Source organism: Heteronotia binoei, chromosome 19, assembly GCF_032191835.1.
Source record: "Heteronotia binoei isolate CCM8104 ecotype False Entrance Well chromosome 19, APGP_CSIRO_Hbin_v1, whole genome shotgun sequence".
NCBI lineage: Eukaryota > Metazoa > Chordata > Lepidosauria > Squamata > Gekkonidae > Heteronotia > Heteronotia binoei.
Genome location: NC_083241.1, coordinates 33,205,568 through 33,275,923, shown reverse-complemented (window position 1 = coordinate 33,275,923; position 70,356 = coordinate 33,205,568). Strand labels below are relative to the sequence as shown.

General features: G+C 48.9%; 2 protein-coding genes across 2 annotated transcripts; both read left to right on the top strand.

The window, feature by feature from the left end:
• The first annotated feature begins 11,241 nt into the window (after positions 1–11,241).
• Positions 11,242–44,686, top strand: LOC132587854 (mucin-2-like). The gene is made up of 13 exons (XM_060260242.1): positions 11,242–11,355; positions 17,881–24,256; positions 30,179–30,237; positions 31,366–31,526; positions 33,293–33,417; positions 33,512–33,570; positions 33,984–34,120; positions 34,232–34,356; positions 35,021–35,079; positions 36,057–36,211; positions 38,423–38,532; positions 41,415–41,525; positions 43,114–44,686. The coding sequence occupies exons 2-13, from the start codon at positions 17,891–17,893 to the stop codon at positions 43,156–43,158; spliced, it is 7,512 nt and encodes a 2,503-aa protein (XP_060116225.1). The 5' UTR covers positions 11,242–11,355; positions 17,881–17,890; the 3' UTR covers positions 43,159–44,686.
• Positions 44,687–49,098: 4,412 nt separating this feature from the next.
• Positions 49,099–66,624, top strand: LOC132587913 (zona pellucida sperm-binding protein 3-like). The gene is made up of 9 exons (XM_060260320.1): positions 49,099–49,667; positions 58,781–58,899; positions 58,984–59,087; positions 59,367–59,544; positions 59,644–59,764; positions 63,406–63,497; positions 63,578–63,723; positions 64,389–64,499; positions 66,445–66,624. Exons 1-9 carry the CDS (start codon positions 49,257–49,259, stop codon positions 66,567–66,569), a joined length of 1,407 nt encoding a protein of 468 aa, XP_060116303.1. The 5' UTR covers positions 49,099–49,256; the 3' UTR covers positions 66,570–66,624.
• The last annotated feature ends 3,732 nt before the right edge of the window (positions 66,625–70,356 follow it).

The window sequence follows — 70,356 nt, the reverse complement described above, 5'->3', positions numbered from 1 at the left end:
CCGTGAAAGACTTTAGGGGACAGCGAGGTCCGTGCAGGGGGAACACCACAGGGTGAGAAGATGCATGTGAGCATGTGGGGGGGGGTTAATGCTTCTCCTGTCCTCCCCCAGTCCCGAATCCATCGCTGCTGGTCTGCAATTGCATGCTCAGGAGCCGCCAATGCTGCGCGTGGGTTCCACGGGGTAACCTGTTCAGCAGGCTGCAATAATATCTTTTCTTTGAGACAGTTCCTGTCAGCGATGTCCTTGGTTGACGTTCCTGGCCATCGCAGTTCAGGAGAGGTCAGTGGGCCAAGGTGAAACTTGGCAGATCAGGGCAGGCAGAGGAAGAAAAGGCCACAAGGAGGTGACTCCTCTAGAGGGGTAGTCAGCTACCCTAAGTTTACACGTGCCAGTTCTGTCGGCATTACAGAAAGGGTTGTGTTTCATAGGTCTCCTTTACCTGTTACATTATTTTGATAACAGGACACCTTGCGGTTTCGATATTCTCCGTTCCGTTTTTTTGGAGGTGGCTTTTCTCCTTTCCTTACCGTGTTCTTCACCCTCATATTTTTTTTTTCTTTGCAACGAGCTGGGGAAATGATCAGATTCTTTCCAGGCTGTCTCTCTGCAGACTGGAGTTGAGCGGGAATCACATGATCGGATGCGCAGTCCTGAAAACGCTGAACATTCTCTGCACGTGGAAAGCTAGAGTGTCGGGGAAACAGATTCTGGCTTCTCGCCCTGACATGTGAAGTTTCTAGGCGCAGAGAATCTTCATTAGGGAGGAATGTTTCAGGCATTGTGATTTTGAAGTGGGAAAGTCACCTTTTCCCCTGCTCTTTGTGAAAAACAGGCCTTTGTTTAATCTCTCTGGGGATGCCTTCGTGGTTTTAACACTGGGTGGTTTTGTGGTTTCCCTGCCCTATTTTAGCTGTGAACGTTATGTGTTTACCTCAGGGGGAGGGGAACAACCACTGAACTATTTGGTTTCTACAATGATGCGACCTTGGGTAGGTCCGTTTGTGGTCTAAATGAAAAGACCACATTTTAGAAAAGAAATTCTACATTATGTCGTTGAAGGCTTTCATGGCTGGAGTCCTTTGGTTGTTGTAGATTTTCTGGGCTGTGTGGCCGTGATCTTGGCATTGTGAGACCTGACGTTTCACCAGCAACTGTGATTGTCATCTTGTTTCTGGGTTATAGCTCTGAGGATGCCAGTCACAGTTGCCGGCGGGTCTCGCAATGCCGAGACCGCGGCCGCACAGCCCGGGAAATCTACAACAACCAAATCCTACATTCCTAAGGAGGTGGGACTGTTTTCAGATACCCGTGGCTCCTGATCAATATCTTTTTGTGATGTTTGCTTCCCCCCTCCCAAAAAAAGTGGATTGTCCCATCGCTTTAGAATATCTGTTACCTTGCTTGGAAAGAGCTCACCGCTCATGCCGATATCAGGAGCTCCGAAAAGACACTTTAAGGGGGGAAAAATGTTTACGCAAAGCGCATAGCGATGTTCTTTTGAAAATGGCATGACATTGGGGCACAAAGGGCATGGACCGTTCTTCCAAATGACCTGTGACTTCAGTGTCTGCAGATGTTGGTGCGGGACTAGTTGCGGGAAAAAAAAAAACATGCTTGAGACCTGACGTTTCAGCAGCCGCTCCGAATGGGATGCAGTTTTGCGTGTCTCCTGGGGAAGAACTCGGGCCTTTCGATCCACACATCCCTTCCTGGCAGACTTCAAAATTCAGAAAGTGGAGAACGGACACGTATTGGGCGCATAGGAATGAATTATCCTAAGCAAATCACAAAAGACTGGGAGGGTGTGCCTGGTGTCCTTGAAAGAGGCTTTTGCTGTATTTTGTACTCTGTTATTAATAATAATATTTTGTACTGAAACAGTAGATCATTTGGGAAAGGGGGAGGGGAGTCCGATATCGCCCCCCCACCCAGTCCCCTCTACAAACAGGACTGGGTAACCATGTGGTTGAATACTGTAAATGTTGTATAAAGTTTCCCAGGAAAGCCCGTTGACTTATTTAAAAGGTTTTGTAAAATGACAGTTTCTAAGAGGTGCTTCAATGAGATTAAAATGTCTGCAGGATTTCTTTAATGTTTGGATTGGTGCTTTTCTGTCTTTTTTGCAGCTCCCGTCTGGTCCTGCCTCACTTAAATGGGCGTGACTTCTATCCCAGATTTATTGTTGCCAGCTCTTGAGTTAGAAAATATCTGAAGATTATGGGGGGTGGAGCCTGGGAGGGGAGGGTACCTGTACAGCAGGGGTGGGGAACTTCTGTTCTGAGGGCTGTATGCGGCCCTTGAAGTCACTTGGTGAGGCCCTCGGGGATTGCTGGGCTGAACCGAGCCATGTGGCAGCCTCTCTGGGGCCTGGCTGGCCAGTGAGGATCGTGGGGCCCAGCTGCGCTGTGCAGCAGCCTCCCCAGGGCCAGGCAGGGATCACAGGGCCCAGATGTACTGAGCAGCAGCCTCCCTGGGGCCTGGCTGGCCAGCCAGAATTGCTGCAGGGCCTGGGAAAGTTACTGCCCCAGTTCAGTTTGCACTTGATTATCCCAGATGGTGTGGCCTAATATGCTAATGAGTGTGTGACCTAATATGCTAATATTAGGGGATGTGGTCTAATATGCTACTGAGTTCCTGCTGGGCTTTTTCTACAAAAAACCCTGAACCTATGTATTTGCCTAGGGCAGCGGGCCAGGCGCGTGTGTGCGCGCGCCAGATTAGGCTCTCCTCGCATGACTTCAAATAGAAAAACAATTATTTGTATTAATTTTGCCAGCCTGAATCATTCTCCCTTGGCGGAGCACTGTTTTTTTCAAGTTGATAATTTTGTATGGCCCGCAAATGATGTTATAAATATCCATATGGCCCTTGGCAGAAAAAAGGTACCCCACCCCTGCTGTACAGAGTAAAGTGTCATTTATTTCAGCCTCTGAAGCAGCCATGTTCTCCTGAGGAATCAATCTCTGTTGTCTGGAGATCAGGTATGATACTGGGAAATCTCCAGGTTTGTTTGTTTGTTTATTATGTCAGTCTTCTATCCCGCCCTCTCCGCAAGTGAAATCAGGTATAATACTGGGAGATCTCCAGGTTTATTTATTTAGTCTGCCTTCTCTCCCGCCCTCTCCGCAAGTGGACTCAGGGCGGCTGACAGTCAATTCAAAACCATTTACAATTACAATTTAAAGCGATAAAATAACAATTAAAATACATTATTAGGTGCTGTTCAACTTCAGTATAGGTGGATATGGGTTCCACCTGAGGGTTGGCAACTGTACCCACTCTTCCTCCAAGGAGGGTGGGGTGCTGTTTGTGTGTTTTGGGTTTTTGCTCTTTGCACAACAGCTTTGTGAGGTGGATGAGGCTGAGTGTGTGTGTGGCCCAAGGGCACCCTGTTTGAGAGCCAGTTTGGTGTAGTGGTTAAGTGCGTGGATTCTTATCTGGGAGACCAAGTCCTATGAGGAAAGGTTGAAGGAGCTGGGGATGTTTAGCCTGGAGAGGAGGCGGCTGAGAGGTGATAGGATCACCATCTTCAAGTACTTCCCACCATCTTCAAGTACACTGTGGCTAATAGCCACTGATGGACCTCTGCTCCATATTTTTATCTAAACCCCTCTTGAAGGTGGCCATGCTTGTGGCCGCCACCACCTCCTGTGGCAGTGAATTCCACATGTTAATCACCCTTTGGGTGAAGAAGTACTTCCTTTTATCCATTTTAACCTGTCAACACTCTGAGTCACACAGTGGCCAAAAAAAATTCCCAGCATGTAGAGGATGGGGTAGAATTGTTTTCTGTGACCCCGGAAGGTAGGACCAGAACCAGTGGGTTGAAATTAAATCAAGAGTTTCCGGTTCAACATTAGGAAGAACTTCCTGACCGACTGTTAGAGCGATTCCTCAGTGGAACAGGTGTCCTCGGGAGGACTAGATGGCCATCTGACAGCAATGAAGATCCTGTGAATTTAGGGGGAAGTGTTTGTGAGTTTCCTGCATTGTGCAGGGGGTTGGACAAGATGACTCTAGAGATCCCTTCCAACTCTGTGATTCCCCACTCCTCCACTTGCAGCTGCTAGCATGGCCTTGGGTCAGCCATAGCTCTGGCAGAGGTTGTCCTTGAAAGGGCAGCTCCGGTGAGAGCCCTCTCAGCCTCACCCACCTCACAGGGTGACTGTTGTTGGGGAGGAAGGTAAAGGAGATTGTAAGAACATAAGAGAAGCCATGTTAGATCAGGCCAATGGCCCATCCAGTCCAACACTCTGTGTCACACAGTGGCCAAATTTTTTTTTATATATATACACACACACACACACACACACACTGTGGCTAATAGCCACTGATGGACCTCTGCTCCATATTTTTATCTAACCCCCTCTTGAAGGTGGCTATGCTTGTGGCCGCCACCACCTCCTGTGGCAGTGAATTCCATATGTTACCCTTTGGGTGAAGAAGTACTTCCCTTTATCCATTTTAACCTGTCTGCTCAGCAATTTCATCCAATGCCTACAAGTTCTTGTATTGTGAGAAAGGGAGAAAAGTACTTCTTTCTCTACTTTCTCTATCCCATGCATTATCTTGAAACCTCTATCATGTCACCCCGCAGTCGACGTTTCTCCAAGCTAAAGAGCCCCAAGCGTTTCAACCTTTCTTCATAGGGAAAGTGTTCCAGCCCTTTAATCATTCTAGTTACCCTTTTCTGGACTTTCTTCAATGCTATAATATCCTTTTTGAGGTGCGGTGACCAGAACTGCACACAGTACTCCAAATGAGACCGCACCATCGATTTATACAGGGGCATTATGATACTGGCTGATTTGTTTTCAATTCCCTTCCTAATAATTCCCCCTCTGAGATTCGGGGGGCGGGATATAAATCCAATTATCTTCTAAATCTTCACAGAAGAGTGGGGGACAGAGCTGCCATTTCTGTGCCACACCTACCACACTGGCTCTCTCCTGTGACTTAACTCCCTTAGAACCTCCTCTCACTGAATGGTGGTAGAAAGTGCTGGCAAGTAACAAACGACTTTGGGGGACCTCGTAGAGTTTCCAAGGCAAGAGATGTTGAGAGGTGGTCTGCCATCGCCTGCCTCTGCATAGCGGTGCTGGAATTCCTTGGTGGTCTCCCATCCACATCCTAACCAGGTCCAACCCAAAAAAGAAGAGGAGGAGGTTGGATTTATAGCCCGCCCTTCACTTGGGAGTCTCAGAGCTGCTCACAATCTCCTTTCCTTTCCTCTCCCCACAACAGACACACCCTGTGAGGTAGGTAAGGTTGAGAACGCTCTGAGAGAACCGCTCTTGAAAGAACAGCTCTGAGGGAACTGTGGACTGACCCAACAGAACCCAGCTGGCTGCAGGTGGAGGAGTGGGGACTCAAACACCCAGTTCTTCCAGGTTAGAGTCCACACACTTAACATATGAACGTATGAAGCTGCCTTCTACTGAATCAACGTATGAAGCTGCCTTCTACTGAAGTTGGTATTGTCTACTCAGACTGGCAGCGGCTCTCCAGGGTCTCAAGCTGAGGTTTTTCACGCCTACTTGCCTGGACCCTTTTGAGTTGGAGGTGCCAGGGTTTGAACCTGGGACTTGCTTACCAAGCAGATACTCTACCACTGAGCCACCGTCCCTCCCCACTAAACCAAGTAGATCCTCTCCCCACTTAACCACTACACCAAGTTGGCTCTCAAGCTTCGCTTCCAAAATCTGACAAGACTGGCCCAGCCTGGGCCACCCAGATGAGGGCAGAGACAAACAGAGGTGGTCGGCCATTGAAAGCAGCGCTGTATTCCTCAGCAGCCCTTGGTCTCCCATCCAAATACTGACCAGGGCTGACCCTACTTAGCATCTAAGATCTCATAAGATGGGGCTAGCCTGGGATATCTAGGTCAGGGCTCCCACTCGAAGGGCCTGGTTGGGATCAGGGTACTACAGGACGGTCACATTTTCTTCCATCATGTTTAACTGGAGAGCCAGTTTGGTGTAGTGGTTAAGTGTGCGGACTCTTATCTGGGAGAACCGGGTTTGATTCCCCACTCCTCCACTTGCAGCTGCTGGCATGGCCTTGGGTCAGCCATAGCCCTGGCAGAGGTTGTCCTTGAAAGGGCAGCTGCTGTGAGAGCTCTCTCAGCCCCTCCCACCTCACAGGGTGTCTGTTGTGGGGGAGGAAGGTAAAGGAGATTGTGAGCTGCTCTGAGACTCTTCGGAGTGGAGGGCGGGATATAAATCCAATATTTTCATCTACCTCACAGGGTGTCTGTTGTGGTGGAGGGAGATAAAGGAGATTGTGAGCCGCTCTGAGACTCTTCGGAGTGGAGGGCGGGATATAAATCCAATATTTTCATCTACCTCACAGGGTGTCTGTTGTGGTGGAGGGAGATAAAGGAGATTGTGAGCCGCTCTGAGACTCTTCGGAGTGGAGGGCGGGATATAAATCCAATATTTTCATCTACCTCACAGGGTGTCTGTTGTAGTGGAGGAAGGTAAAGGAGATTGTGAGCCGCTCTGAGACTCTTTGGAGTGGAGGGCGGGATATAAATCCAATATTTTCATCTACCTCACAGGGTGTCTGTTGTGGTGGAGGGAGATAAAGGAGATTGTGAGCCGCTCTGAGACTCTTCGGAGTGGAGGGCGGGATATAAATCCAATATCATCTTCTACAGAGCTGGGAAATGGATCACTATGGACTATAAATCTATATGGAGCAGCCTCATCCAGAATACTGCGTACGGTTCTGGTCGCCACACTTCCAAAAATATTATGGCATTGGGAAAAAAGTTCAGAAGAGGGTGACTGAAATGATTACGGGAACGGAACACTCCCTAAGAAGAAAAATTAAAGTGGTTAGGGCTGTTCAGCGTGAAGAAATGATTTATTAAAAAAAAAGGGGGGATAGAGACAGTAAACAACTTTTCTCCCGTTCTCACCATTTTAAGAACCCGTGGCCACTCTAATGAGCAGAAGGTTTAGAACATATTGAAGGAAGTCCTTCACCCAAAGAGTGATGAACATATGGAATTCACTGCTGCAGGAAGTGGTGGCAGCGACAAGCACAGCCAGCTTCCAGAGGGGACTGGATGAAGATACGGAGGAGGGGTCCATGAGTGGCCACCAGGTATAGATGGAACACTGTCTTTGGCAGTGATGCTCTGTCTGCTTGGTGCTTGGAGGCAAGAGTGAAAGGACTTCTGGAGTTCTGGCCCCACTGGTGGACCTCCTGTTGGCACCTGGGTTATGGCCACTGTGTGACACAGAGTGTTGGACTGGATGGGCCATTGGCCTGATCCAACATGGCTTCTCTTATGTGACACAGAGTGTGGGATTGGATGGGCCACTGGCCTGATCCAACATGGCTTCTCTTATGTTCTTATGTGACACAGAGTGTTGGACTGAATGGGCCATTGGCCTGATCCAACATGGCTTCTCTTATGTTATTAGAGTTCATAGAATCATAGAGTTGGAAGGGGTCTCTAGGGTCATCTAGTCCAACCCCCTGCACAATGCAGAAAACTCACAAACACTTCCCCCTAAATTCACAGGATCTTCATTGCTGTCAGATGGCGAAGTGGGGGAGTTACAACTGATTTCTTTCCTGCCATTGCGGCTAATATTTTTGCTACTGGGCGTAGTTGTAAACCATACTTCTTGGCAAGCTCCAAACATCTGCACATGTGACATTTTCTTTGGGACCCAACAGACCTTGTGCAAACCTATGCAGCATAAGCATCACAGATGAAACATGAAAGAATCATCAAACTTGACCGGAGTCGCTGGCTCAGGGACGGATCATCTGCTTGGCATGCAGAAGGTTCTACCCCAGGTTCAATCCCTGGCATCTCCAACTAAAAAGATCAGGTAGCAATGGATGGGAAAGACTATGACCCAAGTCCATGGCTCAGCTGGACATACCAGGGACTGAATCTGGCACCTTCTCCATTCCAAACAATTAAAAGCTTTTCACTGAAGCAACTAAGGAATAAGGTTCTTTTCTTTTCTTCCCCCAAAGCTTGGATAAAAGCGAATATTTTAATCTGGGGCTAGCCAATGAAGCTGTCTTATTCCGTGTCTATTAAGGTTGGTATCACCCGCTCTCTTTGGAAGCAGCTCATGAAGATTAGGATCTCAGGCTAGGATCGAGAGGCCTTTCGCATCACCTGCTACCTGACCCTCTATCTGGAGATGCCAGGAACTGAACCTGGGACCTTCTACATGCCAAGCAGAGGCTCTGCCACCAAGCCAGAAATTTCAGGTCGAGATCTTGCCCATCACTTCTTACCAGATCCTTTCAAGCTGGAGATGCCAGGGTTTGAACCTAGATCAGTCTGCAGGCTGCTTGACCCACTAAGCCATGGCCTTGGGTCAAGGTCTTTCCCATCCTTTTACCTGGAGATCATAGAATCATAGAGATGGAAGGGACCTCCAGGATCATCTAGTCCAACCCCCTGCACAATGCAGGAAAGTCACAAATACCTCTCCCCCCCCCCAACACCCCCAGTGACCCTTGCTCCATGCCCAGAAGAAAACCCTCCAGGATCTTTGGCCAAACTGGCTTGGAGATAAATTGTCTGATCCCAAAATGGTGATCAGCATTTCCCTGGGCGTGTAAGAAAGGGCTATGAGAACGAAGCCCTGTTGCAACCTTTCCTGCCCTCCTTCCCATCATTTAATTTACTTTTTAGATTTATATCTTGCCCTATCCTACAAGTGGGCTCAGGGTGGCTTACAACTTGGTCCATCTGCCTAAGTTCACATTAAAAAGGCAAAGGTAGTCCCCTGCGCAAGCACCAGTCGCTTTCGACATAATCAGCCCAAAAAATAGGGACCCCAAGCGTATAAAAGAGAGCCAGTCTGGTGTAGTGGTTAAGTGTGTGGACTCTTATCTGGGAGAACCGGGTTTGATTCCCCACTCCTCCACTTGCGCTTGCTGAGATGGCCTTGGGTCAACCATCGCTTTCATAGAAGCTGTCCTTGAAAGGGCAGCTTCTGTCAGAGCCCTCTCAGCCCCATCTACCTCACAGGGTGTTTGTTGTGGGGGGGAAGGTAAAGGAGATTGTGACCGCTCTGAGATTCAGAGTATAAGGTGGGATATAAATCCAAAATCGTCATCATCTTCTAAAATATGAAAAAGTAGAAAATAAAATAGTAGAAAATAAAAAAAAATCACAAAATTTCACAAGTGCAGCAGACGTCCGTCTACCGAAAAATAATCATGCCGCAAATACAAACAATAAATAGAATTGATGGTCACCATTCAAATACAAATCGCACACGTCCTTCACTGATAACGATAAATCCAACAAGAGACTCCGCTGTGCTCCCTCAAACAGCAGTGTTCAAGAGACCTTCAAAAGTCCAAACAGAAGGCAGAGGATGTCCCAAAGGAATTTCTACATCCGATACATCCTTCCCAGGTAGACGAGATGTTTCTAAACAATTCTTCATCAGTTGAAAAATGGAACCCCATTTCCACACTACTCTAGGCACAGCTCCTATCTCCAGGGCTGACTCACTTAGCTTCCATCCTATGAGAAGCTCCCCAGGACGAGTCCTGCATATCTGATTTACGCTAGAAGCACAGCAGCAGGTTGGGATTTTTCCTCTGGCCACTTGGCAACGTCCCCTTCCTCTGATACAAATCCGGACTTCTTTTTTTGTCTTATCCTGCTTTTCTCCCCAAGGGGACCCACAATCATAAAACCATAGAGTTGAAGGGTCTCCGGGGTCATCTAGTCCAACACCCTGCACAATGCAGGAAATTCATAAATGTCTTTCCCTCCCCACACACCTCCCCTCTTGCACTGAATCCTCACAATAATCCTGTGAGGCGGGTTAGGCAATGTGTTTGCTTGGCCCAAGGACACCCTGCCAGTTTCCATGGCAGAACTGGGATTCAAACCCCAAACCTAGTGTAGAGGTGTCCAAATCTGCTTAACGTAAGAGCCACGTTGAATAAACATCAGGTGTTTGAGAGCCCAAAGATGTAAACATTAGATGTTTGAGAGCTGCAAGGGAAGGAGGGAGGAAGGAAGGAGAATAGATGGTGGGAGGGAGAAGGGGGGTGGAAAGAAAGCAACTTTAAAAGCATTCTCCAAGCCACCTGCTAGTTTGGCTTGGAGAAGTGATTTTAAAGAGAGAAATGCCTTCTCCAAGCCGGCCAACGGGGCAGTGGCGGCTTCAAGAGCCACACAACATGTGTGAGTCACGTGTGGTTCCTGAGCCACATTTTGGCCACTTCTGGCCTACTGAGTCACTCTACTGACTAGAATGCACTGCCCTTTCCAGTTTGCTCAGCTGAGCTGTGGCTCCAAAGGGACGCCCTGGACAGGCTTAGCGAGGGCTGATTGAATTCTTCCCTGAAAGTGTCCAGGGAGCCTTGTGCATTGGGGGGGGGGGGGGGGGGGGAGGGGTAGCTTTTCTGCTTAGAGGCAGTTAGGAAGGGTTGCCAACTTACCGGACCTGCCCTTGTGCCCATGCTTTTTGGAGCCAAATCCCACCCCCACCCCAAACAGGACTTTTTTAGGCACGACGTTTCATCTTGCTGGCTACAGATCCACGCTGCAGTAAAAGGCAGAACCTGGCACCCCTGCGTTAGGAGACCACCTGCTGGATGAATACACGGAGTGAAAAAGTAACTGGGACCAAAGCCTTTTTTCCTTGCGACCTCAGAGGAAAGCTGACAGGCAGGCCCTGCAGAGCTGCCAAATGGGGAAAGAAATAAGAGTTCTGGCCTGCAGAATAGGGTTGCCAACTGACCCAAAGAAAACAGCTCTGGCCTGTTCCTGGGCGCAGGGGTTGCCAACTCACCCCAAAGCCTCCGTCTAGCCTGCTCGTGCACTTTAGAAGCCAAGGTAAAAGGGCTTACTGTGTGGAGGTCCGGGTTTTTCTGAAATCCCCTAAGCCTGGTTGCTTAGAGAAGCGGATTATAGGGTTGCCAGCTCTGGGATTGGAAAATTCCTGGATATTTTGGGGACGGCGACGTTTGGGGAGGGAATAATCCCCCAGAGGCCGCCGTGACAAAGCAGCCATTTTCCTCCAGGGGAGCTGACCTCTGCCTCCTGGAGGGGAGTTGCAATTCCGGGAGATCTCCAGGACCCCCCTGGAGGCTGGCAACCCTGGCAGGAACGCACGGCAAAGCCACGCGGAGACCTCCCCCGCTCCTGGAAGAGCCCCACTTATTCGCTCTACCCTGGGGCTGGCGCCCATCTTCACGCTTTATCAAGGGGTCTTCTTCCGAGCCGGGTGGCGCCTACCTGTCCCCGCCCCACTTCCTGGGGGGGAGGAGGGGGGGATGCAATAAGAGGAGGCGTGGAGGAGGCCAGCCGGGTCTCCCTTCTTGCTGCTGCGCAGTTGCTCCGAGGTAAGAGCCCCGGTTTGCCTCGCCTCGCTTGCAAAACGAGAGTAGATCCGTTCCTGGGCCCTCCCCCCCCTCGGGGGGTGATTGGTTTGGCTTGGCCCGGATTGCTTCCTTTGCACGGCCGGCGCAGGGAGGGCGGGAAGGGCGTTTCCCCCTTGCAAGCGTCGAGGGGAGGGCGACCCCCTGGCAGGGGTTTTGGCTTCCCTCCCCCTCCGGCAAGATTTCAGGCGAGTCCGTGGTTTCTTCTGAATGGATCCAAGCGGGGCAGCCAAAAGCAGCTGAACAAAGTAGGGGTCGAAGGGGCACCTTGGAGGCTTTGAATAAAACTTGTACGAAGACAGCTTCGTCGGTCTTAAAGGTCCCCCTTGACTCTTCCTATGCGGGATGGGAGGGCTGATATAACCCGCGCAAAACGAAGCTGGGAAACAAAATCGAATTGGGTTTTTTTTTGTGGTGGGGGGGGGATTGGTTGGTTGGTTTGCACGTCCCTTTGTTTTGGGCCCTTGGGTCTGCTTAGAGTCTCCTTTCCATCCCGGGTCCCTTCCAGAGGACTCCCGGGGAAGCCGTTCTTCCAAACCTGGATCTGGGAGTTACCACTTCCAGGTCGAGAAATCCCTGGAGATTTTTGGGGGTGGGGGTGGGGGGTGGGTTTGTAAGACCAGAGAATCCACCTTCCGAAGAAGCTACAGATACCAGCGCCATTTTCTCCTGGGGAGCTGGTATCTGTAGAGTGAAGATGAGTGCATTGTGCAGGGGGTTGGACTAGATGACCCTAGAGGTCCCTTCCCAGTCTATGATTCTGTGAGTGGTCATTCTGGGAGAGTCCCCAGGTCCCCCCTGGAGGATGGCAACCCTAACTACTTGTTTAGCTCTCTGCTCCTTCCCCCTGAGGGTGTGGGGTGTGTTCTGGAGAGAGGAGGGGAGGGAAGTGAGCCCCAAACATTATCTGCTTCCCCACCCCTTGTGCCCCCTATCCTACCCAGCCTTACGTTTGCAGGTTTGAATGCTTTCACGAGCAAATAACCTTAAAACAGGAGGGAACTGGATTTAGCTGGGCCTTCTTGTAGGTATGCAGGGGTGTGTGTGTGTGTTTCTATTCCAACTGAGCTTCAAAGGATGTGTGTCTAGAGATACCCAAAAGGATCCCTTCCCACTCCTGCATCTTCCAAAGTTTCTGCTTTCAGAATCCAGACTCTGAAAAGCAAACCTCTCACTTTGCAGTTCCGGAAGCTATCCTGGTTGACCAACTCACGAGAGTGACTGTAATGTGTTTGCAGCTGAAGGGTATAAAGGGTGGCTTCTTTTTGTGTTTTACCCATGCGTGTAAGCAACCGGTAGTTTACTCTAGTCCTCAGAGTTTCTCAACTAGCTCATGGTAGAGCCTCCAGTGTCAAGAGCAGTCTTCTTATCACAGGAAGCTTTTAAAGGAGATAGAGTCATGGAGGATAAGCCTATCAATGGCTTCTAGTCATAGTGGCAGAGGGAAACCTCCACATTGAGAGGCACTAAGCCTCTGAATCCAGAGTCAGGAGGCAACATCAAGGGAAGGCCTTGGCCTTCATGACCTGTTACTTGCCCTCCAGAGGAACTGGTTGGCCACTGTGTGAGACAGGATGCTGGACTAGATGGACCACTGGTCTGATCCAGCAGGGCTCTCCTGATGTTCTTAGGAAGGCCGCAGCCTTTATGCCCGTTCTTGGATGTCTAGAGGAACTGGTTGGCTGCTATATGAAACAGGATGCTGAACTAGATAAACCACTGGTCTAATCCAGCAGCGTTCTTCTTATGTTCTTAGGAAGGTCTTGGCCTCTGTGCCCTGTTGTTGGTTCTCCAGAGGAACTGGTTGGCCACTGTGTGAGACAGGATGCTGGACTAGATGGACCACTGGTCTGATCCAGCAGGGCTCTTCTGATGTTCTTATGAAGGCCTCTATGCCCTCTTGGCTCTCCAGAGGAACTGGTTGGCCACTCTGTGCAACAGGATGCTGGACTAGAGGGACCATTGGTCTGATCCAGGAGGGCTCTTCCGATGTTCTCTGCTGTGCACTTCAGCTGCCATCTTTAAAGGCCTTTTGTAGTGCTTTGGTGATTGTCTCCTAAAGATGTCCTGACCTGGATAGCCCAGGTTAGCCCAGTCTCATCAGATCTCAGAAGCTAAGCAAGGTGAGCCCTGGTTTGTACTTGGAAGGGAGACCACCAAGGGAAGTCCAGGGTCGCTACAGCAGAGGTAAATGATGGTAAACCACCTCTGCTTATCTCTTGCCTTGATCTGGATGGCCGGCATGATATGCATGATGTGGGAAACTGGGGAAGGTGAAAAGCTTGCTAACGGCTTGCTTGTAGGCGAGAGCCCACATCGTTGGATGTACGAAGGGTCTTCTCATGTTGGCAGGCGTATCTCTGAGCATAGCAAAACAGTAAGCAGTGAGGTTGGAAAGTTGTGAATATGATGGACCACATGATAGAGAAGGTTGAGAAAGAAGTACTTTTCTCCCTTTCTCACAATACAAGAACTCGTGGGCACTCAATGAAATTGCTGAGCAGTCAGGTTAGAATGGATAAAAGAAAGTACTTCTTTATCCAAAGGGTGATTAACACGTGAAATTCACTGCCACAGGAGGTGGTGGCTACAAGCATAGCCAGCTTCAAGAAGGGATTGGATAAACATATGGAGCAGAGGTCCATCAGTGGCTATTAGCCACAGCGTATTGTTGGAACTCTCTGCCTGGGGCAGTGATGCTCTGTATTCTTGGTGCTGGGGGGGGGCAACAATGGGAGGGCTTCTAGTGTCCTGGGCCCACTGATGGACCTCTTGATGGCACCTGGGTTTTTTGTCCACTGTGTGACACAGAGTGTTGGACTGGAGGGCCATTGGCCTGATCTAACATGGCTTCTCTTATGTGACGCAGAGTGCTGGACTGGATGGGCCATTGGCCTGATCCAGCATGGCTTCTTTTATGTTCTTATGTGACACAGAGTGTTGGACTGGATGGGCCATTGGCCTGAACCAGCATGGCTTCTCTTATGTTCTTATGTGAAATGTAAGAGGTACAGGCAAAGCTGCCAAACTGAGCACTGTGGACCACAGCAGTAGGACTGCTCTTGAGACTGGAGGCTCTACAGTTGGCTAGTAGAGAAACTTTCCAAGGACTGAATTGAATTTCCCATTGCTTAGCAAGCTTGTGGTGCTACGTGCAGTGAAGCACAAGCGCTAATCATCTTGACAGACTCCTGCAGAAGGAAAGGTAGTGCTTCAGCTTGCTTAGTCCTTCAGCCAGAGCTCCTAATAGCCCACATGCAGGAAGTCTAAGGTATTTGTGCATGAGTGAATTTAAATTATTTCCCGTTCCACCTCCAAAGAGTTCAAGTTGCCATCCTTCATTCTTCCTTTTCCCCTTTGTCCGCTTTAACCCTGTGAGGAAGGCCAGGCTGGGTGTGTCTGTCGAGCTCTAGGTGACTCATGGCCAGGTGGGAATTTGAACTCGGTGTTCCCAGATCTCCCAGCAAAGAATCAGTTTGGTGTAGTGGTTAAGTGTGCAGACTCTTATCTGGGAGAACCGGGTTTGATTCCCCGCTTCTCCACTTACAGCTGCTGGAATGGCCTTGGGTCAGCTATAGCTCTCGCAAGAGTTGTCCTTGAAAGGGCCAATTTGGTGTAGTGGTTGTGTGGACTCTTATCTGGGAGAACTGGGTTTGATTCCCCACTCCTCCACTTGCACCTGCTGGAATGGCCTTGAGGAGATGACTGAGAGGTGATACGATTACCATCTTCAAGTACTTGAAGGGCTGTCTTATAGAGGATGGTACGAAGTCAGACCAGAGCCAACGGGTTGAAATTAAACCAAGAGAGTTTTTGACTAAACATTAGGAAGAACCTCCTGACAGTTAGAGGAACAGGCTTCCTCTAACTCTTCCTCAGGGGGAATAGGCTTTCTCGGGAGAAGGTGGGCTCTCCTTCTTTGGAAGTTTTTAAACAGTCTAGATGGCCATCTGACAGCAATGCTGATTCTATGAACTTAGAAGAAGATGATATTGGGTTTATATATCCCACCCTATACTCAATCTCAGAGCGGTCACAATCTCCTTTACCTTCCCTCCCACAACAGACACCCTGTGAAGTAGGTGGGGCTGAGAGAGCTCTCCCAGAAGCTGCCCTTTTAAGGACAACTCCTACAAGAGCTATGGCTGACCCAAGGCCATTCCAGCAGCTGCACATGGAGGAGTGGGGAATCAAACCCGGTTCACTCAGATAAGAGTCCGCACACTTAACCACTATACCAAACTGGCTCTCAGTGAAAGACCTCAGCTGGGCACAACCATTACACCAAACTGGAGGGCAGGAAGGGTTGTGTCAGTGCCTAGTTCTTGTGGCCCCCTTTTTACACGCTCAAGGTAATGCTGAAGCCATTTTCTCCAGGTCAGTTTTGCCAGGGATCCCGGAGGGATTTTCTTTTTTTACCAACTTCTGGGCATGGAGTAGAGGTCAACTGGGTGCGGGGGAAGAGGTATTTGTGAAGTTCCTGCAATGTGTAGTGGGCTGGACTAGATGACCCTGGAGATCCCCTCCAACTCTTATGATTCTAAAAAGGTAAAGGTAGTCCCCTGTGCAAGCACCAGTCATTTTCGACTCTGGGGTAACGTTGCTTTCACGTTTTCACGGCAGACTTTTTTACGGGGTGGTTTGCCATTGCCTTCCCCAGTCATCTACACTTTCCCCCCAGCAAAATGGGTACTCATTTAACCAACCTCGGAAGGATGGAAGGCTGAGTCAACCTCGAGCCAACTACCTGAACCAGCTTCCGCTGGAATCGAACTCAGGTCATGAGCAGAGGGCTCTGACTTCAGTACTGCAGCTTTACCATTCTGCGCCACGGGCGTCAAAATGGGGAGGGGGCTTGGACAGACAATCAAGGCAGTGTGATTTGTTCAAATGCGATGGTTGTGTTGGTTTGGGGTAGTATAGCAGTAAGTCAGAACATTTGGTAGGTGTGGGGTGGCTCTTCCCAGAGACCAATCTTATCAACATTCGCATAAGAACATAAGAGAAGCCATGTTGGATCAGACTAGTAGCCCATCCAGTCCAACACTCTGTGTCACAAAGTGGCCAAAAAAGCCAAGCACCATCAAGAGGTCCACCCGTTGGGCTAGAAGCCCTCCCACTGTGCCCCCCCACAAGCATCACTGCCCCAGACAGAGAGTTCCAACAATAAACTGTGGCTAATAGCCACTGATGGACCTCTGCTCCATATGCTTATCCAATCCCCTCTTGAAGCTGCCTATGCTTGTAGCTGCCACCTTCTCACCGTGTCACCTGTGATCAGCGCTCACTGGGATCTGCCACCCCCAAGTTGCTAAAACAAAATTATAATGTGCGAGTGGGTGTGTCCTGAGTTCAAATTTCACCCTGGCTGTGAACTTGTTAGGTAGCTTAAGATAAGCCAATTCTTGGCTTTGCCCTCTCCCAGCTGTAGCATTGGGACAGTGTGGGCCTGCCTTTTGCGGGGGTGGCCAAACTTGTTATCGTAAGAGTTACAGAGAATAAACAGATGTTTGAGAGCCACGAGACATGAACATCAGATGAGCGGGGTAGGGAGGGAAGGAAGATGAGGGGGGAGGGAGGGAGAGGTAGAAAGATACAACTTTAACTTTTAAATGCATTCTCCAAGCTGCTGGCTTGGCTCGGAGAAGGGATTTAAAGAAACAAGTGTCTTCTTCATGCTGACCAATGGGGTGGTGGGGCTTTGGGAGCCACAGAGTATATATGAAAGAGCCACATTTAGCTCCCAAGCCACAGTTTGGCCGTCTCTGGCCTATTGTAAGGACTGCAATGAGGTAATACGTGAAGCACTTTGAAACTGGAAAATGCTGTGTACAGTCCTCAGCTGTGGTGCCCGGGTGCCCACCAACACCTTTTCTGGTGCCTACCAAATGTCTTTAAATAGTGGGTAGGACTAAGTAGGACACTTGCCCAGCAGGGCTTCTAACTGGCCTTTGGAGATCTGTTGGGCTGTGTGGATTTTTTAAAAGGTTGCTGTGGGAGCAGCTGCCGTCACAAAGATCTTTGCTGCTGAGGTAAACTGAGGTAGCCATTATATGCCTTCTCCTCCTGGAGCAGCCATTTTGCGGCAGCCGTTTTGTGGTGGTGTCTACCACACCGTGTCAGAGAGCCAGCTTGCTGTAGTGGTTAAGAGCGGAGGACTGTAATGTAAAGAACTGGGTTTGATTCCCTCCTCCTCCTCCTCCTCCATATGAAGCCAGCTGGGTGACCTTGGACCAGTCCCAGTTCTCTCCGAGCTCTCTCAGCCCCACGTACCTCACAGGTTGTCTACTATGAGGAGAGGAAGGAAAGGGGATTGTAAGCTGCTCTGAGATTCCTTCGGGTAGTGAAGGGTGGAATATAAAACCAACTCTCTTTCAGAATCCCAAAGGTGCCCAGAGGCTCCAAAAGGTTGGAGATCCCTGTACTAAGCAATACTATCTACTGCTGTTCTGTTTCCCGAAAACTAAGTCTCTTCTCTCCTCCTTCCAGTCAAGCGGCCATGATGGGCTCATCTGTGAAACCCCAAGAGATGGGACCTCCAGAAAGGATTTTTGCTCCTTCCGGAAGGGTCACAAGAGCCAGGAGAGTTGTTTCGTGTTCAGCTATAAGCTCGGTATGTGTCGTCAAGAGACAGCGGATCGTCTTGGCCATCGTTGCTTGCCTAATTACCGGCACCGTTGCGCAGCGTGAAGGATCTTCAGTTGCACCTTACCAGACTCCGCAAGGCGCAAGAGAAGTATCGTCAGCCTCCTTGTTCTCCCAGTCCTCAAAAGAAGCACGGCGGACGGTTGAAGAAGGCTTCCAAAATCCCTCTATAGAGCTCCAACCGGACTTGCTTTCTCTCGGAAGAAATCTGTCTGCCAGAAACTTGGTGGCTGACCAGGTAGATCCTACAGTTCCCGTTCATATTGCTGGTACCTCCTGGGATCTAAGCAAGGCCTCTGGACTCCTGAGCACTAGTTCTCCTGTAGACAAGAACAGTTCGGAAGTTCTAGCTCTTGCAACTTCCACCATGGGCAGTGTGTTGGCTAAAATGAATACTTCCCTCAATGCTACTTCTAAGGGGCTCAGAGAATCCACAGATGTCTTGCAACCTGTGGAGAAGGAGAACACAGGATTATTTTCCACCATCTCTCCAACATCACCACTCCTTCCAGATGCTGGTAGCTCCTCACGCTTGGATGTGACTCCAACTTCCCAAATGGCTCTTTCTTATTCTTCAACAGTCACCCCTCCAAACACAGCTTCCAGTATTGCTCCATCGACCAGAAACTTAACTTCAGTAAAGCCACCTGCTTCTGCAGATAGCCCTCAAGGTGCAAAGGATCTACCTGGAACATCACAGCCTCTGGTCAATATCAGCCACACAACCCTTCTAGACCTGAAGTCTTCCAGCTACAGGGGTGATGTTCTTCCATCTGCAGAGACCGGCTTTCTCACTCACCGCACTGTGAAAGAAGCATCTGTGAGCCCCAAGAGGTTAGGAACGAGTCTCTCTCTCCCCACAAGAATGGTCCCATCTGAAGCCACCCATGTAGCAATGGATGTCTTCCATTCCAGTAGCACAGTGACAGCCCATAGCTTTTCAGAGTCCATGCTGCATGTTTCTACTGGAATAAGTTCTGCGTCTCTTTCGACACAGTCTCCTGAAGCAACTCCAAGGAGTATAACATCACTTCATGAGGCTGCATTGAATGGCCAAGGACCTGGGGGTACTAAGCCAGCTGCAAGAGACGCTTTAGAAAGCACAGCTGTCCCTACGGCTCTGCCTCGGTCTTCCACTTGGCCCTTATCAAGCTATTCCCAAGCTCACGCTACCCTTCCTGACTTTGTCATGCGTGTGGCCTCCTTGGAGACTGAAGGACTTGCCACTCACAGTCTGTCTTGGCACAGATTGGTTCCTGCAAGCGCAGGATCTCCTAAGTTGAATGATGCTACCGCATTATCCACATTAACTGGTGGAGCCCCAGGGACTGTGGAGAAGGACACAGAGGTTCCTCTGAGCAGAACTTCTCAGATGGAGACCTCAGAGACTCACTCTGGAGTTGGTGAAGGCACGGTTCCATTGGTCCATGACTTGGCAACTGTATCTGCTCCAGCTGGCAAGGAAACTCTGGGTCACTTGTCCACCCTGCAGAACATTCCAGGGTCAGAAGCCACATCTGGATTTCCTGTTAGCAATGCTAGCTTACCTATGTCCCATGCTCCAAGAACTGACCCTGCCTCTTCCAGTGGTGCAGCTAGCCAGATGGAAATGGGTCCCACCACCCACTCCCCTCAGTCATCTCCCGCTGTTTCCCCTAGTGTCCACTTTTCTCTGTCCACCATGCCACTTGAACTTGAAACTGTAACTGCTGATAACGCAACAGAAGCTGTTCTGTTGGCACATGGGAGTACTACGTCAGGGGAAGGCAGCACACGTTTTGGTTCAACCTCTTGGGTCAACATGCCTGCATCTCTTGGTACTACAGAGGAGCGAGATGGCTTCCCAACAACCAGGGTCCATCCAAGTCCTTCTCCAGGTGAAGGAACCAGCCACGAGTGGAAGGAGGGAGTTTCTCCTACTGCGGAGTCATCTGCAGATGTTCCTGGACGTACCTCCATCTTGGATGGCCAGAATGAGTCCACCAGCCTTGAGGCAAGCAGTAGCTTCCTTCCTACAGATGCTTCGAGTCTCCCAACCTTCAGCACGGTACATTCCAGAGGTGTAGAAACTGGGTATGCTCTTTCTTCCTTGCACTCCCAGGTGTCTTCAAGCACCATTGAAGCTCTCCCATCTGAAGGTGTGACTGATTTTGGCAGCTACAGGGAAGAGACACAGCCTGAACTTCATGATAGAACAGGTCCGATCACAGCAGCTGCTGGGAAAGTACCCGAAAGCATCTCAGAGTTATCACTTGTAGCTTCATCTATGGTCTCTTCTTCCAGCACAACTTCAGCAGTGCCTGGAGTTACACCAGGATGGAAGCATTTTGCCTATTCTACAGAGAGGTCAAAACCGATGCCATCTCCACTACGAACTTCCACCTTTCTAGCTACATCTGGGACGGTCACTTCTAAGGAGTCTTCCGAGCCAGAGACTCTAACGGTATCCTTGGCCGCGGACAGAGCTAGTAACATTTCTGTACCCAAGTCTACAACCAAGAGCAACTTACCTGATAGTACCTCAGAGCTACCACTTGGAACATCAGAGGTTGCTCATTCTATAGACTCTTCTTCCAGCTTAACTTCAGCCACGCTTGGAGTTCCATCTGCGTGGAAGCATTTTGTCCTTTCTACGGAGAGGACCAGATCAACACCATCCTTGCCACCAAGATCCACCTTTCTAACTACATTTGGAATGGCCGCTTCTAAGAAGTCCTCTGAGCCAGAGACTCCAACGGTGTCCTCGGCCACAGAAGGAGCTAGTAGTGTTTCTGTGCCCCCATTTACAACAGTGAGCAATGTGCCTACAATGATGAGCACTGCTACTCTGCCTTCCCAGTTCGAAAACACAGCAGGGGTGGTGCAGCCATTCCAGACAACTTTTGGTGGAACACAACAAGCTGAGATGGTCATGGAAAGCCCCTCTACCAGTCCTGGAAGAGAGCTGTTCAACAGAACTCGATCTCAGTGGAGACTTTCTCTTCCAACATTTTCACAAGCTGCAGTCAATAAAACAGAACTCATGGATACCTCTAGGGCAGTTGCTACTTCAACGGGTTTCTTTCTGCATAGCTCGAGCTACAGAAGTTCTTCTCAACGATCTGCCAGTCTCTCACATGTAGTGACCAAGTCTACCATTATTCCTCAAACTAATACTACCCAAGCTGTGACTTCATCATTTACTGCAAAAGATCTGCTGGCACATTCCAGAATCCTTTCCACCACCCAAGCTGTGACTCCATCATCTACCACCACAGATCTGCAGACCAGTTCCAGAATCCTTCCTATCACCCAAGCTATGTCTCCATTATCTTCCACCACAGATCTGCTGGCCAGTTCCAGAATCTTTCCCACCACCCAAGCAGTGTCTCCATCATCTTCCTCCACAGATCTGCAGACCAGTTCCAGAATCTTTCCCACCATCCAAATGGTGTCTCCATCATCTCCTGCAACAGATCAGCAGACCAGTTCTGGAATCCTTCCCACCACCCAAGCATCATCTTCTGCTACAGATCAGCAGACCAGTTCCAGAATCCTTCCCACTACCCAAGGAGTGTCTTCATCATCTTCCATCACAGATCTGCAGACCAGTTCCAGAATCCTTCCTACCACCCAAGCAGTATCCTCATCATCTTCTGCCCCAGATATGCAGACTAGTTCCAGAATCTTTCCCACCACTCAAGCGGTGTCTCTGTCATCTTCCACCACAGATCTGCTGACCAGTTCCAGAATCTTTCCCGCCACCCAAACTGTGTCTCCATCAACTTATGCACCAGATTTGCAGACGAGTTCCGGAATCTTTCCCACCAGCCAAGTGGTGTCTCCATCATCTTCCTCTACAGATCTGCAGACCAGTTCCAGAATCTTTCCTGCCACCCAAGCAGTGTCTCCATCATCTTCTGCTCCAGATATGCAGACCAGTTCTGGAATCCTTCCCACCACCCAAGCAGTGTCTCCATCATCTTCCGCTACAGATCTGCAGACCAGTTCCAGAATCCTTCCCGCCAGCCAAGTGTCTCTATCATCTTCCTCTACAGATCTGCAGACCAGTTCCAGAATCTTTCCCACCACCCAAGCGGTGTCTCCGTCGTCTTCCCCCACAGATCTGCTGACCAGTTCCAAAATCTTTCCCACCACCCAAACTGTGTCTCCATCAACTTCTGCACCAGATTTGCAGACCAGTTCCAGAATCGTTCCCACCAGCCAAGTGGTGTCTCTATCATCTTCCTCTACAGATCTGCAGACCAGTTCCAGAATCTTTCCTGCCACCCAAGTAGTGTCTCTGTCGTCTTCCCGCACAGATCTGCTGACCAGTTCCAGAATCTTTCCCACCACTCAAACTGTATCTCCATCATCTTCTGCCCCAGGTATGCAGACCAGTTCTGGAATCCTTCCCACCACCCAAGCAATGTCTCCATCATCTTCCGCTACAGATCTGCAGACCAGTTCCAAAATCTTTCCCACAATCCAAACTGTGTCTCCATCATCTCCTGCAACAGATCTGCAGACCAGTTCTGGAATCCTTTCCACCACTCAAGCAGTGTCTCCATCTTCCGCTATAGATTTGCAGACCAGTTCTGGAATCCTTCCCACCACCCAAGCGGTGTCTCCATTATCTTCTTCCACAGATCTGCAAACCAGTTCTGGAATCCTTCCCACCACCGAAGCGGTATCTCCATCATCTTCCTCCACAGATCTGCAGACCAGTTCCAGAATCCTTCCCACTACCCAAGCAGTGTCTCCATCATCTTCCTCCCCAGATCTGCAAACCAGTTCTGGAATCCTTCCCACTACTCAAGCAGTGTCTCCATCATCTTCCTCCAAAGATCTGCAGACCAGTTCTAGAATCCTTCCCACCACCCAAGCAATGTCTCCATCATCATCCTCCACAGATCTGCAGTCCCATTCCGGTATCCTTCCCACCACCCAAGCAGTGTCTCCATCATCTTCTTCCACATATCTACAGACTAGTTCTGGAATCCTTCCCTCCACCCAAGCAGTGTCTTCATCATCTTCTTCCACATATCTACAGACTAGTTCTGGAATCCTTCCCACTACCCAAACAGTGTCTCCATCATCTTCTGCCCCAGATCTGCAGACCAGTTCTGGAATCCTTCTTACCACCCAAGCAGTGTCTCTATCATTTTTCTCCACAGATGTGCAGGCGAGTTCTGGAATCCTTCCTGCCACTCAAACAATGTCTCCATCATCTTCTGCCCAAGATCTGCAGACCAGTTCTGGAATCCTTTTTACCACCCAAGCAGTGTCTCCATCATCTTCCACACATCTGCTGGCCAGTTCCAAGGTCCTTTCCACCACTCAAGCTGTGTCTCTGTCTTCTTCTGGCACAAATCTGCTGGCCAGTTCAACCACCCAAGCTGTGTCTCCATCATATTCTGCCACAGAGCTGCCAGCCAGTTCCAGAATACTTCCTGCCACCCAAGCTGTGTCTCCGACATCTTCCCCCACAGATCTGCTGGTCAGCTCCTCCATCCAAGCTGTTTCCCCATCATCTTCTGCCACAGTTCCACCAGCCAGTTCCAGAATCGTTCCCACCACTCAAGCCACGTTTCTGCAATCTTCCATGACAGATCCCATGGACAGTTTCACCACCCAAGCTGTGTCTCCATCATCTTCTGCCACAGATCTGTCAGCAAGTTCTAAAATCCTTCCCACCACCCAAACTGCATTTTCGTCATCTTCCACCACAGATCCCCTGACCAGTTCCAGAATCCTTCCTGCAGCATCCATGTTGACTACAAGGGCTTCTTGCAGTGATGCCCATTGTCTGAACAACACCCACCCTGCATCCTTTGCTTCACTTCCAAGGACATCTGCTCAGCTGCCCGTGACTTCTCAAACCCTTTCCCCAATGGTCTTGGTTACTACCCTGGGGTCAACAGTTGGAATGGAGGGGACCATGGGTGGTTCCTCCTCCAGGGTGGACACCCCAAAGGTGACCTACACAATAGCACTCACTGGCATGAAACCAGGGACAATAGCCAGAGACAATTCTACTTCAAAACACCTTGTGTCAGCAACAAGAGCTTCAACAGTTGGCCAGACTGCTGAGAGAGACAACATCACTTTGAGCAGAAGAACACTGGCTGTGTCCATTCTGTCCCTGGAGTTCCACCTTACCAGAATTGATTACACAGAAAGTTTGGCAAATAAGTCTTCTGCCAGATACAAGAAGCTGGAGAGAGAGGTTATTTTAACTGTAAGTATTTCCTTGAGATATCTTAACTCGCTGTTCATTGAAAAAAACAAAAGGAATATGGTTATCTAGTTCCAAGGTGGAAAAGTCAGACTTGATCAAATACCTATTAAGCTCAGATTTGGAGAGACCTTAGGTAGGACGTCATGGCTCAGTAGTAGAGCTTCTGCTTGGCATGCAGAAGGTCCCAGGTTCAATCCCCGGCATCTCCAGTGAAAGAACCAGGTAGTAGATAATGGGAAAGTCTTTGACCTGAGACGCTGACTCAGTGGTAGGGAAAGGCTCAGGTTCAATCCCTGGCACTTCCAGTTGAAAGGACCAGGCCATATGGTACGTCATATGGTATACTACTGCCTGAGGCCCTGGAGAACAGCTGCCAGTCTGAGTAGACAATACTAATGGACAATGAGTCTGATCCAGTGGAAAGCATTTCTGTACCACCTGATCTCCCAGATCCTAGGCCAAAACTGTAGATGCTACACTGCACTACCTTCTCCAGATCTAATCACAGATTGCCAGCAAGGTAACTAGTTTTGGCCTTATGGATCACATTTTTATTCCTTCAAGCTCATGGCAACATACAGGGTTGGGGAGGGGCCATGGCTCAGTGGAAGATCCTCTGCTTTGCATGCAGAAGGTCCCAGGTTCAATCCCCGGCATCTCCAGTTGAAAGGACCAGGCAGGAGGCGATGTGAAAGATTTCAGCCTGAGACTCTGGAGAGCTAGTGCTGTTGTGAGTAGGCAGTACTGACGGTGCCCAGTTAGGACCAGTGATCTGATTCAGTCTAAGGCAGCATGCATGTTCATGTGTAGTGCCTAAAGGTATTACTGTTTTGTGGGTGAGGGACTCCAGTTGCTGGATTCATGGCTGCTTTTCAGAAATACTTGGCGAGTCAGAAACATAGCTTGAGTTTCAGTCATCTGTTATGATTATTTTACGGCATTCCGATTGTGGATGATCCACCTTGCTTTGGAGCCTTGTGGTGCCATAAAGATGAGCAAGATTTTATCCTAGCATCTGCTGTGGTGGGCAAGAATCCATCTCATCAGATGGTTGAGGTGGGGTCTTTGTTGGTGGTCATGGGAGGGTCCGTCTTGGGCAGGCCGATGAAGCAGATTTGAGACCATGTAAACAGATGCTTGGATTTTTAATAATAATAATTTTTATTTATATCCCGCCCACCCCGCCGAGGCAGGCTCAGGGCGGCTTACAGACATGGAAAGTGCCATAATTACAATAAATACATTATGCAATAAAATACAGTAAAATACATTTAAATAATTTAATTAAAACCACAACAGTTACGGTGCTATAATACAAGACAGTATACCGTATTTTTCGGTCCATAAGACGCACCGGACCATAAGACGCCCCCCCCCCCTTCATTTTGTTTCGCAGCCTCGTTTTGCTGCCTCTGCCTCCACCGGCTCGTCTTCCTGCCCCCGAAGAGGCGGAGGCCGGGTGAGGGCGCTGAGGTGGCACTAGAAGCCACAGAACCGGCCCTTTGTCCGTCTCCTGGCTTCTCCTTTCTTCCCCCTCGCTGCCAAGGGGGAAGAGCCTTTGCGGCATGGCCTCCAAAGAGGCTAGTTTTGCTGCCTCTGCCTCCGCCGGCTCGTCTTCCCGCCCCCTGGAAGAGGCGGAGGCCGGGCGAGGGCGCTGAGGCGGCGCATTGAAGCCACGGAGCCGGCGCTTCATCCGTCTCCTGGCTTCTCCTCCCTGCCTCGCCGCCTTCACGATGGTAGAGGAGGACGGGGGGGGGGGGGGGCGGCAGACCAGCTGGCGGCGCGACCAGCAGCGGGAGCCGGCGAGGCGAGAGCGAGACCAGCGGGGCCCGGCCATTGCCTGCCAAGGTGAACTCTTTTTTTCCTTATTCGCTCCATAAGACGCACACACTTCCCCCCTCCAATTTTTTTTGGGGGGGGGAAGTGTGTCTTATGGTCCGAAAAATACGGTATATCAGATGGCTAAAGAAACTTGTTAGTCTTTGGGGTCCTTGAAGTCTCCTCCTTACTTCTTTCTGCCACAGAATAATGCAGCTGCTTCTCTGGAGTTATTGACCTTTCCAAGGCAAGTCGAAGGTGCCACCTGTCTTGCAGATGGTTAAGCCTTTGCCCATCTTGGCCAGATGCTCAGGTGGCCAGTTGGGGCTAGAATGAGTTTTCTGTGCCAAACCAGTGGAGGAGATAGCCCATCTTGGCACCTCTTGAAACCGCTTTTCTTCCTCCTCCTCCTCCTCCTCCTCCATTTGTGTATGTGCGTGTCCGTGCCTGGAAATCATGGTGCCCTCTGGCAACTCCTACTGGGACATGGAGGATGTTCAGAAAAGTGGCTTGATAACAGCCTGGCTTTGCCTCCTGGACCTGGTATTCCAAGGAGGTCTCTCATCCAAGTAGTTTCTGAGATCTGACGAGATCGGGCTTGCCAGGGCTATCCAGGTTAGGGCAAAACTGGGTGTTCTTGAGCCCATAGTGAGAAGGGAAGCAGATCGCTTCCGCCTGGACAAATAAGAGTCCGCACGTCACTCTGGATGAAGCTGCTATCTTGGTAGGGGAATGTCATGCCTTGGAAAAGGGGTGCTACCAATTGCTGCCACCACTCGGGGTTAAGGGTCTCCTTGAGAAGACCCAGAGTACCCTCCCAATCCCTTCGGGCCACCTTTAGTTTAGGCCGAATAATAGGCGTGAGGACCGGGCAGAGTGAACAACAGAACAAAAGGTTTATTTAACAGATCAGTTTAGTGCAATATAAACAAACAGGGCACATTAAACAGTCAAAGGGGTGAAGGGGAAATGAACAAATGCCCTAAGGTAGTGGCTCCCAACTAGGGTTGCCAAGTCCAATTAAAGAAAAATCTGGGGACTTTGGGGGTGGAGCCAGGAGACTTTGGGGGTGGAGCCAAGAACAAGGATGTGACAAGCATAATTGAACTCCAAGGGAGTTCGTGCCATCACATTTAAAGAGACAGCACACCTTTTAAAATGCCTTTCTTCCATAGGAAATAATTAAGGATAGGGGCACCATATTTTGGGGCTCATAGAATTGGACCCTCTGGTCCAATCGTTTTGAAACTTGGGGGGTATTTTGGGGAGAGGCACTAGATGCTATACTAAAAATTTGGTGCCTCTACCTCAAAAAATAGCCCCCCCAGAGCCCCCAATACCCACAGATCAATTTCCTATTATTCCCTATGGGAATCGTTCTCCATAGGGAATAATAGAGTGCCTAGTAGACATTTCCCTCCCCCCCACGCTTTCTAAAGGGGGGAGGGCCTCCAAACTAGGGAATCCCCTGCCCCCTCCCTCTCTCACACACACACACTTACCAGATCTTCCTCCGGACAACTCTACTTCCTGTGAAAACGAAAGCAAAGAAAGGGAGGGGCCGTTCTCAAAAGCCCTTCCTGCTTCTGGCTTCCTGCCCAGCCTTAAAGGGGCAGACATTTTGCAAACGGCTCAGGAGCTCTACAACATGAAGCCTAAAGGTATGTTCTCCCCCCCTCCCCCCCCCACCCCCGCTTCCAGAGTTTTGAAAAGCGGGAGGTGAGGCTGTGAAACCAGAAGTCTCCCGCCAGAGCGGGAGATTTGGGAAGCCTACTCCCAACCCTTTTGGCACCAGAAACCAGTTTAGTGGAAGATAGGGACCGGTGGGGGATGCTGCGGTTTTTGCCACCCCAGGCTGCCCCCTCCTCCCCGTCCCTGCCCCCCCATGGGGTCTTTAAATGAGAGGCAGGCAAAGGTCACTGCTGCACTGCCCCTTCCACCCACTCAGGACCCGGGCGGATGAAAGAGGTGGTGCTTCAGAGGGAGGCTGCGCTACATCTTTTGCCTGCCTAGGTCCCAGGTGGGCGGAAGGGGAGGCAGGGCTGCTCTGCGTCACTGTGAAACCACCTCTCCTCCCCTGCTTTCCCCAGGTAGGTGAAAGGGGAGGTGTAGCACCTTTGCCTTACTCTATGGCCCAGTTGCTAACAGGCCACGTACCGGTCCTGGCCCACGGCCCAGGGGTTGGGGACTCCTGCCTTAGCGCATCTGGACTTACTAGGCTTCCCAATCCCCAGGTCCCAGCAGGGATCCCCCGGTTTTACAGGCTCCCCCCCTCCCCCAGCCACCTGGCCAGCGGGAGAAGCCCTGCCCCCACAGCCATTTTGCACCTCCATGAACGATTCCCATAGGGAAAGATGAGGAATTGATCCATGGGTATCGGGGGCTCTGAGGGGGGCTGTTTTTTTAGGTAGAGGCGCCAAATTTTCAGTATAGCATCTAGTGCCTCTCCCCAAAATACCTCCCAAGTTTCAAAAGGATTGGACCAGGGGGTCCAATTCTATGAGCCCCCAAAGAAGGTGCCCCTATCCTTCATTATTTTCTACGGAAGGAAGGCATTTTAAAAGGTGCGCTGTCCCTTTAAATGTGATGGCCAGAACTCCCTTGGAGTTCAATTATGCTTGTCACACCCTTGCTCCTGGCTCCACCCCCCAATGTCTCCTGGCTCCACCCCCAAAGTCCCCAGATATTTCTTGAATTGGACTTGGCAACCGTAGGACTTACTGTCCCTTGACTGTCTCAGTCAGAGCTGGGCCCTCTCTCTCTCAAGGCGAGGGTCCTCCCTGCACTACCCCTTCCTCAGCTCTGCCTCCCAGGAAAAGAACAAAGGCTTCCACCTCCCAGGCCTTTTATTCAAGCTCTCCTTGGCTCAAAATGGCGCCAAAACCTTCCAGGGCTTCTGGGAGTTGTAGGCCCTTCCCACTACTACCACTCAGGCTTTCCTGGGCCCACAGGCCTCTAAGGCACAGCCCAGATCATGACAAGGAGAGACTCCAAATAAGGGATTCCAGGTAGCAGTAAAGTTTGCTGGTGAGCATCGTTTTCTCTGTGCCAGGGGCTCTCAACAGGGTGCCCCCTGCCAGATGTTTTTAGAAAGTGGGTAGTGCCAGATGGAGCTCTTGCCCAGCAAGCCTTCTGATTGGCCATTGGCAACTTGATTGGCTGTGCAGATTTTTTTTTCAAAAGGAATGTTTTTCACAAGGAATGGTACCATAGAGTTCCCCTCCCAAATGGCTAGAGCATCCAGGCAAACCATAGAGTTTTCCCGGAAGCTCCTAGAGCGGACAGCATGTGACGTTGCCAGTGCAACAACACTCGTGAGTGACATCATCGTGCCGTGTGTGCAAAAAAAAAAAAAAAAGTTCCCTGCCGGAGGCCGTGGGGGATTTGGCAACCCTAGCAGCCGCTATCGCAGTGCAATGATCTTCACTGAGTGACTGAAGGTAAGATGCGGTGGCCATTTTGTGGCTGGCTGTGTCTTCAGCCACATCCATTTTGTGGTGGCCATTTTGTGGCTGCATCTATCAATGGCTGCCAAGTATACTCTCTGGCATCCTAATTAACAAAAGAGCCGGTTTGATGTAGTGGTTAAGAGTGGTGGACTCTCATCTGTGGAAGTGGGTCTGATTCCCCCCTCCTCCACATGCACCCAGTTGGGTGACCTTGGGTCAGTTATGGTTCTCTCAGAGCTCTCTCAGCCGCATCGCCCTTACCGGATATCTGTTGTGCAGAGAGGAAGAAAGGTGATTGTCAGCCAGTCTGAGACTCCTTCGGGTAGTGAAGGGCAGGGTATAAAAACCAACTCTTCCTCTTCTTGCTTTTCAATCCCTTTTTAACTAGAGAACGAAAAAGTTGAACCTGGAACTTCCTGCATCCAAAGCAGGTCTTCCACTGAGCCAGGTGTAGATCAATAAGGATCCCTTGTTTGTGTCTATGATTAGAAGGGATGGGGAAGGAGAACTGCACTGAGCTTGCTCTCCAAGGGTTTGTTGCCAACCAAATTGCAGAATTCTGCACTCTGCAAAATATTACCACAGAATTCTGTGTTCTCCTAAATAGTACTGTAGTAGACCAATCTGTTGAAGGAGCTCTCTCTTTTGCTTTCAGCTCAACAAAATGCTGTCTTTCTACGAGACCTTCCTTCGAGCAAACGTTCTCCGTTTCTTGTGAGTACTTGATCAAACGCATTTGTTCAGCTTCCAGAACTAGGGTTGACAATCTTCAGGGGGCACCACTGTTCTCCAAACAATAGAGATCAGTTCCCTTGAAATAAATGGCTGCTGTGGAGGGTACCCAACTGTGATCCTTCTTCCTCCCCAGACTTCACCATCAAAATCTCCAGCTATTTTCTCAGCCCGGAGTTAGCAACCCTATGAATCCAGAATAAAATGTATATAAACCAGAATGGCCCGTCCAAGGAGGTCAGAACGGTCCCCATTCTCCTGGCTGTTTGCAAACTTTGCAAAATTGAATTATTCAAGAAGGCTTTTCTGCCCAGGCGGTAGACTTGCACTGTACCAAATGATTCACAAAGTTATTCACAAAAATCATTAGGGATGACGGTTTATGTTGTTGTAACTAGATGCTGAAACTTGGGTCATCCTTTGTAATTTTGCATTGTTTAATATGTCATGTTAAAACTGAGGCCAGGGGTGGTCAAACTTGCTTAACATAAGAGCCACATAGAATAAATGTCAGAGGAAGGAAGGGAGGGAGGAAGGAAGGAAGAAAGAAGGAAAATAGATGGGGGAGAGAGGTGGAAAGAAAGCATTCTCCAAGCTTCTGACTGGCTTGGCTTGGAGAAGTGATTTAAAGAGAGACATGCCTTCTCCAAGCAGGTTGATGGGGCAGTGGAGCCTTGAAAAGCCACGCAATATGTGTGGAGGAGCCACACAGGGTTCCTGGGCTGCAGTTTGGCCTCCCTGGCTTGGGCGTTGCTTCAGTTTTGTTTTTAGACTTCTGGTTGGTTCTACAGCCCTATTGCATTATTGAATGTTCCATCCCGTCGACTATTGACTCACTCTGGGTAATCCATCTTGAGTCCGAGTAGTAAAGGTGGACTACAGATATCATAGACAAATTAGCTTAACCCAGAATCTAGGATAAGGTTTTAACCTGGACAAGATATCGTGTTGACAGAGCACAGGTGAGCTTGGAGAGAATCTTCTTTGACAAAATAGTTCCTGAACCAAGAGTGATCTCTTAGGATACTTTCATGTATCTTGAAGGGTTGTAAGCCACAGTTTGGTGGGAAAACTGGGCCTGGTCAACGTCCTGGTTCCCCTTTTCTGCAGGAATGGCTCTGTGATAGCCCAGACCGAGGCTGTGTTCAGAGGAGACGGCCTTGTCCCCACGCCCTCGGACATGATTCGTATGATAGTCACCACGGTGGAGCAAAGGGAGATGGATGCCTTCTTTGACTGGAGGGTGGACCTGAGGTCCCTCCGCTGCAACGGTGAGCACTAGTGAAGCTAAGCATGGTGCAAATTGTGGGTTCTCCTTGCTGGAGTGGTGCCCCCCCGGTGGGCATAGGGATGAAGTTTTGGCAACCGAAAATGGTCTTTGGGGGGTCACTGCAGCAGAAAGTCTAAATGTATTTATTTAAAAACATTTACATTTAAAACAATTAAGTTGTAACTAGATGCTGAAACTAAGGTCACCCTACTATGGAGTTTTGCATCATTTAATGTGTCATGTTAGGATTTAGGACAGGGGTGGTCAAACTTGTTTAATGTAAGAGCCGCATAGAACAAATTTCAGGTGTTTGAGAGCTGGCAGGGTGGGAGGAAGGAACGAACTTTTCTTCCTTATAACGGTCAAGGTGCCTAACAACACAATTTTTTTAAAAAAAGATATAAAACCCAAAATTTAAAATCACAATTCAGAACTTCTAGCAAACTTAACCAAGTGCGGTCCTAAATAAAGCCATCTCTTGTTGCCTTCTAAAGATTGAAAATGAGAGGGCCAAGTGCGCCTCCCTGGGGAGGTGGTACCATAATTGTGGGGCTGTCACACTGAAAAGGCTCTGTCACATGTACCCACTGGACAAGCTTCTTTGATTGATGGGACAGTTGGGAGGGCCCCTCCCTGGGATCTTAATTCTGGGGCAGGAACATATCGGAGAAGAGAGCCCTTCAGACACCCCACTCCTGAGCCATGTCGGGTTTTAAAGCTCAAAACCAACACCTTGAATTGGGCTCTGGAGTAGATCGGTAGTCTGTAATTGCTATAGTGTCGGGGGTCACATGCTCCCAGTAGTTGGCTTTGACCAGCAGCCTAGCTTCAGTGTTCTGCACTAGCTGCAGCTTCCGAACACTCTTCAAGGGGAACCCCAAGCAGAGCGCATTGCAGTAGTCCAGACTAGATGTAACTAAGGTGTGGATTACTCTGGTGAGATGTGCCTGAACCAGAAATATGCTTTCCCTCCCCCAATTTGCTTGTGCTTTCAAATCGGAGAATTATGTATAATGTGACATTAAATTAGTGGTAGTCCTAGCCGGGGAAAACAAAACTTTGCACATCTTGCTGCATCTTGCTATGGATGGAGATTTGCTTCAGCACACAAAACGTAAAGACCAGGAGTGGCCAAACTTGCTTAATGTAAGAGCCACATAGAATACACATCAGATGTTTGAGAGCCGCAAGACATGAATGTTAGATGTTTGAGAGCTGCAGGACAAGAAGGGAGGGAGGGAAGAGAGCAAATAGATGGGGGAAGGACGAGGGAGGGAGGGTTAGAAAGAAAGCAATTTTAACTTTAAATCCATTCTCCAAGCCACCAGCCGGCTTGGCTTGGAGAAGTGATTTAAAGAGAGAAATGCCTTCTCCAAGCTGGCCAACGGGGCGGTGAAGGCTTTGAGAGCCACACAATATGTGTGAAAGAGCCACATGTGGCTCCCGAGCCACAGTTTGGCCACCCCTGTTATAGACTATCATCCAGGAGACCCCAGAAGGGAAGACATTGAGTGCTTTCACACACATTAAATAAAGCACTTTCGGTCCACTTTACAACTGGATTTTACTGTGTGAAGTGGCAAAACCCACTTGCAAACGGTCGCAGAAGTGGATTGAAACTCCCTTATTTGGCATGTGTGAAAGCACCTATTGTGTGATCAGGAAACAATCCACACAGGAGGGGTTACTAACAAACCTAGCTGGAGGCAGCATCTGTCTGCTGTGCTCTCCCCAGAGGACCTTGACGACGTGCTCTTCCTTTGCTAGGGTTCAGCTTGAAGAACTTGGACCCTGAGGTGCTGGCTGTCTCCTTCACTGTTCTCGGACAGGGGTCCTTCGCAACATTTGGTGGCTTGACCGACTGGGGACCTTTGGAAAGAGTGAGAGATGAGGTAGGATGCAGAGTGATGGCTACACGGCTTCAGCGACCCCTGGCTGAAAATCCGTACACCGACGAACTCAATCGTAGCCTTTTTCTGTCTGCAGGTGGTCCGGTCGCTCGACGTTCGGTACAGAGTGCAGAACTTCTCGCTTGTTCAAGTCAGGTATCGTTGAGTCGATTTCTCACGTTGCAGGGTCAGTGTGCGGCTCGCCGGTTGGGGTTGTATTGCGTTGCGGGGGGGGGGGGGGGCAGGATTGATTCTGCACAAGCCCGCTGGTCAGGATGGCCGTCGGTCAGCCTGGTTCAGCTGCTTCAAATGCACAGCCTTGCAGAGATTTTTCTTGCCGCTGACTTCGTTTCTAGCTCGCCTTTCTCACCCTCTGAAACAATGGCTTGATGGAGAGCTCTCACGTCCACCCACTTAGTTTAACAGGTGGCCGTACGGGAGATTCTGCCGTCAGACCGGTACGTGCATACCCCAGAAGGGTTCACAGGAAGTCTCCCGGATTATAAAGCACAAAAAAAAAAAGGTCTGGAGACCACGCCTACAAGGCTAATATGTTTTCTGTTGTGCAGAAACGTCCAAGGTGACCTGGACGTAAGTGGAGAGATCTGTGTGAACACAGCTGCTCATGTGGACATCAGCTGGGCTCTGGAAGCACTGAAGGGGCTTGTGAACTATTCGGTGGATCTGGGCTCCATCTGCATCAATGGTTTGTAGCAGCCGGCCAAGGCGGACTTCTGCCTGACTCATTTCTGGGTTGGCGATGGGCCTCGGGGGGAGAGGAATCCTGTCCAGTCTGACGTGATGCTCTGATTCTTAGGCTCCAGGCTGAGTTTGCAGATCTTTCCAGTTTCCTTCTTGGTAACCAACCGAATCTTCAGTGAGAAACTGCTGGATCGTTCTTCTACAGCGCACCAGAGCCTCTCCTGGGATCTCTCAAAAGCGGTAGGCAGAAAACATCAATACGAAAGACCAGGGTGGCCAAACTTGCTTAACATAAGAGACACATAGAATGAATGCCGCAAGACATGAATGTCGGATGTGGAAGGAAGGAAGGAAAATAAATGGGAGGTGTAGGTGGAAAGGAAGCAACTTTAAATGTATTCTCTAAGCCATTGGCTGGATTGGCTTGGAGAACTGATTTAAAGAGACAAATGCTTTCTCCAAGCCAGCTGACGGGGTGGTGGAGGCTTCAAGAGCCGCACAATAAATATGAAAGAGCCACAGTTTGGCCACCCCTGCAATAGACTTTTTAAAAAGACCCCAACTTTCGTTTTTCCTTTAGCAATTCTTTATATTTTTCTGGGTGGCTTCTCTTAGCAGCAAAGTTCTAAGGGTAGCTCACGCGGTATAAAGCCGAATAACATCAGCAACCGAAAAAGCAAAGAATCAAAAACAAACTGTTGTCCTAATTTGGGGAAGGGCAGCAAATTGTCAAATCAAATGTATGAGCGAAGAAACAGGTGATCTGGTGTAATGTAGAGGTTAGGGTGGGATTAAGTGCCTGGGTTCAAATCCCCATTCTCCCATCTGTTACTTTAAGAACATGAGAAGAGCCCAGCTAGATCAGACCAGCGTTTACAGTGGCTGTTACCATTTGTTCTTTCAGCTGATGCACACGCTGGGGAAGTACAAAAATCTCCTGCAAGTGACCATTCGTGAGGTCAGGTAAGGAAACGTGCAACTGCTGTAATATCTAGCTCTGGGGTTTCAAACATGTGGCCCGGGGGCCGAATTAGGCCCCGGAGGGCTCCTAACAGGCCCCGAGCGACTGGCTGTCATCTGCTTCCTTCTCTCTCTCTCTTGCTTCCTTCTGCATCACAGCTTGCTTTGCCAGGCTTGCTCAATTGCACAGGAGCTACAGAGCAAGGCCTCTGTTTTCTCCATTGGCTGAGGCACCTCTCTAGGGAAGGAAGGTGGGGAGACCTTGCTTTGCCAGGCTTGCTCAATCGCACAGGAGCTACAGAGCAAAGCCTGTTTTCTCCATTGGCTGAGGCACCTCTCTTGGGAAGGGAGGGGGGGAGACCTTGCTTTGCCAGGCTCTCTCAATTGCACAGTAGAGCTACTGAGCCAAGCCTCTTTTCCTTCTATTGGCTGAGGCGCCTCCCCTTCCTGGCCCCCTGGGAAAGGAAGGAAAGAGCCAGAGCTTCCTTTGCCCAGTTCCCTGGATCCCATGGGAAAAATACAAAGAAAGCACCTTTTATGATCAATGAGTGCTAATGTATTAATCATGTTTTATTTTAAGTTTTTAAAAAATCTTTAATTGTGTTTGCCTGTGTCCTTTATAAAGTTTATATCTCTGCTACCTGGCACTACATTTTATGACACGCATAGCTTGGCCTAGTATGGTCTCATTTCCTTCAGATTTGGCCCTCATAACAAATGAATTCGACACCCCTGATCTAGCCGGTCTTGGGTGCTATTCTCTTTATGAGCCTTGAATTTGGTGTAGGCGTAGCGGCTAGAGAATTGGATGGGATAGATCCAGTTTCAAGTCCCACTTCTGCTGCAAAACTCACCGTGGTTTGTTTGGCATAGCCTACCTAACAGAGCCGTTGTGAGGTCAAAATGGAAGGAGAGTTCCAGCGGACGCTGCTTTGATGGAGACATCAGAGAAGCCGGCCTAACCTCTGTTCTGTTTCCAGAGGTGGATCTTTGATATGTTACGGGGACATGATATTCCAGCCTCCTGCTCCAACGAACAAGGATCTCGTACTTGCACTTTCGCTCTCGGTAGGCCCGAAGAATTATCTCGGTGCCTCAGGCATTCAAGTGGATCCGTTCTCCTTCACTGTAGCAGGTATGCCGGTCGAACGAGGGTGATAACGCTCTTCCCCCCCTTCCAGGGGTTGAATTCTAGCAGGAGCTCCTTTGCATATTAGGCCACGCCCTGCTGATGTAGCCAATCCTCCAAGAGCTTACAGGGCTCTTTTTTATAAGCTCTTGGAGGATTGGCTACATCAGGGCTGTGTGGTCTAATATGCAAAGGAGCTCCTGCTAGAATTCCACCCCTGCCCTCTTCGCTTACAATAAGAATCTTGCAGTGCTTTTTCGAATTTAAAGGGAATGTCCCCTGCCGGGATGTTGATCTGGGAGAACAGACTTGAATCTTCTTTTAGGCTAGGACCTGGCACCTTAATTGTGTATGTTTATTCTCGCCTATCCGTCATTCAAACCATCCAGAGGCAGGAGCGGCCAAACCTGCTTAACATCAGAGCCCCATAGAATAAACATCAGACGTTTGAGAGCCGCAAGGCATGGACGTCAAATGATTGAGAGCCAGAAGGAAGGCAGGAAGGCAAATAGATGGGGGGAGGTGGAAAGAAAGCAACTTTAACTTTAAATCTATTGTCCAAGCTGTTGGCTGGCTTGGCTTGGTGATGTGATTGAATGAGAGAAATGCCTTCTCCAAACCGGCTGATGGGGGGCGGTGGGGGCTTCGAGAGAGAAAGAGCCACACGTGGCTCCCGATTGACACTATGGCCACCCCTGATCCAGAGTTTATGGCCTCATTGGTCTGAATGAATTGGAAGCCTTGCAGAGGGTCAGTGGGGTATTTGGGGACAAGGGTTTAAAACCCTGGTGGTGGAAAGCGCTGTCAAGTCAGAGCCGAGCTCACGATGACTCCAGATGGTTTTCAAGGCAAGAGACAAACAGAGGAGGTTCCCCCGTAGCCCGCCTCTGCGTGGCAATCCTGGACTTCCTCGGTGGTCTCGCATCCAGGGGTGGAGTTCCAGCAGGTGCTCCTTTGCATACTAGGCCACACATCCCTGATGGAGCCAATCCTCCAAGAGTTTACGAGGCTCTTTTTTTGTAAGCTCTTGGAGGATTGGCTACATCAGAGGGTGTGGCTTAATATGCAGAGGAGCTCCTGCTAGAATTCCACCCCGCTCTCATCCAAATATTAACCAGAGCTGACCCTGCTTAGCTTTTGAGATCTAATGATATCGGGCTAACCTGAGCCATTCTAGACTGGGTATAGTTTGGTCCAGAGAAATTTTGTAGCAAAATGGGTCCAACTTGCTGTGATACTGACCTCTTATAATTCCCCCCTAGCTACTATCCCATGTGACTTTTGTCCCAATTGGGTCCCCAAATACCTTCTGGCGGTCTTCCACCTTCTTCTACTCGGGGCTTTTTTCATAGAAAAAGCCCAGCAAAAACCCATTTGCATATTAGACCAAACCCTAATATGCAGGCCACACCCCCAATGTCCCACACAGGGCTTTTTTGTAGAAAAAGCCAAGCTGGAATTCATTTGCATATTAGGCCACACACCCTGATGCCAAGTGACCCAGAACTGCGCTCCTGCTCAAAAAAAAGCCCTGCTTCTTCCAGTGGAAAAACTGGTAGGGTTTTGCCCAGTATCTTGTCAGGGCAACCAAAGAGCAACAATTAAGTCTTTCCCCTGCTCCAACTGAGAGCCAATCTGGTGTAGTGGTTAGGATCGCACACTCTAATCCAGGAGAACTGGGTTTGATTCTGCACTTCTTCACATGCAGCTGCTGGGTGACCTTGGGCCAGTCACAGTTCTCTTAGAGGTGTTCTCTCAGGAGCAGTTCTCTCAGAGCTCTCTCAGCCCCACCTACCTTACAGGCAGGGGTGGAATTCTAGCAGGAGCTCCTTTGCATATTAGGCCACACACCCCTGATGTACCCCATCCTCCAAGAGCTTACAAAAAAGAGCCTTGTAAGCTCTTGGTGGATTGGCTACATCAGGGGTGTGTGGCCTAATATGCAAAGGAGCTCCCGCTAGAATTCCAACCCTGCTCACAGGATGTCTGTTGTGGGGAGAGGAAGGGAAGGAGATGGTAATCCGCTCTAAGTGAAGGGCAGGATATAAATCCAATCTCTTCTTCTATGACATTCCTCTGTAAGTGATAACTTTAAGACCACCGATAATAGGGGCACAGGCAGATAGCCTAAAAGGATTAGGCCAAGGAACCATTTTTGCAACTAAAATCTATCTTTTGTGCATCATCTCCCCACCCCCACACCCCATCTGTTGCTAGGTGCGACGCTGGAACCTCCCTTCGCCAATTCAGGAATCCCTGGCTATGGGATAGCTTTAATTGTCCTGAGCGGCTTAGCCCTGATCATTATACCTTTCTTGGTCCTGTTGGTAAGACAGTTTTCATTAAGTAACATGAATGCATCTCTTTTTTTTGGAGTGGGGGTGGAATCAGAGATGCGGAATATTTGGATCTCAACCACTGTTGGAACAAAATTTAATTTGAACCTCTTCCCCCCTCACTCCCCCTGGTAGAAATCTGCTTATCAGGGCTTTTTTTCTGTAGCAGGAACTTCTTTGCATATTAGGCCACACACCCCTGATGTAGCCAATCCTCCAAGAGCTTACAGGGCTCTTAGTACAGGGTCCAGAAATAGAATTCTAGCAGGGGCTCTTTTGCATATTAGGCCACACACCCCTGATGGAGCCAATCCTCCAAGAGCTTACAGGGCTCTTAGTACAGGGTCCAAAGATAGAATTCTAGCAGGGGCTCCTTTGCATATTAGGCCACACACCCCTGATGGAGCCAACCCTCCAAGAGCTTACAGGGCAATTAGTACAGGGTCCAGAGACAGAATTCTAGCAGGGGCTCCTTTGCATATTAGGCCACACACCCCTGATGGAGTCAACCCTCCAAGAGCTTACAGGGCTCTTAGTACAGGGTCCAGAGATAGAATTCTAGCAGGGGCTCCTTTGCATATTAGGCCACACACCCCTGATGGAGCCAACCCTCCAAGAGCTTACAGGGCAATTAGTACAGGGTCCAGAGACAGAATTCTAGCAGGGGCTCCTTTGCATATTAGGCCACATACCCCTGATGTAGCCAATCTTCCCAAGAGCTGACAGGGCTCTCAGTACAGGGCCTACTTTAAGCTCCAGGAGGATTGACTACATCAGGGGGCATGACCTAATATGCAGAGGAGTTCCTGCTACAAAAAAAGCCCCACTGCCTACTATATTATTTATATATTTTATTTATATTTAACTTTATTTTATTTATTGTTTTTACTGTTAATTTTAAATTGGTGTTTTAATTTTGATGTATAGGTTTTTACTGTTATTTTTATATGTCGTGATCCGCCTTGAGCCCGTTTACGGGAAAAGGCGGAATATAAGCCTATTAAATAAAAATAAATAAAAATATTTCTAGATTTTTCCCTCTTAACACAAAGCAAGTTATGTTAGCTATATGGAGCATGCAGGAGAACATAAGAGCCGTGCTGGATCAGTCCAGTGGTCCATCTAATCCAGCATCCTATCTCACACAGCGACCAACCAATTCCTCTGGAGGTTGAATAACAGGGCATAGAAGCTGAGGCCTTTCTCGATGTTGCCTCTTGGCTCTGGGATTCAGAGGTTGACTGCCTCTGAATATGGAGGTTCCCTTTAGTTTCTGTGGGTAGTAGCCACTGATAGACCCTCTCCTCCATGCATTAATCTAATCATCTAAAGCCATCTATGCCTGTGGCCATCACTACATTTTCCGGCAGCAAATGCCACAATTTTAATCACTCGTAAAGAGGTATTTCCTTTTGTCAGTCCTGAATCTACTGCCCATCAGCTTCATTAAAGTTCTTATTATTTTGCAAGAGGGAGAAAAGGTTCTCTTGTCTACTGTCCCCACCCCAGGCATAATTTTATAAACTTCTATCATGTCTCCCCTTAGTTGTCTCTTTTCTAAACTGAAAATTCCCAGACTCGTCAGCCTTTCTCCTTCGGAAAGGTGCTCCAACCCCCTAATCTCAGGGCTTTTTTTTGTAGCAAGAACTCCTTTGTATGTTAGGCCACACCTCCCTGATGTAGCCAATCCTCCAAGAGCTTACATGGCTCTTAGTACAGGGCTTATTGTAAGCTCCAGGAGGATTGGCTACATCAGGGGTGTGTGGCCTGATATGCAAAGGAGTTCCTGCTACAACCCCCCCCCCCCGCCTAATCTAAAAGTGGCAGTTAGAAAGACCGTTCTACAGCATTTCTCAGTTTGTGGGCATCTGATGAATATGCAGATTAAAACCTTGGTTAGCCAAGATTGTTAATGGGTGTGTTTTCTAGTTGGCCAAATGTTCAAGTTGGTATATGTTGTTCCAAAATACTGGAAGTTCCTATGGGAATTGCTGGAAACAAGATAGTCGAGGGGTTCTCAACCTTTTTTGAGCCTCTAGGCACCTTTGGTATCCTGACATAAAGTGGTGGACTCATCTACAAAATGGCTGCCACAGGAGGCGGAACCACCCACAAAATGGCTGCTGCAGGAGGGGGAGCCACACACAGAGAGGAAGCCTAAGTGCAAGAAAGGGGACAATTTTTAAAGAGCACTGGAAAGGAGGAGTGGCAGTAAATCCAACACTTGTGTCAGCTGCCACTAAAACAATGGTATTTTAATCTGCCCATCCAGTTGGATCTCCAGCGGCCACACCTGGCTCCACCCACTTTTTAAAAACTCTTGGTGATGGCAGGTGCCATAGCATCCACAGGGACAACATTGGAGACCCCTGATCTAGTGTATCAAGATCCAAAAATCAATGGGGTGCCTAGAAGGGTAACTACTGATTCCTCAAGTAGTGGTTATAATATCAGGGTAGAAACAGGGACCTGGATGCCAATCACCTTTCAGTTTAACAAACTCACTGGGTGACTTTGAGCCCTCACCCCCTTGGCTATGCCTACCTCACAGGGTTGGTGTGAAGGTAAAATAGAGGGGCGGAGATCCAGGTACACTGTCCTGCAGGTGGGATAAAAATGCAAATAGCTATTTGTGCTTTCCAAGGACAAAGAATTCAGTGGTACCATACTTAGGCCTTAGGCATAAAGGTCTTGTGTCTTAAGACAAATGGGTGGGTGGTAGGAATTGTTTTGGGGGCAGCTTGCTATTAGAATAGGGGACTTATGCCCTCAAGACCCCTGAACTGCTGTGTGCCATGGCCTATTTCTTTTCTCTTGATGTGGAAACCTTGCTAGCTCTGTCACTTCTAATTCAGACATCCTTCTCTTCCAAGTACAAGCATCTTGGCTGGAAAGAAAAGATGGTAATACACAGAGTCCGGGACCCTGAGGTGATGGTGGAGACCTTTGAACTGGACAACCCAACGTTCCGTCCCCTCACAGAGGTACTTGGAGATCAATCAAGATGGGTGGCTGCATTAGTCTGTCTATAGCAGTAGAAAAGAGCTAGAGTCCAGTTACACCATAAAGACTTAACAGCATTTGTAGCAGGGTATTAGCTTTCGTGACTCACTACTCATTTCTTCAGAGATCTGCAGAAGTGAGCTGTGACTCTTGGAAGCTCCTCCCCTGCCACAAATCTTCTTTTAGTATTAGAGGTGCTACTGGATTCTTGCTCTTTTCAGATCCGAAGAAACGAGTGGTTACTCACAAGCGCTCATCATGCCCTGCTACAGACTTAAGCAAATGGAGAAAATAGAGGCTTGGCTCAGTAGCTCTGCTGTGCGATTGAGCTAGCCTGGCAAAGCAAGCTGTGATGTGGAAGGGAGCAAGAGAGAGGGAGAAGGAAGCAGATGACAGCCAGTTGCTCTAAGCCCCCTGTTCTAGTTTTTTTTTTCTAGAGGTACCTGGAGTGTGTAGTTGGCAGATGTGTATACAACAGCCCTGAGGGCCTAAAACGTAATGTACAAAGACGCTTTTAGTGTTGATGGGTTTACAAAATGAGTAGCACGAGTCCAGGTATGGAGTAAGTTGAAGATCTTCCCATCCACATTTTTATGCCCCCTTTCTGCCATAGGGCTTCCAAAGCAACAGATGCCCGGAGGTGGTTTTGCCCTTGCCTGCCTCTGCATAGCAACCCTGGCCTTCCTTGGTGGTCTCCCATTTTACTACTAACCAGGGTCGATCTTTTTTTAGCATTCCGGATCTGAAGGGGTGGGGCTAGCCTGGACTATCCAGCTCAGGGCTGGGGAGGAAGGCAGGGTAGAAATAAGCACATGGCTGACACAAAAATCTTAAAACCAAAATCATGTGTGAAACTCTGAAAAGCTGTATAAGCAATACTGCTTAGCAGAAACGATAATCCCAGTTAAGTGGCAGGATGAGGATCTAGACCAGGGGTGTCAAATATGTGGCCCGAAGGCCAAATCAGGCCCCCGGAGGGCTCCTATCAAGCCCCCAAGCAACTGGCTGTCACCTGCTTCCTTCTCCCTCTCTTTTGCTTCCTTCCGCAACACGGCTTCCTTTGCTAGGCTTGCTCAATCGCACAGCAGAGCTACTGAGCCAAGCCTCTATTTTCTCCGTTTGCTGAGGCTCCTCCCTTGGGGAGGAAGGGGGGTAGGAATAGCTTGCTTTGCCAGACTCTCTCAATCGCACGGCAGAGTTACTGTGCCAAGCCTCTCTCCCATCTATTGGCTGAGGTTCCTCCCCCTCCTGGTCCCCTGGAGAAGGAAGGAAAGAGCCAGAGCTTCCTTTGTCCAGTTCCTTGGGTCACATGGGAGAAAGCACCTTTAAGACCAACAAGTGCTAATGTTTTAAGCATAGTTTATTTTGTTTTTTAAAATCTTTAATTGTGTTTGTCTGTGTCCTCTATAGTCTCCGCTACCTGGCATTACATTTCATGACAGACACGGCCCGGCCCGACAAGGTCTCATTTATGTCAGATCTGGCCCTCATAACAAACAAGTTCGACACCCCTGGTCCAGACATTTCCTCAATAAAAAACCAGCATGAAATCTTTCCTCCCTTTTGCAGGACAACAACACCCAAACCTCCTCACCTACCGAAGCGCTTGGCTAGAGAGCCACCGTTTACAGTGAAGACGCGTCGAACTGTCCGAGGACCTCTGGGATCAGAGGTCTGACTTTTTGAGTTTCCAATTTCCCGGCAGCACGAGAAAGAATGTAACAGGAAGCCGAGGATGACGGGCCGGGTAACTGGCCTTGAAGCAGAACTTGTTTGCTGTACCGGGACAGTCTGCCCCCTTGAAATAAAACTTGGAGGGACCCCGGAAGTGCCGGATGCCAAAGAGAAAGAAATGCGTGCCGAGGCTTCCCTTCTGTAATATGTCGCCGTTTTGCACGTGGGCAGTCTTCAACTAGAAACAAAAGGTTTTTTATGGTTCAGAAAGGTGAACGCAAGGAGACAGCTGCTACTTCTGTGTATATCGAGGGACCGAGGAAGAATCTCCAGATGTGAAGAGTGAGGGGTCTCTCTCTTTTGTGTCCTGACTGCTTCATTGTCCCTGCCCAAAGCCCTTCCGTTCCTACGGTCTTTTCAAAACAGTGTGGGTGCTTTTTAGAAAGTTGAATTTCTTTTAATGTGCGTGGAAAGCGTTTTGTTTTTTCTTACGTGGGTTTAGGCTGCAGAAAATCTTGGTCCGATCTTTTCTGGGGTCAGGGTACTGAAGCGAGAATCCGGGTTCTGTTGGGGGTTAGATTCTGGATGGGAGTGGGGGTGGGTGGGTAGGACATTTGTGTGTATCTATTTCTGATAGCTGGATTCCCAGCGGCTTGCAGGTTTGCAGCAGGTGAGCATCTCAGTTTTGTCTAAGATGGCTTGGTCAGTTTGGGGCACAGCCGGGACTTTTCTCTTGGTCCGTTGGGGCGCAAGGGGCTTCCGTTTTCCTCTGAAGGCCTTGAATGGTGGTGTCGATTGCAAATTTGAAGGGAGGGGGTTGGAGAACTGAGCTCGCCTCCGCTGCTGAAGCCTCCAAGCAAGTCCAGTGCAGTCCTAAGCCTTTAGGGAGAGTGTTTTTAGGACTGAGCTGGGTCGCATTTGAGCCCCTCCGCCCCGAAAGGCACTGAGACATTTCAAAAGCAAGCAACTGACAAAGCTGCCTGGGAGAATCTCAGGGAATCCCAAGTCTTGCTGTGTTCCCTGAGCCATGGAAGGAAGAGGCCGGCCAGAATTCTTAGGAAACAGTCAAGTTCGATCTTCTGAGTATCTCTTGCTGGGCACAACCGCTAAATTACAAGTCTCGTTTTGTTGTTTGTTTGGCACGATTAGCTGTGGCCACTGGAGTCCCTCCTGGAGCGTCGAAACTCAACAATACCTGTCTGACGGCAGTGTATTCTACTTAGGTTGCCTTTTGAAAAAAGCATTTTTCCTCCTTTTCCCCCCCTTGGAAGGCTTTTATGCTAACCTCTGCCCTCTTCCGCGTGTCCCCACTACACCACTTGAGCACAACTTATTATTTTTTAAATAGCAAACAAGTTGAACCTGTTTGCGGAACGCGATATACCTCTTTGAAGCTTGTTTGCCGAAATGATGGAGAAAGTGATGTACTCGTGGATATAGTTCGAAATAAAACGAAAAAGATACTTTACTGGAAGTGTGCTTATTTGGGGTTCTTGGTGTCAGATGAATGCAGGTAGAATTGGGCGTTGTGCAAGAGAGATAATGTGAATGAATATCATGTTCTGCTTGGGAGAAGCTACTTTGGGTAAAGGGAAGTGGCAAACACTTGTCTTGCAGAGCTTAAAGGTTCAGAATAAAGCTGCCATTTCAGGCTGTCCTGTCCCAGTCTCTTGCATAAGAACGTAAGAGATGCCATGTTGGATCAGGCCAATGGCCCATCCAGTCCAACACTCTGTGTCATACAGTGGCCAAACCCAGGGGCCATCAGGAGGTCCACCAGCAGGGCCAGAATTCCATAAGCCTTCCCACTGTGGCCCCTGCGAGCACCAAGAGAGAGATCTTGGGGTCGTGGTAGATAACTCACTGAAAATGTCAAGACAGTGTGCGTTTGCAATAAAAAAGGCCAATGCCATGCTGGGAATTATTAGGAAGGGAATTGAAAACAAATCAGCCAGTATCATAATGCCCCTGTATAAATCGATGGTGCGGTCTCATTTGGAGTACTGTGCAGTTCTGGTCGCCGCACCTCAAAAAGGATATTATAGCATTGGAGAAAGTCCAGAAAAGGGCAACTAGAATGATTAAAGGGCTGGAACACTTTCCCTATGAAGAAAGGTTGAAACGCTTGGGACTCTTTAGCTGCGGGGTGACATGATAGAGGTTTGCAAGATAATGGGACAATGGCTCGGGGAGGGACAATGGCTCAGTGGTAGAGCATCTGCTTGGGAAGCAGAAGGTCCCAGGTTCAATCCCTGGCATCTCCAAAAAAAAAAGGTCCAGGCAAATAGGTGTGAAAAACCTCAGCTTGAGACCCTGGAGAGCCGCTGCCAGTCTGAGAAGACAATACTGACTTTGAAGGACCAAGGGTCTGATTCAGTATAAGGCAGCTTCATATGTTCATATGTTCAATGCATGGGATTGAGAAAGTAGAGAAAGAAGTACTTTTCTCCCTTTCTCACAATACAAGAACTCGTGGGCATTCGATGAAATTGCTGAGCAGACAGGTTAAAACGGATAAAAGGAAGTACTTCTTCACCCAAACGGTGATTAACATGTGGAATTCACTGCCACAGGAGGTGGGGGCTGCCACAAGCATAGCCACCTTCCAGAGGGGGTTAGATAAAAATATGGAGCAGAGCTTCATCAGTGGCTATTAGCCACAGTGTGTGTGTGTGTGTGTATATATATAAAAAAAATTTTGGCCACTGTGTGACACAGAGTGTTGGACTGGATGGGCCATTGGCCTGATCCAACATGGCTTCTCTTATGTTCTTAAGAACATAGTGCATCACTGCCCCAAACATAACATAAGTCATGTTGCATCAGGCCAGCAGCCCATCCAGTCCAACAGTCTGTGTCACACAGTGGTCAAAACCATCAGGAGGTCCAGCAGTGGGGCCAGAACTTCAGAAGCCTTCCCACTTTTGCTCCCCAAGCACCAAGAAGACAGAGCATCACTGCCCCAGACATAAGAACATGAGAGAAGCCATGTTGGATCAGACCAATGACTCATCCAGTCCAACATTATTTATTTATTTGTTTATTTTATTTATTTTATTCAATTTATATCCCACCCTACCCCACCGAGGTGTTATGTCATTCAGTGAATGCTCAAAACCCAGGGGTCATCAGGAGGTCCACCAGTGGAGTCAGAAGAACTCCAGAAGCCCTCCCACTGTCCCCCCCACTAAGAATAAAGAGCACTGCCCCAGACATACTGATTTCCAAAGTGTGGTCTACTCATATTCTGTGGTTCTCTAGACCTGAGGGGGTGGGAATAGCACAAGTGCTGATAGCTCTTACACCATTGGGTTTTAACCTTTCCTAGCCTGGGGTCTGCTAAGCTGCAGGTATGTAATAGCACTCCATAGTGTTTCCCATTACCATGTGTGGGTGTGAAAGCCAGACAGTTAAAAAAAAAGTTGATGGGAAAGACTCAAAAAGTCATTAACATGGAATTTTCTGCTATAGGAAGTGGTGGCAGCTACAAGTATAGAAAGCTTCAAGAGGTGACTGGAGAAACAGGTCCATCAGTGGCTATTGGCCAGAAGGTATAGATGGAACTCTGTCTGGAGCAGTGATGCCCTGAATTCTTGGTGTGGGAGGGGGCAACAGTGGGAGGGATTCTGGAATTCTGGTCCCTAGAAGTTCAAGAAAACAATTTGGAGGAAAAGGCAGTGGGGCCTTGCAGCTAAATTCTTTTGGGCCTAGTAGGAAGGTCCATCTTCTAGCTAGACCACTTTGAGAAAGCCAAAGCTACAGTAGTCCCTGAGAGATGTTTGCACCATGTCTCTGGTTGAAGGGCTTCAAGGAGGGACAGCCGACTACTCTTCTGTTCACTTTCTGCCAACATTAAATCAATCTTTACCTTCTGCATTGAAGCCCATTTAGATCTAGCCCTCTGGAGCGGCAGAGAATAAGAAGACAAGAGAAGCCATGTTGGATCAGGCCAACGACCCATCCAGCCCACCACTCTGGGTTACACTGTGGCCAAACTCAGGTGCCATCAAGAGGTTCTCCAGTGGGGCCAAAACTCCAAAAGCTCTCCCTCTGTGGCCCCCCAAGCACCAAGAAGACCAAGCATCACTGCCCTAGACATAAGAACATAAGAGAAGCCATGTTGGATCAGGCCAATGGCCCCTCCAGTCCAACACTCTGTGTCACATAAGAACATAAGAGAAGCCATGTTGGATCAGGCCAATGGCCCCTCCAGTCCAACACTCTGTGTCACATAAGAGAAGCCATGTTGGATCAGGCCAATGGCCCATCCAGTCCAACACTCTGTGTCACATAAGAACATAAGAGAAGCCATGTTGGATCAGGCCAATGGCCCATCCAGTCCAACATTCTGTGTCACATAAGAACATAAGAGAAGCCATGTTGGATCAGGCCAATGGCCCATCCAGTCCAACACTCTGTGTCACATAAGAACATAAGAGAAGCCATGTTGGATCAGGCCAATGGCCCATCCAGTCCAACACTCTGTGTCACATAAGAACATAAGAGAAGCCATGTTGGATCAGGCCAATGGCCCATTCAGGCGAACACTCTGTGTCACATAAGAACATAAGAGAAGCCATGTTGGATCAGGCCAATGGCCCGTCCAGTCCAACACTGTGTCACATAAGAACATAAGAGAAGCCATGTTGGATCAGGCCAATGGCCCATTCAGGCCAACACTCTGTGTCACATAAGAACATAAGAAAAGCCATGTTGAATCAGGCCAATGGCCCATTCAGGCCAACACTCTGTGTCACATAAGAGAAGCCATGTTGGATCAGGCCAATGGCCCATCCAGTCCAACGCTCTGTGTCACATAAGAGAAGCCATGTTGGATCAGGCCAATGGCCCATCCAGTCCAACACTCTGTGTCACAGAGGCCGATACCCAGGAGTCACCCAGCAAGGCCAGAACTCCAAAAGCCCTCCCACAGTTCCTCCCCAAGTACCAAGAATATAGTGTATCACTGCCCCAGATTGGTCCCCTATTGGCATTGGCGCTGTCACCTGTGCTATAAAATGGATTAATATCTGCCATCTCTATGAGATATCATGATCTGAGACAGCCAGGCTGGGCAATATGTGATGGTATGGTAAAGTTTTCTGAGTGCTGTCAAGCTGTCTGTTTATAAAATGTTTTTTATTGTATTTTATTGTTCTATCATTTGTTGTACTCCTCCCTGAGCCCTACAGGGAGTGGGCAGAATAGAAATAGACTAAAATAAAATAAAATAAAATAATTAAGTGGTTGCCCTCTTCCAGGAGGTAGCGTTTCAGGTAGCTGAAGGCTGCCATCGAGAAGGAAGTAATAAAGCTTGCTGGGTGACCTTGGGCCAGTCACATGCTCTCAGCCTCACTTACCTCAGTGGGGTTGTTGCGAAGATACAGAAAAACGGCAGAGAAAAATAAAAGCCAGTCCCTGCTGGGGAGAAAGGGAAAAGGAAAGGAAAGGCCCCCTGTGGAAGCACCAGTCGATTCCAACTCAGGGGTGACGTTGCTCTCACAGCGTTTTCACAGCAGACTTTTGACGGGGTGGTTTGCCATTGCCTTCCTTCCCCAGTCATCTACACTTTCCCCCCAACAAGCTGGGGACTCATTTGACCGACCTCGGAAGGATGGAAGGCTGAGTCAACCTGGAGCCGGCTACCTGAACCCAGCTTCCGCCGGGGATCGAACTCGGGTCGTGAGCAGAGCTTAGGACTGCAGGACTGCAGCTTTAACACTCCGCTCCACGAGGCTCGTTCTGCTGGGGAGAAAGGCAGGGTGTAAATGAAACAAAAATAGATACAATGCAGCCAACAGCCTCTGTAAGTGTTTTCAGAGTGGGGGCCAAAGAAAGCACTGCAGAGTCCAGATTGTCTGCAGCTGAGCTTGGTGTCCTATCAGTTCTTTCCCTTCCCTGCCCTTGGAATAAAGGCAGAATCGTCCTCTCTCATTTGTAACCTCTAGCAACTGTGAAAGGCCCTGAGTGCTGGCACATAAAGATTCCCTTTAAGGGCGTTTCTCTTCTGCATCGGTTTGCTCCCTCCAGCAGGTAGGATGGATTGCTGGGGCCAGTTTAGCGTTGGAGTATTCTACTTCACAGTCACCTTAGTGGCCTCTTACAGTCCTTGGGGTTTCTCTGGAAGGGCCTCAGGGCCCTTGAGTCCCCCTCTAGTATCTTCTGAGAGGCAACTGCTGGACTCTCCTTTCTTGTCTCACTCCAATTCCTGGGCTTCGGTGGACGTCTCCCAAGCCAGGGCTTTGTCCACCCTGAACCCCATTTCGGTCCAGTGTGAGGAAGCCCAGTTGGTTGTCACGGTGAAGAGGGACCTGTTTGGGACCGGGAGGCTGATCCAAGCGGCGGACCTGAGCTTGGGCTCCTCCGGCTGCAAGCACACCTCCCTGGACGCTGCCAAGGACACGGTGATCTTCAAAGCTGGGCTGCACGACTGCGGTAGCACCTTGCAGGTGAAGTTCCCCCCTTCCCTTAATGCTATCTTGTTTAGGTGGTGTCTGCTCTGGATTGGGAAATTCTTAGAAGTTTGAAGGCAGAGCTTGGGAAAAGTGGGAGAGAACATAAGGAGAGCCCCGCTGGATCAGGCTAATCGTCCATCCAGCTCAGCATCCTGTCTCATGCAGTGACCAGCCAGTTCCTCTGGAGGACCAACAACAGGACACAGAGGCTGAGGCCTTCCCCAGATGTTGGCTCCTGGCTCTGGGATTCAGTGCCTCTGCCTGTGGTGGTTCCCTTCAGCCCCTGCAGCTAGAAGCCACTGATAGACTTCTCCTTTAACCCCACGGTTAAAACTATGGTCTTTGTGACATCATCTGGCAGCAAATTCCACATTGGAACCAGTCTCTGTGTAAAGGAGTATTTCCTTTTGTCCATCTTAAACCTACTGCCCATCCACTTTGTTGGATGCCCTCTAGTTCAATTATTTTGGGATTGTCAGAAAAATGTTGCTTGGTCAACTCTCTCCTTCCCTGGCATCATTTTATAAACCTCTATCATGCCTCCCCCCCACCCCCCACACACATTTGTCTCTTTTCTAAAATGAAAAGTCCCAGACTTTTCAGCCTTTCCTCGTCGGGAAGGTGCTCCAACCCCCTCCCATCACCTTGGTTTCCCTCCTCTCTACTCTCTACAACTGTACACAGGATTCCAAATGAGGCTGCACCATTGATCTATATAGGACATGTTGCCTCCCCCCACCGCCCCAGTTCCTTTCCTAATAACCCCTAAGAGTTTGCCCTTTTCACTACTGCAGCACACTGGGTTGGCACTTTCGTGGAGCTTATCTGCTATGACCCCCAGATCTTTTTCCTTCTCAGTCTCAGCAAGTCTCCTATTAGCCTATAATTCAAGTAGGGATTTTTTTTTGTCGCATCACCTTGCACTTTCCTAGAGGGGAGGGAAGAGAGCTAAGAAGAAGATATTGGATTTATATCCTGCCCTCCACTCTGAATCTCAGAGCAGTTTACAATCTCCATTACTTTCCTCCCCACAACAGACATCCTGCGAGGCAGGTGGGGCTGAGAGAGCTCTGACAGAAACTGCCCTTTCAAGGACAGCTCTGCAAGAGTTATGGCTGACCCAAGGCCATTCCAGCCGATGCAAGTGAAGGGGTGGGGAATCAAACCCGGTTCTCCCAGTTAAGAGTTCGCACACTTAGCCACTACACCAAACTGGCTCTCAGGGATGTGATACCGTACTTTCTGTCTACTTTCTGAGGCTGCCATTTTATCAAGGGGGCTGAAGTCTGCAGTCTGGACATCAGTTCTCCCATCTCCTGGCCTCCAGCTGGAGGGTTGGGAACCCCAGCTGTGGAGATAAGATTGCAGTGAACTAACTCAAGGTCTCAGCTATTGGAAGTTCTGGCCCTTGAACAGTCTCTATCCTGGCTAGTTTTTTATTTGCAATACTTATGTCCAGGATTGTTTTTGTAGAAAAAGCCCAGCAGGAATTCATTTGCATTTTAAGCCACATCCCTGATGTCACCATTGTTTCTAGGGTTGCCAAGTCCAATTCAAGAAATATCTGGGGACTTTGGGGGTGGAGCCGGGAGACATTAGGGGTGGAGCCAAAATCAAGGCTGTGACAAGCATAATTGAACTCCAAAGGGGTTCTGGCCATCACATTTAAAGGGACGGCACACCTTTTCAATTCCTTCCTTCCATAGGAAATAATGAAGGATAGGGGCACCTTCTTTTGGGGCTCATAGAATTGGACCCCCGGTCCAATCTTTTTGAAACTTGGAGGGTATTTTGGGGAGAGGCACTAGATGCTATACTGAATATTTGGTGTCTCTACCCCAAAAAACAGCACCCCCCCAGAGCCCCAGATACCCGCAGATCAATTCTCCATGATTTTCTATGGGAATAAATCTCCATAGGGAATTATAGAGTTCCCAGCAGACATTTCCCTCCCCTCCCTCTGCTTTCTGACTACCCTGAAGCGGGGGGAGGGTCTCCAAACCGGGGGATCCGCTGCCCCTACCTGGGGATTGGCAACCCTAATTGTTTCACACAGGGTTTATTTTGTAGGAAAAGCCCAGCAAGGACTTATTTGCATTTTAGGCCACACCCCTTGACATCACTATTGTTTCACACAAGGCCTTTTGATAGAAAAAGCCCTGCAGGAACTCATTTGCATATCAGGCCACACCCCCAGGCAGCTAGCCAGTCGGAACTATGTTCCTGTGAGTTCCTGTTAAAAAAAAAAAGCCCTGTTTATGTCTCATGTTTTTGCCCTTAGGAAGGCCACCAAGTTGGCTTAACAATTTAAAGATGCCTAATAAAATCACCCCCGCCCAACATACAGGGTTAAAAGAACGGATTCATTATTTATCTACATGATTTATTTATATCCCGACCTTCTCTCCCAATGGGAACCCAAAGCAGCTGGCATTATTTTCCTCTGTTTATCCTCACAACACCTCTGTGAGGTGGCTTCAGCTGGGGCAGCCATGTTGAGCTGAAGCAACAGAACAAACGTTTGAGTCCAGGGGCACCTTGAAGACCAATAAAAGCTTCATTCTGGCTATAGTTTCACAGTCACACACACTGCTTTGGATACACACATATGGGAAGCTCATACCCAGAATTAAACTTTGTGGGTTTTAAAAGCGCCCAGCCTGGACTCAAACTTTGGCCTGTGAAGGTAGGTAGGTTAGGTTGAGAATGTGTGACAGGCCCAAGGCCATCCAGCAAGCTTCCATGGATAAAAGGAAGTCCTTCTTCACCCAAAAGGTGATTAACATGTGGAATTCACTGCCACAGGAGGTGGTGGCGGCCACAAGCATAGCCACTTTCAAGAGGGGTTTAGATAAAAATATGGAGCAGAGGTCCATCAGTGGCTATTAGCCACAGTGTGTGTGTATGTATAAAATTTTTGGCCACTGTGTGACACAGAGGCCAATTTCTCACTAGAGCTTTAATCCTGGTTTAACTCTATCCCCAAACTGACTTTCTACACTAGAATCATAGAATCAGAGAAACCAACTTTATGACTCTATGATTCTATGGTTTTAATGTAGAAAGTCAGTTTGGGGACAGAGTTAAACCAGGATTAAAGCTCTAGTGAGAAATTGGTCAGAGTGTTGAACTGGATGGGCCATTGGCCTGATCCAACATGGCTTCTCTTATTTTCTTATGTTCATGGCAGAGTGGGGGCTCAAACCTGGGTTTTCCAGAGCCTAGTAGTCCAGCTCTTTAACCACTACATCACATTGGTTCTCCAGCATTAGAAGCAGCTAAAAAAACTGGGTTGATTATTAATTATTAATTTATTTATTCGATTTATATCCCGCCCTCCCCACCGAGGCGGGCTCAGGGCGGCTTACAACATGAAATTCTAACAATAAGATTAATAAATATTAAAATACATTAAATAATTTACAACAGCTAAAACAATAAAACAAAATGATCTAACAGTATGGTGCTATTCTACAACCTTCCTTTTTTAGACACCAGTCAGTTATATGCCAACCGGAAGAGGACTGTCTTACAGGCCTTGCGGAACTGCCCAAGGTTCCGCAAGGCCCTCACCTCTTCCAGTAGCTGGTTTCACCAGCAGGGGGCTGTAATCGAAAAGGCCCTGTCCCTGGTTGACTTTGGACGAGCCTCCTTTGGCCCGGGGATTACTAGCAGATTTTGCGAACCAGATCTAAGCACTCTCTGGGGAACATGTGGGGAGAGATGGTCCCTAAGGTAGGCAGGTCCTAGGCCATATAAGGCTTTAAGGGTGATAACCAGCACCTTGTACCGAACCTGGTATGTTATTGGCAGCCAGTGCAGTTCCCGAAGCCCTGGTTGAATGTGCTCCCACTTGGGAAGCCCTAATAACAGCTGGGTGGCGGCATTCTGCACTAGCTGCAACTTCCAGGTTCGGCACATGGGCAGCCCCATGTAGAGGGCATTACAGTAGTCCAACCTCGAGGTGACCGTTGCATGGATCACTGTTGCTAGATCACCGTGCTCCAGGAAAGGAGCCAGCTGCCTCGCCCGTCTAAGATGAAAGAATGCGGACTTAGCAGTGCCTGCTATGTGGGCCTCCATTGTCAGGGCAGGCTCCAATAGTACCCCCAAGCTCTTGACGTCAAAGACTGGTAGGGGAATTTCCCTTCCTGGGCCACGTCGACCCAAGCAAAGGACCTCTGTCTTCGCTGGTTTTAGTTTCAATCTACTCAGCCTAAGCCATCTAGCCACGCTTGTAACGCCAGGTCCAGATTTTCTGGGACACAGTCAGGCCGGCCATCCATGAGTAGATAGAGCTGGGTGTCATCAGCTGGTGACAACCCAACCCATACCCATACCTCCGGGCAATCTGGGCAAGGGGGCGCATGTAGATGTTGAACAACATCGGGGAAAGCACCGCCCCCTGAGGCACCCCGCAATCAAGCGTGTGCCTCCGGGACAGTTCACCCCCAATCGCCACCCTTTGTCCCCAACCATCGAGGAAAGAGGAAAGCCATGTAAGGCCAGCCCCTCAATCCCTGGGTCGGCGAGACGGCAAGTCAGCAACCGATGGTCAACCGTATCGAGCGCTGCCGATAGGTCTAACAACATCAGCACCACCGAGTCGCCTCGGTCCAGATGCTGCTGAAGGTTAATTATATTAATAATTTATCTAATTAATTAATTAATTAAATCTAATTTATATCCCGCCCTCCCTACCAAAGGCAAGCTCAGGGCAGCTCACAGGTTAGGGTAAAAAATGACCAACAAGATAAAACATCGATAATACATAAAACATGAAAACAGTATTAAAATATCAGTTTAAAAACAATATAACAGTAGACGCTAGTACAATAATTCATGACGTAATTAATTTTCGATGGTAGCGGTATAACCGGATAGTCAATCTTAGATGTTCCAAGGGACCCCAAACCACCATAGCGCAGTAGGAAGTCCAGAATTATGTTCAGTTCTGGTTTATGGGCCTAATCTGTTGCTGTAAGTTGTCCTAACGCGAAAGCAAGGTGGAAGAGTGCTGTTTTACAGGTCCTGAGGAACTGTGGAAGCTCTCTCAGGGCCCTTAACATCCTCCCGCAACTCATTCCACCAGCTAGGTGCAGCCACGGAAAAGGCCCTGGCTCTGGGTGACTGAAGCCTAACTTCCCTGACACTGGGGACTGTCTCCCTAGTCATTATTATTATTATTATTTTTGCTGTCAAGTTGCAGATGACTTACAGTGACCCTGTTGGGTTTTCAAGGCAAGAGATGTTCTGTTGCCTGCCTCTGCTAGGGTTGCCAGCCTCCAGGTGGAGCCTGGAGATCTCCTGCTTTTACAACTGACCTCCAGCTGACCAAAATTAGCTCCCCTGGAGAAAAGGGCTGCTTGGAAGGGTGGCCTCTAGGGCACTGGACCCTGCTGAGGCCCCTCCTCTCCCCAAACCCCTCCATTTCCCAGCTCTACCCCCCCCCCCCAAAGTCTCCAGGTCCTTTCCAACACAGACCTGGCAACCTTAGTAGTCACCCAGGACTTCTTTGGGGGTTGTCAATTCCAAGATGGGGGCAGGGAATCCCCCAGTTTGGAGGCCCTCCCCCCACTTCAGGGTCATCAGAAAGCAGGAGGGGGGAGAGAGACGTCTGGTGGGCACTCCATTATTCCCTATGAAGACCAATTCCCATAGGGTATAATGGAGAATTGATCCACAAGTATCTGGAGCTCTAAGGGGGCTGTTTTTTTTTTAGATAGAGACACCAGATTTACAGCATAGCATCCGATGCCTCTCCTCAAAACACCCTCCAAGTTTCAAAAAGATTGGACCACGGGGTCCAATTCTATGAGCCCCCAAAGAAGGTGCCCTTATCCTTCATGATTTCCAAGGGAGGGAAGGCATTTAAAAGCTGTGCAGGCCCTTTCAATGTGATGGCTAGATCTCCCTTCGGAGTTTAATTATGCGTGTCACAACCTTGCTCCTGGCTCCACCCCCAAAGTCTTCTGGCTTCACCCCCAAAGTCCCCCAGATATTTCTTGAATTGGATCTCGCAACCCTATCTACAATCCAAACACTGACACCAAAGCCAGTCCCGCTTAGGTTCCAAGACTGGTCTAGCCTGGGCTACCCAAACATAAAAACAATATTTAGGAAGGGAAGATCATTGAGAGAATGCCAAATGAAGCAAACAACCAATAAGTCTTCACTCAACTGGTAGAAGATGACAACAGAAGGGGACAGACCAGTCTCCCTGAGTCTTAGCCTCTCTCCAATGCAATAGATAGATCCAAGGGGGCAGCCGTGTTGGTCTGAAGCAGTTGAACAAAGCAGGAGTCAAGTTTCACCTTAAAGACCAACCAAGTTTTATTTAGAACGTAAGCTTTCATGTGCTCTCTAAGCACACTTCATCAGACGAGGGGATCAGGTGCCATGGCTGGAATACATGCAGTTTGTTGATTAAGAGGGCAAACTAACTGATCACATGGTCTCATAAAACAGTGTGGCTTGGCCATTTGGTCTGGATAGCCATCAAAGGTAATAAAATTCCCTGCCAAATGGTGGACTAGATCTGCAGAAACACCATTTGGCAGGGAATTTTATTACCTTTGATGGCTATCCAGACCAAATGTGACCATGTGATCAGTTGGTTTGCCCTCTTTATCAACAAACTGCATGTATTCCAGCCACAATACCTGACCCCCTCGTCTGATGAAGTGTGCTTAGAGAGCACACGAAAGCTTAACGTTCTAAATAAACTTGGTTGGTCTTCAAGGTGACACTTGACTCCTGCTTTGTTCATCCAATTCAATAGGTGTTACATTTAAATCCAGGTATGCAAACAGACCCCCGGTCTCTTAAGCTCAAAAGCTTGGGCTTCAATAAAGCCTTGCGTCTTGCTTCAGTGAATATGCTGTGATTTTTAATTGTGGGACAAGACAATAGCGTGAGAAATAAGCTTGTCAAGCTTAATATAAAGCGCGCACATCCTCAAAGACACACTTCTCAGACAATTAGGAGTGACAAGATGTAGCTTAACAAAGTTTGAGTCCAGTGGTGCCTATAAAGCCAACAAAGTTTTAATGAGGAATAGTTTTAAAATGATTTATAAATTTATTGTATGGTACAGGGCTTTTTTTTTTTAGCAGTAACGCACAGGAATGCAGTTCTGGATGGCTTGGCATTAGGGGGTGTGGCCTAATATGCAAATGAGTTCCTTCTGGGCTTTTTCTACAAGAAAAGCCCTGTGTGAAACAATGGTGATGTCAGGGGTGTGTGGCCTAACATGCAAATGAGTTCCTCCTGAGTTTTTTCTACAAGAAAAGCTCAGGTACGGCACATAGATGTAGTTTAAGGCAGAAAAAGAACAAGCTTTTAATATAAATGTATAAGGAGGAAGTAGATTTTGAACAAAATATTTATTTTCATTGTGAGAAAGAGAATAGATTTTCCTTCGAACTTTGGTGTATTAAAAGTTACAGCTAGTACGTAGTATGGATTAAATATGTAATACAGAATATAAGTTAATGATGAAACCGTTGTAGAAAATGTCTTAAAATTTTAATGAAGGGAATGTCAAGGAGAAGTATTTCTTTAATAGATAATGTTCTTATAATAACCTTTGACAAGTATAATTCTATAACCCTTAGATAAGTCCTTTCTTTCCTTCTGCATGCCTTTTACATTTTCTTTTCAAAATTAAAGAAGTAAATTACAAAAAAGACCAAAAAAAGTTTTATTCTGGGTATAAGCTTTTGTGCACATGTCTTCAGACACATTATCATTCCCCCTCCCCCGTATTTTTCTATTTTGTATGTGTGTGTGTGCACACCTGGAAGTCATGGCAGCCAGTGGTGACTGACCCCTACTGGGGACTTTGGGGGTGAAATATCTGGGGACTTTGGGGGTGGAGCCAGGAGACTTTGGGGGTGGAGCCAGGAGCAAGGTTGTGACAAGCAGAACTGAACTCCAAAGGGCGTTCTAGCCATCACTACATTCAAATTGACCACTGCACGCCTTTTAAATGCCTTCCCTCCATTGGAAATCATGAAGGATAAGGGCACCTTCTTTGGGGTTGCATAGAACTGGACCCCCTGGTCCAATCCTTTTGAAACTTTAAGAGTATTTGTGGGAGAGGCATTGGATGCTATACTGAAAATGTGGTGCCTCTACCTCAAAAACTCAGCCCCCCAGAGCCTCAGATACCTGTGGATCAATTCTCCATGATACCCTATAGGAATCAGGCTCCATAGGAAATAATGGAGCGTTCTGCAGACATTTCCCTCCCCCCCTGCTTTCTGACGACCCTGAAGCGGGGGGGGGGTCCAAACCGGGGGATCCCCTGCCCCCACCTGGGGATTGGCAGCTCTACTGGGGGCCTGGAGGGTATTCAGAGAGATGGCTGAATATGACTTCAGCAGTCAATTGGTTCTTGACTTCTGGTTGAGAATGTCCCTGGTGGAATTATTTGTAGGTTGATGTCAACTCATTTCTGTGAACATGTCCTGTCAACCTAAAAGAGCTGGATTCCAATCCAGTAGCTCCTTAAAGGTAAAGGCAGTCCCCTGTGCAAGCACCAGGTCATTACCAACCCATAGGGTGACATCACATCACAAAGTTTTCTTGGCACCTTCGAGACCAACAAAATTTGGTGGGGCAGAAGCTTTTGAGAGTCAGAACTCAGATGTGAAGCTTTGACTCTCAAACGTTTACAGGCCCGGCCTTAGACTAGCTGGCACCCTAGGCAAGATAACTTCTCGTCCTCCGCCCGCCCCGCCCATAACCAATTTTCAAAAACAGATGAATTGTGGGAAAAATGAAAAGCAGAACACTTGAAGTTTCTCCCTGACCTGGATAGCCCAGGCAAGCCTGATCTTGTCAGATTTTGGAAGCTGAGCAGGGCCAACTGGTAAGTATTTGGATGGGAGACCTCCTTCACTGAGTCACGTGGGAGGGGTGCCCAATTTGGTACCCCCAGAAGGCTGGCACCCTAGGCAATCACCTAGTGGCGGGGCTGGCCCGAATGTTTATGTCCCCAAATCTAGTTGGTACATAAGGCACTATTGGACTCAAATCTAGATCTTCTGCAGACGTAACATGGCTACCTTCTGAAACCATTAAGCTGACACTCTTTCTTCCAGATGACTTCGGACTCCCTGGTCTACAGCACCCGTCTCTACTACAAACCCGCTCTTGGAAGCAACCCGCTCGTCATTCGAACCAGCCCTGTCGAGGTCCCCATTGAGTGCCATTATCCAAGGTGGGACCCTATGAAATGCTGCCTCTGTAACTAGGCAAGTTCTTCAGGGATATGGCTTATCAGCTGAGGTCTCTCTTCTTCCAGGAAAAACAACGTCAGCAGCAAGGCCATCCAGCCAACATGGGTGCCCTTCAGCTCCACGCTGTCTGCAGAAGAAAGGCTGGTCTTCTCCTTGCGTCTCATGAATGGTAGGTGGGGTTGCAAGTTCTGGGCTAGGACATACCTGGAGGTTTAGGGGTTGGAGTTCGAGGAGGGTGGGGTTGGGGATGGCCATCAGCGGGTTATAATGCCATATAGGGCTTTTTTAGTAGCAGGAGCTCCTTTGCATAGTAGGCCACACACCCCTGATGTAGCCAATCCTCCTGGAGCTAATAGCAGGCCCTGTACTATGAGCCCTGTAAGCTCTTGGCAACTCTATGCTTGAGGGGAGCTCCTTTCAGATCAGTTTCTACTCGATTCCCTTCCAGATGACTGGACCGCTGAGAGAACCTCTAAGAGGTACCGACTGGGAGATGCCCTGCATGTCCAGGCAGATGTGAACACGGTCAACCACGTGGCTTTGAGGCTCTTTGTTGACCAGTGTGTAGCCAGCCAGACTCCAGACATAACCTCCTCTCCCAAACACTCGATTGTTGACTTCCACGGGTAAGAACGTCTCTGAGATTTTTTGAGATGTTTCAGACAATCCCTTTGAACGACCACAATCGTACCATGCAAAGCTGCTGACTCTGCTTTTGGGTCCAGGTGCCTGGTGGATGGGAGATCGGAGTACTCCAGTTCGGCCTTTGTGTCTCCCAGGACCAGGCTGGATTCGCTCCAGTTCACAGTCGATGCCCTTCGGTTTGCCCAGGATCAGGGAGACGTGGTAAGTCACCTTCCGATCTGTTTAAGGTTTTTTTCCCTGCTTAAATTGGCAGCCACTTTCCCCAGCATGTCGTTATTTACTTGAATTACAACCCGCCTATCTCCTCAGTGTGGGACCCAAAATTTCTCTTCATTTTTTCCTCACAACGACTCTGTGAGGTAGGTTAGGCTGCGAGTGTGTGGCTGGTTATCTGTCGTCCGCCTTGCCCTGATCTGGATAGCCCAATCTTGTCAGATCTCAGAAGTTGGGTTGGTGTTGTCTAGTATTTGGATGGGAGTCTTCCAGCAAATGCCAGGGGCATGATGGGCAGGCAGACAAATGGTGAACCATCTCGGAACGTCTCTTGCCTTGAGAGCCAGTTTGGTGCAGTGGTTAAGGGCGGTGGCCTCTAATCTGGAGAACTGGGTTTGATTCCCCATTCCTCCCCCCACCCTGTGAAGCCAGCTGGGTGACCTTGGGTCAGCCACAGTTCTCTCAGAGCTGTCTTCTCAAGAACGATTCTCTCAGAGCTCCCTCAGCCCCATCAACCTCACAGGTGTTGAGGAGAGAGGAAGGGAAGGAGATTGCAATCCGCTTTGAGACTCCAAGTGAAGAGCGGGGTATTAATCCAATCTCTCCTCCTTCTTGGAAACTCCGTGGGGTCACCATAAGTTAAGAACATAAGAGAAGCCATGTTGGATCAGGCCAGTGACCCATCCAGTCCAACACTCTGTGTCACACAGTGGCCAATATATACACACACACACACATATACACACTGTGGCTAATAGCCACTGATGGACCTCTGCTCCATATTTTTATCTAACCCCCTCTTGAAGCTGGTTATGCTTGTAGCCGCCACCACCTCCTGTGGCAGTGAATTCCACATGTTAATCACCCTTTTATCTGTTTTAATCCAACTGCTCAGCAATTTCATCGAATGCCCACGAGTTCTTGTATTGTGAGAAAGGGAGAAAAGTACTTCTTTCTCTACTTTCTCCATCCCATGCATAATCTTGTAAACCTCTATCATGTCACCCCGCAGTCGACATTTCTCCAAGCTAAAGAGCCCCAAGCGTTTTAACCTTTCTTCATAGGGAAAGTGTTCCAACCCTTTAATCATTCTAGTTGCCCTTTTCTGGACTTTTCCCAATGCTATAATATCCTTTTTGAGGTGCGGTGACCAGAATTGTACACAGTATTCCAAATGAGACTGCACCATCGATTTATACAGGGGCATTATGATACTGGCTGATTTGTTTTCAATTCCCTTCCTAATAATTCCCAGCATGGTGTTGGCCTTTTTTATTGCAACTGCACACTGTCTTGACATTTTCAGTGAGTTATCTACCACGACCCCAAGATCTCTCTCTTGGTCAGTCTCTGCCAGTCCACACCCCATCAATTTGTATTTGTAGCTGGGATTTTTGGCCCCAATGTTCATAGTTGTGACTTCATAGCACTTTCCACCACTGTAGTCTGCTCTTTCTCACCAAGTCAAGGCAAAAGTACACAGTGTAAGTCAAGTACAATAATCAGGATAGGGCCTTTAATGAACCATACAAGGGATCTTTTTTTTTCTCCAGGCCAGATTGGAAAGGGATCCTAGAGGGTTTTGCCATCTTCCAGGCATGAAGCAGGAATCAGTGGGGACGTGTGTGTATGTGTGGGTGGGTGGGTGGGGGTGGTATTTGTGAAGTTCCTGCATTTTTCAGGGGGTTGAACTAGATGACCCTAGCAGTTCCTTCCAGCTCTATGATTCTGTCTGGGCTACAGAAATCTGAAAACAGGTTCCAGCCCAGAGGAATCCTAAGAGAAAACAAGGTTTTCAGGGTGAAGCTTACAGGAGTGAAAGCTCCTGTTGTCAGATATGTTGACAACAAACAGAAATCTCAAACAGCTGAAAAGAAACATGAGCTTTTCAACACGATACATTAAGTGGTGTAGAAGCTGCCTATTCTGGGACATACTTACAGAGACAGGAAGCAATAAAGTAATAAAGCAATAAAGTGGGAAGGCTAGAGAGCATCTGGGGCCTGGTGGGCTCTTGTTCTCTGATTTCTCATAAATTGTGGAATTAGGGTTGCCAGCTCTGAGAAATTCCTGGAGATCTGTGGGACTGAAGCTGGGGATTTGGGGAGGGGAAAAAGCTCAGTGGAGTAGAATACCCTAGAGCAGGGGTGTCAAATATGCAGCCCGGGGGCCGGATCAGACCCTCAGAGGGCTCCTTTCACACCCCTGAGCAACTGGCTGTCATCTACTTCTTTCTCCATCTCTCTTGCTTCCCTCTGCATCACAGCTTGCTTTGCCAGGCTTGCTCAATAGCACAGGAGCTACGGAGCAAAGCCTCTATTTTCTCCATTGGATGAGGCTCCTCCCTTGGGGAGATGGTGGGGGGGAAGGATAGCTTGCTTGGCCAGGCTCTCTCAGTTGCACAGCAGAGCTACTGAGCCAAGCCTCTGTTTCTATTGGCTGAGGCTCCTCCCTGTCCTGGTCCCCTGGGGAAGGAAGGAAAGAGTCAGAGCTTCCTCTGTCTAGTTCCTTGGATCCCATGGGAGAGATACAAAGTAAGCACCTTTAAGTCCAATGAGTGCTAATGTTTTAAGCATGTTTTAAGATTTTTTTTTAAATTAATCGTGTTTGTCTGTGTCCTTTATAAAGTTCATATCTCTGCTACCTGATCTTAAATAGGTACACACCCGGCTCAGCTCAACAAGGTCTCATTTATGTCAGAGCAGGCCCTCAAAACAAAATGAGTTTGACACCCCTGCCATAGAGTCCACTTTCCAAAGCGGCCATTTTCTCCAGCAGGACTGCCGGAGATCTCTAGGGCCTACCTGGAGGTTGGCAACCCCATATGGAATTGATCTCAGTAGGGTGGAGAGCCATATGGGAGGCGGGGGGGCTGAGCATCCTTAAAGCAACCCATCTTAATGCAGGAGGCTGGCATGGGCTTCACCTTTAGAGATGATGTTGCAGGCCTGCATCTAGAATTTTTTTTCTAGAGAGGGCACTGGGGGACACTGATTTTAAAAAGGTCAAAGTAGTCCCCTGTGCAAGCAGCGAGTCATTCCCGACCCGAGGAGGAGGGACGTTACATCACAACGTTTTCTTGGCAGTCTTCTTGTTACGGGGTGGTTTGCCATTGCCTTCCCCAGTCATCTCCACTTCCCCCCCCCAGCAAGCTGGGGACTCAGTATGCAGTGGGGAAGGGGCCTGCAAAACTGGGGGATCCCCCTCTGAGACCTGGAGACTGGGAAGCCTAGCCCCCACCTGGGTACAGCCCTGCAGGGGTGGGATTCTAGCAGGAGCTCCTTTGCATATCAGGTCACACCCCCCTGCTGTAGCCAATCCTCCAAGAGCTTACAAGGCTCTTTTTTGTAAGCTCTTGGAGGACTGGCTACATCAGGGAGGTGTGGCCTAATATGCAAAGGAGCTCCTGAAAGAATTCCACCCCTGCAAGCCCTGTTCAGGGCTTCTTCTTTTTTTTAGCAGGAACATGATTCTGGTTGGCTTGGTGTCAGGGAGTGTGGCCTAATGTGCAAATGAGTTCCCGCTGGGCTTTTTCTACAAAAAAAGGCCCTGGCCCTGTCATATTGAGTGACTTAAAAAGCAGACTGACGTCCGGTTACATCTTGCTCTCTCCCTTCCCCTCCCCCAAGATCTACATTACTTGCCACTTGAAAGTCGTAGCAGATGACCAATCCCCCAATGCTCTGAACAAGGCGTGCTCCTTTGACAAAGCCCGGGGCAGGTGAGTGACACCCACGAGCTTGTTGGGAAAGGGGCTCAGGAGGGATCGCAGGCATGACTCTTTCCTCCTCTTCACTGCAGCTGGTCTGCGCTTGAAGGCCCCGACGGCGTCTGCCGCTGCTGTGAGACCAGAAACTGTGGGAGAAACCTGGGCCAGTCTCCAGGAGCTGACTCTTTGTGGAGAAGGCCGGGCGGGCGCTTCCAGAGAGAGCTTCCTTCTGCCCAGGGTAAGTTCTGGACTTTTGCCTCAGGCAGGGACAGTGGCTCAGTGGTAGAGCATCTGCTTGGTAAGCAGAAGGTCCCAGGTTCAATCCCCAGCATCTCCAACTCAAAAGGGTCCAGGCAAATAGGCATGAAAAACCTCAGCTGGAGACTCTGGAGAGCCGCTGCCAGTCTGAGTAGGCAATACTGACTTTGATGGACCGAGGGTCTGATTCAGTAGAAGGCAGCTTCATATGTTGATCTCTGGATGAAATGGAGGGTGCAGTCTAACCTGATTTTGGAAACCTAGCAGGGACAGCCCTGGTTTGTCCTTGGATAGGAGACCATTAAGGAAGTCCAGGGCTGCTATGCAGAGGCAGGCAATGGCAAACCACCTCTCTTTGTTTGCCCTGACCTGGATGTTGCAGGCTAGCCTGATGGCCTCATCAGATCTTGGAAGCCAAGCAGGGTAGCCCCTGGTGAGTACTTGGATGGGAGACCAGCAAGGAAATCCAGGGTTGCTACGCAGAGGCAGGCAATGGCAAACTACCTCTATTAGTTTCTTGTCTTGGAAATCCGACGGGGCCACCCTAAGTTGGCTGCAACTCAATGGCACTTTGCACACACAAGAAGTACTCTGGTACAAGCACTGGAATGGAGCCAGATGAAGAACTTTGGCTTGTCTATACAGGAGAGTCCTCCATGGGTGAAACAGAAGCTGATGTTCTGGTGGGACCCTTCATATTGGAGGAGCTGAAGACTTCCACATACCTTGAAGATGAGAGGAAGTCCAAGACACGAGGTAGGTGCAATCTGATGCTTGAAATGCTTTCATGGTTTACAACAGGGGTCTCTAACCTTTTTGAGCCTGTGGGCACCTTTCGATTTACAAAATGGCTGCCACAGAAGGCAGAGCCAATCACAAAATAGCTGTCAGGAGGTGGAGCAAGCCGCAAAATGGCTGTCACAGGAGGCGGGACTACGTAACACAAGTGCTGGGGAGAAGAGGGGTAGTTTAATTAATAGTTAGTTTAATTAGTACTAAATCCTACTGGAAAAGAGGAGTGTGAGAGAGTAAAGTCAGTACTGGGGTGGCAGCTGCCACTGAAACGAAGTTATTTTAATCTGCCATGCCAATCAGATCTCAGGTGGCTAAATCAGAAATCCCGCTGGGCAGAGGTGGAATTCTAGCCAAAGATCCTTTGCATGTTAGGCCACACTTCCTGATGCAGCCAATCCTCCTGGAGCTTACAGTAGGTCCTGTACTAAGAGCCCTGTAAGCTCTTGGAGGGTTGGCTCCACCAGGGTGTGTGGCATAATATGCAAAGGAGCCCTGCTAGAATTCCACCCCTGCCACTGGGCATGTGCCTCACCTGGTCCCACCCAGTTTCTGAAAACACTTGGTCGGCTCCAGGAAAGCTGTTGGCGGGCGCCATGGTGTCCGTGGGCACCCAGTTGGGGATCCCTGGTTTTACAACCAAATCCATGTGGGGAGATCTCCATTTATAGCTGGTGGTCTTCGTGGGAGTTGGTGTAGCAAACCTGGAGCTCTTTATATCAAATCGGAAGGGCTGTGCAACTTGTCAGCTCGGAAAGGGGGAAAGAGTGGGTCTTTGGATCTTTCTCCTCTCTTGGTGTGGGAACTTGGCCAAGCAATCTATTTTCCGTGCCGGAGGAATTTGTGGAAGCTCTGTGCGCACGTCTATGGCTGGTACAGGAAGTAGAATGTTCAGAGACCAGCACAGTGTCCTAGAATGGAGAGGCTGTGCTTTCCAAATGCCCCATTGCTGGGGTAAGGACCACGAACAGGCTTCCTCGGGAGGTGGTGGGCACTCCTTCTTTGGAAGTTCTTAAGCAGAGGCTAGACGGCCATCTGACAGCAATGTTGGTTCTGTGAACTTAGGCAGATCATGAGAGGGAGGGCAGGAAGGGCTGCATCAGTGCTTAGTTCTTGTGGCCCTTTCTTGCACCCCCAGGAAAATGCTGATGGCCATTTTGGGGTCAGGCAGCAATTTTTCTCCAGGACAGTTTGGCCAGGGATCCTGGAGGCTTTGTTTTTTTTTTTGCCGTCTTTAAGGCATGGAGCAGGGGTCGCTGGGGGTGCTGGGGGGGGGGATATTTGTGAGATTCCTGCAATGTGCAGGGGATTGGACTAGATGACCCTGGAGGTCCCTTCCAACTCTATTCTGTGGTTCCCCTGGGATGGGGCAGGCAAAACACTGCAACTTGAGGAACAGTGTAGCAGCCAAAACACTCTAACTGATTGTCTGTGTGTGGTCTTCATGGGAGTTCTGGCCATCACATGGGACAGCACACCTTTTCAATTCCTTGCTTCCATAGGAAATAATGAAGGATAGGGGCACCTTCTTCAGGGGCTCATAGAATTGGACCCCCTGGTCCAATCTTTTTGAAACTTGGGGGGTATTTTGGGGAGAGGCACTAGATGCTATACTGAAAATATGGTGCCTCTACCCCAAAAAACAGCCCCCCCAGAGCCCCAGATACCCACGGATCAATTCTCCATGATTTTCTATGGGAATAAATCTTCATAGGGAATAATAGAGTTCCCAGCAGACATTTCTCTCCCCTCCCCTTGCTTTCTGATGACCCTGAAGCAGGGGGAGGGCCTCCAAACCGGGAGATCCCCTGCCCCCACCTGGGGATTGGCAACCCTAGGGCCGGGGGGGCAACTTGGCGTCTAGGGACTGAGAGGAGTCACTCAGCCCGCATCTCCCGTCTCTTTCCAGATGCCCACGAGAGGTCGGTGCTGATCATGATGGGACTGACAGTCATGACCGGTCTGCTAGCTTCCATCTTGGTGGTTCTGGTGGTTCTTCTGGCCTGCAGGAGAGGCAGACGCCCCAACGTCTGAGACAAACTCAAGCATGGGACCAAAAGAAATAAAGAAATGGGTCGAATTCCAAAAAGTGTGTGTGTTTTCTGTAATGCAGTGTGTGTGTGTGTGTGTGTGCGCGTGTGATGCATGAGGGGGGAAGTAGGGTTGTCTGCTCACCAGGTGAGGCCTGGAGATCTCCCTGAATTACAACCAATCTCTAGAGGGCAGATCGGTTCCTCTGGAGGAAATGGCTGCTTTGGTGGGGGGTGGGGGGATTCCAGGAATGCATGGAACTGCCTTATACTGATTTAAAGTAGGAGTCAAGTGGCACCTTTAAGACCAACCAAGTTTTATTCAGAATGCAAGCTTTGGTGTGCTCTGAGCACACTTCATCAGACAAGAAGAAGAGGAAGATATTGGATTTATATCCCGCCCTCCACTCCAAAGAGTCTCAGAGCGGCTCACAATCTCCTTTACCTTCCTGCCCCCTCCACAACAGACACCCTGTGAGGTGGGTGGGGCTGAGAGGGCTCTCACAGCAGCTGCCCTTCAAGGACAACTCCTACGAGAGCTATGGCTGACCCGAGGCCATTCCAGCAGCTGCAAGTGGAGGAGTGGGGAATCAAACCCGGTTCTCCCAGATAAGAGAGAGCCACTTAACCACTACACTAAACTGGCTCTCAAGGAATCGAGTACAGTGAGCAGAGCTACATATAGCTGGTAGGCAGCGGTTTAGAATGCAAAATGGTACCAACGACGTCTGATGAAGTGAGCTTTGAGAGCAGGCGAAAGCTGACATTCGGAATAGAACTTGGTTGGTCTTCAAGGTGCCACTTGACTCCTGCTTTGTTCAACTGCTTCAGACCAACACGGCTGCCCCACTTGGGTCAGGTATTGCCCACAATACCTGATCTCCTCGTCTGATGAAGTGTGCTCAGACAGCACATGAAAGCTTACGTTCTGAATAAAACTTGGTTGGTCTTAAAGGTGCACTTAACTCCTGCTCTGTAGCTGGGAGATTATCTAGAACGGGTGGCCAACGGTAGCTCTCCAGATGTTTTTTGCCTACAACTCCCATCAGCCCCAGCCATTGGCCATGCTGACTGGGGCTGATGGGAGTTGTAGGCAAAAAACATCTGGAGAGCTACCGTTGGCCACCCCTGATCTAGAATTCTGTTGGGTCCCCTTGTCAGCCATAGCTCTGGTAGGAGTTGTCCTTGCTGGCCTCCCTCTTCCAAGCCTCAAGCGGGCCATTATTATCTCACAGGAGGGTCCAGCAGAGAGAACCCAGCAGCTCCTTCCATGGAGACACCCCTGCGCCCCTCCCTACCTTCAGGCTCTTAATGAGAGCTTAATGAGCCCCCTTCCCTAATTAAGGAGAGCTTCCCAGTAATTAAGCAGCATTAACTTTCTTTTGTTATAGGCCCTGGCTCCTGTCCCTTGAGGCTAAACCCATCAGAGCATTTTGACTCTAGTGAGATAGGAGTGGGTCATTGCTGAGGGGAGCTTTTGGAATGCGAAGCACTTGACTTTTTTCTCCTATGGTTGCCAGATCTCTCCCTTCCTCCCCAACACATCTGGGGTTGCCAGGCCCGGATTAAGAAATATTTGGGGGCTTTGCGGGTGGAGCCAGAAGGCTTTGGGGGTGGAACAAGCCCGATTGAACTCCAAAGGGAGTTCTGGCCGTCACATTTAAAGGGACCGCATGCCTTTTAAACACCTTCCTTCCATTTGGAATAATGAAGGATAGGGGCTGATAGAATTGGACCCCCCCCCCCCGGTCCAATCTTTTTGAAACTTGGGGCATGTTTTGAAGAGTGACACTGGATGCTACGCTGCAGATTTGGTGCCTCTAACTAAAAAAAACAGTCCCCCCTCCCGAGCCCCAGATACCCACAGATCTATTATTCATTATACCCTATGGGAATTGGTCTCCATAGGGTATAATGGAGCGCTCAGCAGACATTTCCCTCTCTCCTCTGTGTTCTGATGACCCTGAAGCAGGGGGAGGACCACCAACCCCTAATTGGTGAGGGACTGGGGAGGGGGGTAAGGTTGCCAGCTCCAGGTTGGAAAACTCCTGGAGATTTAGGGATGGGTTCTGGGGTGAACAGGGACCTCAGTGGGGACAAATGCCATAGAACGCACCCTCCCAAGTAGCTATTTTCTCCAAGGGAATTGATCTTGGGCCTTTGGTGTGGGGCAGTAATTCTGGGGCATCCCCAGGTCCCGTCTGGAGGTTGGCAACCCTCTGCCTACCCTGAGTCCCAGGTAGCAGGCGGTCAAGTAAATTGATTTTAAATCACGAGGCAACAGGAATAGGTTTTCTACCCTGTACCGAAGGACTGAAGGCTCTGGGGCTGTGTAAATCACTTCTCTGTCAACGGAAATAGATCCAGGCGGGCAGCCGTGTTGGTCTGAAGCAACAGAACAAAGTTGAGTCCGGTGGCACATTGAAGACCAAACAAAGTTTAATTCTGGTTATAAGCCTTTGTGTGCAGGCCCAGAACGAAGTTTGAGTCCGTCCAGCGGCACCAGCAGCGAGCTGGGTCTAAAAATATCGGTTGCCAGGAGACAAAGGGGGCCCGCCCACAATTATAAAGCTATGGTTTAATTTTTATAAGAAATAAATAAAATTTTCAAAAAATGCACAAGTGGAAAAAAGGTACAATTAAAACTTTTGCGAAATAGATGTGTGTGTGTGTGTATGTAATTACAGTATACATATATTGTACATTTTACTGGCAGTCTGCAGTAGATATTAAATGTAAATACAGATTGCATTTTCTCCCGAGGAGCTGATCTCTGCCAGCTTGGAAAAGCGGGAGATCCCCAGGCCCCATCTGGAGGCTGGCAACCCTATGTAAATGTTAGTTGCATTACAGTAATAATATTGGAACTTCTGTTATATTTTCGAGCTACTAAAAGGCCGTTAACATTTTTAACATATTGTCTAATGTTTAAGGAGCCCACTTCATCAGGAGCCCATTTGCCATCGGGCAAGCTGAAACCCTGACCAGTCCGCCACTGAGTTGCACTTTTAGGACCAACAAAGTTTAATTCTGGATAGAAGCTCTCATGTGCATACACGCTTCTTCAGATACACACAAAAGCTTATATCCAGAATTAACTTTGTTGGAATTAAAGGTGCCACTGGAGTCAAATTTTGCTTTGTGGCTGCCACAAAAGTTTATAGCCAGAATTAAACTTTTGTTCCTCTTAAAGGAGCCCCTAATCTCAAACTTTGATCTCTGTCTAGGGCAATTAAAGGGTGGGGGTGAGGGATTGTGAAAGGCAGGGAGGGTAAATAGCCCAGCGTTTGAAGGGGAAATCTGCTAATTTGCCTCTTATCTTGCAGGGGTGGCCAATGGTAGCTCTCCAGATGTTTTTTGCTTACAGCTCCCATCAGCCCTAGCCATTGGCCATGCTGACTGGGGCTGATGGGAGTTGTAGGCAAACAACATCTGGAGAGCTACTGTTTGCCACCCCTGCTTCAGAGGCTTTAAGCCTATGCAGGCTTTGTTTCTATCATCTGGACTGCAGAAAGGTGCTGCCAGGGTAGAGTTGCCCTTAAAGTGGTGAGCGAGCAATTTGGCAGCTGCCATAAATTAGTTCGCTCTGGGGCCATCCTTGCTGAGATAAGGCAAAAATGTGTGAGCTGGATGCTAAAACACTGCGAGCTAGCTCCCACGACCTCTGCTTAGAGGGAACACTGCTGTAGATTATGTTACTGCAGATTGTAGTATAATTTATCAGAACAAAGTTTGGTGCATTTATTACGTTAGCTTCAATTCTAGAAGGAACTTCTTTGCATATTAGGCCA

Coding starts and splice junctions, on each gene's coding strand:
- LOC132587854 (XM_060260242.1), top strand. CDS start 17,891: ATGATGGGCTCATCTGTGAAACCCCAAGAGATGGGACCTCCAGAAAGG. Junction 33,418..33,511: donor TGGAAAGAGTGAGAGATGAG/GTAGGATGCAGA, acceptor TTCTGTCTGCAG/GTGGTCCGGTCGCTCGACGT. Junction 34,357..35,020: donor CCTGGGATCTCTCAAAAGCG/GTAGGCAGAAAA, acceptor TTGTTCTTTCAG/CTGATGCACACGCTGGGGAA.
- LOC132587913 (XM_060260320.1), top strand. CDS start 49,257: ATGGATTGCTGGGGCCAGTTTAGCGTTGGAGTATTCTACTTCACAGTC. Junction 49,668..58,780: donor ACTGCGGTAGCACCTTGCAG/GTGAAGTTCCCC, acceptor TCTTTCTTCCAG/ATGACTTCGGACTCCCTGGT. Junction 63,498..63,577: donor TTTGACAAAGCCCGGGGCAG/GTGAGTGACACC, acceptor TCTTCACTGCAG/CTGGTCTGCGCTTGAAGGCC.